General features: G+C 43.0%; 1 protein-coding gene across 1 annotated transcript; it reads right to left on the bottom strand.

Annotated features, from left to right (window-relative positions):
* Window positions 1–38,474: 38,474 nt before the first annotated feature.
* On the bottom strand, window positions 38,475–70,758 carry FHDC1 (FH2 domain containing 1). Its single transcript, XM_066548187.1, has 11 exons — window positions 70,186–70,758; window positions 63,354–63,415; window positions 62,747–62,849; window positions 54,616–54,701; window positions 54,434–54,534; window positions 51,694–51,764; window positions 51,469–51,576; window positions 50,502–50,572; window positions 48,067–48,184; window positions 45,657–45,821; window positions 38,475–42,522 (listed from the first exon to the last, which is right to left on the bottom strand). Exons 1-11 carry the CDS (start codon window positions 70,666–70,668, stop codon window positions 40,477–40,479), a joined length of 3,414 nt encoding a protein of 1,137 aa, XP_066404284.1. The 5' UTR covers window positions 70,669–70,758; the 3' UTR covers window positions 38,475–40,476.
* Between the last annotated feature and the right edge of the window lie 1,331 nt (window positions 70,759–72,089).

Here is a 72,089-nt window from a genome sequence, read left to right as displayed (position 1 = left end):
CATGATGGTTCATCAATTACCCTGCCTTGCCTTCTGTCACCAGCAAAGTTTCGGAAGACCTTCTTTCTCTCACTGGAGAGTGACTTTTTCTGGAATAAAAGTCTATGTCATCTCTTGTTCCTCATCTAGAAAGAGAATGAAAGAAATGTGGCTAGTTGTTGTTAATCTAATTAATTGCCTTACCAGAGACTTTTTTTCCTCCTTCTTTAATGCACTTTGCTGAATTTCACTAGCTCCCTGAAGTCTTTCACATTTGTCATTGCTCAGTGCTTTGAAGCTGTAGCACAATGCAAGACAGGGCAGAGATACTGATGCCACCTCAGTATGAACTGATTCCACAACCAGCCATCCCAGGATGGCTTTTTGAAGCAGTTGTGTATATGTTATGCCCTAGGGACAAACCTTACTTTTTTCCAAAGGGCAGCTTTGAGTCTGATTGTCACCTTAGGACTCTCCATGTAAATGAGAAATTATTTCTATTAGTACTGAAGAACAACTGGAGGCTAGGTTTAGTGAGATTCACACAAATCACTCATCACCCTTTCAGGCAAGACCTTCTTTATCCTTATTCTGTACAGCAGGTAAGCAGCTAGCTCACATCACCCTGACCTGCAGCAGCGGTTTCTAGGCATAAGAAAAGAGGTGGGGGAAGGAGAGAGAGAAACAGAACTATGCACAGAGAACCCTATCTGCTAGTCAGGAAGAAAAGACAAATCAAACTAAAAAGATCCATGACCCAGAGGAGGTTCTCACATTACCATTTACAAAATGTTACAGCTTTGATCTCTAATCCACATTCTCTTATTCCTCCTCCTCTTTTTACATATCTGAGCAATTATTATCCCTTATCTTACTTGGAGCTAGAACTGTGAGTCTGGGGAGACCAGATCTTTGTAAAGTGCTTTATCCCTTTGTGGCAACATTAAAAAGACAGATTTCCATAACTGCATTTTTCTCTGGGAGCAGGATTCCTTTCCTGATGCAGCAGGTAGTGCTAGCTCTCTATCATAATGGAGCACTTGGAGACACTGGACTGGAAACAAGTGCAGAGTATCAGTACATGCATTTTAAAACTCAAGAGAGCCTCTTCCCTCTTCCTTTATTTTAATGTAACTGATAGAGTTTCCCAGGATCTTCAAGGATAATTCAAAACCCCAATCAGTCCTTTCTGCTTCAAGTCTCCAAAACTAAAAAAAAAAAAACAACAACCAAAACCTTAACCAATCAACCAACTAAACACAACCCCTTCACACCTGCAACTGAAATGTCAACCAAAAATTAACCTCTTTTTCTTTAGGACTTACAGGGCCAAGTTCTGCTTAACAAGGCAACCCAGGCAAACCCGAAGAATCAGTGAGCTTGACCCCTGGCATTTTATTCTCTGCAACAAACCAGCTAAAGGTCACACTTACAAAGATGTGCCTATTTCATCTGTGCTATGGGTGCACAAGCAAGCATGGGAGAGAGAACAGGAAAATGTCAAGAGAAGAAAATTCTCTGAGAGTTGACAAAATTCAGGAAAAAAAATATAGTGAGGATAGATTTTGTCTGAAGAGGGGCTAAACAACCCTCATTTCAAATAAGAAGTTATAAGATATTTGATTTTCCTGCTGATTCCTTAATGTTGTGACTTTGAAAGCAAAAGGAAGGGTATACAATGGAAGGGGACAATGTTTCCTCTCCTGTTACACAAGGAAGGAGAGAAAGTGAGCTCAAATCGATGCTTCAGTGCGCACAGCGTTTGCTGACTGGCAGAGATACTGAGTGAAAAGGTTTAGGGGTATGACATCCACGGGCAAGGAGGAAGCTTATCATCTGCCTCCCTTGCAGCTGCTGATACTCAGCCAACACACTCCTGCTCTGATGTCAGTAGTCTAAATGAGGGCCATAGTCAGATAGTTTAATCTCAGGAAATCTCTGCTGAATTATTAGTGAGGCTCTGACTCCCACAGCAACTGCACACAGCTCCTCAAGCACAGAGGAGATTCACCAGCTTCTGATTCAGGCAGGGAAGAGTCTGCAGCTATTGAACACTGCTGCAAACTTACTTTCAAGACAGATCTGCTTACCATGAACCCTCACTGAACAGAAGAATATTTTCCAGTCCCTCAAGGAATTCAAGCTGGGCTATGTCAGTAATAATTACTAAGTGAACAAAAACCCACACTGAATAAAAATACTCAGAATAAATGAAAATACTGTAACAGCATTTTATCTTCCCCTTTATTGTCTGGAAAGCTGAAATCTCTTCAGCTTTCAGAGTCTCTTGTGGATATAATAATTTTATATATAACTGGAAGACTTGTTCATGACTCATTTGCCTGTATTACCAAGTGGATTTTTTAGTCCAAAAGCCAGACATCCATTATGCAGGCTCCTAAATGATTTACACTGATTGAGCACGCACGGTATGCAGCTCTTGCAAATTTTATATGCTGGCTGTATGGAGAATTAATGCTTGCTGATTATGCTCCAAATAGCAATGAACCCAATTACCTAAGCCACTAACTCCCAGCAAGGAAGCCAGAAATGCAGCTACTGCTTCAGTACCTTAAAGTGATATTTACTGTTTGGATCTTAACTTCTGTAATTTGAAGTAAATGGGAGATTCACATTAGTGAAGAACACATCCGTTAGTTCAAAAATCACCTCTTTTAATGACCATTGTTAATTCCTTATACTCTAGAGTTTGTATTCCAGCCTAAGGCTTTAACCCACACCTGGGAAAGTAGACAAGAATACAGCTACCCTGGGAATCTGTGTGACTTCCCAGACTTCTTGTGTTGCCACCAAGATAAGAAGCCTGAATAAAAGGGCAATTTTCAGAGAGAAATGTAAGGACACTTCTTAATCATCTTGTGGTGAAAAAATGACTTCTATCATCCAGAGAGCCAGAATGAACTTTGGTATGAGAAATGGGTACTAATGACTGCAGAAGAATCACCCAAAAAGATAAAATCATGGCTGAAAATTATATGTGGAGGTTACCTAGTCAAAATGTTTTTCACATAGAGTCAAGTCCATGGTGGACATTGAGATTCTGGGCCTTGTCCACTTGAGGGTCAATGGGGATTGAACGATCACATCTCTGGCTCTGTTTCCAGCTCTGCCACCCCCATGGGAATTATTTTTTTTCCCATGTCATAATGGAACTTTCCTTGTGGCAACATTTCAATGTTATCCATTATTCCCTCATTGTGCACAGCTGGGCACACCAGCTGTGTCACCCTGTGACAGAGCAGAGCCGCCACCACAGGCACCCCATGAAGAGTAGAGACAGCAGTGGGCCTGGGGTATGGGTGCAAGACCAAACGGACATCTCCACCAGAGGAAACAGCTGCAGTTCTACAGATCAGGAGCAGCTACAGATTTAGCCAGGAGCTTCACTTAATAGCTCATATTGCATTTCAGAGCTCTGACGCACACGCAATTGACTGATGTCACCACACAGCCCTGCATCCAGCATGCTGCTGAGCCTGTGCTTCAGGGAAGGACTTAAAACTAGGACTGGAATAACAGGAAAATCAGGGGAGGATGCAGAACAAGTTTATCCTTTTAAGTTCATAAAGCACCTGTCGTACAAAACACTTCTCTTTTTCATGAGCACAGAAGTCACACATTGTATCACAGAATTACATGAAAAAGCCAAAAATTACTAGTATGACTGAAATCACACCCCCCTCCTCTTGTTCAAAACCACATTATTAAGACCAATGGCTAAGTGACCTTCCATTTCAATCAATAATGAAATTGCTGTCTATAGTCAGCAAGGCTTTGGCTCCTGTTCCAAACTTCTAGGTATACCCACAAGTACAGTCACTACTGCAAACCACCCTGGTGCACACCTCAGGGACTAAGCACAGATGTAACCTCCTAAATTTAGCAATATAATTCCAAAATTTAAAAAAAATAAAATTTAAAGAAAGGATTTTTTATAATTTAGATCTAAAAAGAAATCCTAATTAAAAACCAAACAACCCCAAACCCCCTCTCTAATTAACTTTCCATTTTGCATGTGTGAATCTTTGACCTTCCAAAACTCTCCAATTATTTTTATAGATATTAATGGATAGGGCTAAGCCATACTGTGAAACCTAAGATGGCTGCCTGCACCCATCTGTAGGGCTTGGAAATGGCAAACTGCTCATCACTTAAACAGAAGTTTCCCAGTTAGCAAAAGGTACAGCTCCAAATGCAGAGAATCAGGCAAAGCAGAAGGAAATTAATTATGAACCTCCTCTTTACAAATGCGATTTGAGGATTCATTTCATATCCCTTTCTCCTGGAAAGAAAGATAAGATTCTTTGGAGGATCATTCTGGAGACCAGTTTATCTGCCCATTCTCTTTCCTGCCCTACATCTTTCAGACTATTTTGTGCAGTGGCTAAAAGGGAGGATATGAACAGATGGCTGTTAGCTCTGATAACTGTGTCTGTTCCTAGTCAGATTAATTGGTTGCAACCCAGTTAAAGATTAGAGTCTGGTAAAATTATACAGACAGTCCTTCAGTTACTCTTTACTGTCCATATGAAGAAGATAAAATGCACCCATAAGACTGAAAATGGAGTTTCATTACCTGCTAGGGATTATGCAAAACACATTGCCATAGAAAAAGCACAGTACTTACCCTTCCAGACTACAGTTTTAAAGAGTATAAAATTTACAGGAACATGAAGGTCAAATAGAGGTTTAAAGACACAAGATGTTCTTATGGATCAACAAATCAAAACAGTATCAGTGTCATGATTACTTTTCATTTATCCAGGCCTTTGGCATCAAGCTGCTCATGAGACTTAGGGGCTGCAGCAGTATCTAATTTCATACCTCTTCTGATTACATTGAGAAGAGATTCCCCTTCAAACAACTGGGAACATGCCAGGAGACAGAAGCATTGTACTGATACTCACTGAAGAGGAGATTGGGTTGACATCAGTAATTATAACCCTCAGTGCATGGCAGGATAATGGCAAAAACCCATGCAAGGCAATCAATAAAGAATGAAAGGATGAGAACATAAGTAGGGCTGGCTTGTCTGATTATACAGGAAATAGAGACCAGCTCACAAACTTGATTGCACACTCTGAGACTGTGGGATTGATTACCAATGGTTATCATGGAAGTGCAACCACTTCCATAGAGTGCTTGACACAGAGCTGCAGGGCACTGCACTGTAAAAGGCAGCACTCACCCTGCAACAATGAAAGCACAACACATGCACTCAAAAATGGTTAACTTGGCAGGCTCACAAAGATGCTGGGGAAACATTATCAGCTGAGCCAGTTTCTAGTGGGGGTTCTGCATGGTATCATTCTGGGTACACAGCCCATAAAACAATGTATTTTCCTCCCTGTTCTATGAAATAAAACCATACTTAGCATACACATGTATGTTTAACATCTTGAGACTGACAAAGAGTAAAATAACTTGATAATAAGTAGGTTCGGTTCAATAATACATAGCACACAAGCAAATGCAATACAATAAATGTTAAAATAGCATGCATAAGCCTTGCAGGACAACAGTGCATTCTAGAAAGCACAGAACTTGAAAAGAATTTTTAAGACATAATTAAGACACTACCGACATAGCTGAAGAAGCAAAATGAGTATGCAGCACAGTCCTGGTTTTACACTGTGCTGCAGGGGAAGGTAGCAGTAGAAGAAGAGCTTGTTTCTCAGATCTTTGATTAAGAACTTGGGAGAAGTTATAAAGCACCACAAAGAAAAGGTGAGAGCTCAAGAAAATACTTTGCAGGAGAGGCCTATTGGGCTCCAGCTGCTTGGGCTATCAAAAGGAAGACTAAAGAGATTAATCAGTTGCAGTATATAAATCCTTCAAAAGGAGAAAATGAAATTAGAGAGATCTTTAACACAGTAAAGAAAGACACACACACACACCAGAAAAACTCTGTAGTTCAAGCCAAGAAAACTAATTTGTGAAATCAGACAAAGGCATAATCTACAAGGTGATTAACCAAAGAAGCAATGTACCCAGGGAGTTTTTTCATCTTTGCTCGGTGTTGCCAAATCAAGACTGGATCTCTTCACGGAGAATAGAAGCTTGAGTCTGACTCTTCAGACTAAGGGGGGAAAAAAATTGAAATTCTGCCAAAAGCACCAGTTCTCAGCCTGTGGTGCTCACCTGTAGTTTACTTCAGAAGTTGCATGGCCTTGGTCTCGCTCACAGTGCTGAGATGCAGGTCTTGTATCAATCACCAAGAGGCCACCAAGATTCATCCTCTCCCAGCAGCAAGTCTCAGGTTTCTTTACTTTCCTCACTCCTCATACCTTTAAGCAGGTTGGTGAGCAGGCATGGCCATTTTTTAATGCACGTCACGAAAGCCAAAATTTTGTTTCCAAGCCGATACCCAAACCCCGAGGAAAACGGGGGTTTTCATCACCCACACGATGAACAGCCCTAACACAGACTTTAAACGGCTCTCAACGCCAGCCTCATCTCTCACTCTGCTATACTGCCTATGCCATGCCCTACGTGTGCCTCGCAGTCCCTTCCTGTCATGTAAAATTCGGGAATTTGCGGGAATTCACAGGGCACGGCCGCCGGCCAGCAGGGACCAGCCCTCGGCCGCGGTCCCGCCGCGAGGCCTCTGGCGCCACCCAGCGGCGGCCGGGGCGGCCCGGCCGTGAGGGGCGAGCTCGGGGCCGCCAGCCTGGTGCCCCCGTAAAACAACATTTCCCTAGCAGCGCCTCCCCAAAGATCCGGCCACATCCCTTTGGGGGCGTTTATAGCCCAGGAGCAAATCCCCAGAGCCGCCCAGGGCCAGCTGGAATGGAGCTCGACTGCCACACCCCCTTCGCTAATTAACTCTTGGCCAGGCTCTCCTTTCCCCTTAATGAGCAGGAGGGAAAAAACACCCAAGTGTTCCCTAAAGAGCTCCGTCACTGCCATCTGCTAGCGGGGCGGTTGCCTCTGCTGGCTTTTCGTCACCTTTCTCGTCGCCGAGGCTGCAGGTGTCCATCAGGGCTGGCCAGGGCAGCCGTGCCAGGCGCAAGCTGCAGAGTTTACGCGTTGCTAAGCGTAAAGCAGCAAAAACGAGATTTCTCAGCTTTCCCCTCTGTCAGAAATCCATTGGGGTCATTTCATTTGTTCATTCTGAACAAAAATTCATTGGGGAAAAATGTTTTTCTTTTAGTCAACCCAAATCTGACCAAAAAGTCTAAGGCAGCCCCTCCTCTGCCTCCAACTGTGAGAGCTAGGGCTGCAATTTTGATTTATAATTTTTAAAAATGAGATTTTTTTTTTCCTAAGAATAGCTGCCAAAGCTTAGTGGTAGGACCACACTGAAGAGAGTGCAACAAAAAGATGCAATGATATCTTCAGATGTCCTTGGCTGCATTGCCTCTTTAAAACACTTAAGTGATATAATGAATAAAATGAAAGCATGTGTGGGTTTTTTTGTATTACAGAGCTGCAGCTTACAGTAGGTGAACTACCTCAGTGATTAATGAACTACCTCTTGACTCTCAACATCTCAAAAAACTAAACTATAAATTCTAATAATGACTAACCTGCAGACTTCAAACTTGGTCTGAAGTGGCTCCTCTTCTCTGTCTTTTCCACCCAAATAGCACAGCCCTTGCTCAATCTCTTCCTGGAGTATCCTAAGTCCTGCCACTTCCCCACCTGCAGCACCTGCAAGCCAAACCCTTCCTTCCTCCCCTTATCTCTCTCTACCTCTATATACTTCCATCATCTTATGCTACAATATCACTTTGGCATAGTTTTGTTTATGTCTTGTTTTGATAGCAATGAACTGATCATTATTCTCAGGAAAGACAGCATCTCAGTGTTTCACAGTTGCTTTGTTTTGTACATCCTGTAATCTTTATTACAGGGGGTTTTTGGTTACTTGCAAAGTGATCTGATAATCTAATTGCATCGTTTTCCTCAGGCCTTCACAAAGCTTTTGGCTTTTTAGAATCCTCTCTCTAAATCCTGAAAATAACATATTTTCTTAGCATTTCTGTTTAACACTTGCCTTTTGAACTCTACAAGCATCTTCCTTCTGAAGAGGGAAACGCAATTACCTGCTCCGGAGCAGCCTGCCCTCATCCATCTGAAGGGACAACACCTGCTGTGGTATCTAAGGAACATTTTTTGAAAAGCTATTTTTCTATTGGCTCACGGTGTCAATGACCCAACAACAACTGGCAAAGGAGCTGTTTATCAGGTCTCTCCCTTGCAAACTTCTGTTAATGGGCACACATACCTTGTACCCACATGAAACCTTGCTTGGTGGGCTGTGTGGGTGGACCTGAACCTGCATTCCTGCAAATACTTGAGGGCACAACCTAGTCACATCCTTACAGTTAAATGTTGTCTTGAGATACATTTGAGAAAAGTGTACATTTCAGCTAATTTTTTGTCTCAGTTTTACACTCCTTAAAAAGTGTTGTGTTGCCCACCTTGTCATCTCTTGTTTATTCGGTTGCCACTTCAGTGTTGCAGTCTGATGGAAGATCTGCTGGATACTCTCTCAATACACATTAAGCAAGAGTAAGTCACAAATCGAGTCATGGAAACCTCATTTGTAGGATGTCTCTGGAGCTAGGACAAAATATCCTATGTCCTACATTCATAAGAGAAGGGCTCAAAAAGGTGGTTTTTAATTATGATTACTTTAGGGAAAACAAAAATGGGTTTGGGTTTATATGTGTCTGACTCTCAGAGTTGCTAAGCATGTAATAATACCCTCACCATGCAGAGGAAGCTGAGATACCCTACATATCTGCAAACCCATGTGCAAGAGTAGTAGCACTGCATTCCAGCACTGAACTTGTTATTCCTAGTGCTGGTTTAGAGATGGAGATTGGGACCTTGATTTCACTTAATACATGACTGACAGTGCCATTCTAACATCAAAATCCTCCATCCACATGCTTTTAAGGAATGAGGAGCCAGAGCCTGTCAGGTGGATTAGCCATGTGTCAACTCCCCAGTGCACTAACACAGAGCCATCGTTGATTTGAAAACTTGATCTCAAGCCAAAGAGAACAATTATATAACCTAGATATCTGAAAGGCAAATAGTACAAAAACAAACAAGAAAGAACAATTATCCTTACTTACACATGTGTACATTTTACTACAACTATTAGGCAATCAAGGCTGTCATATAATTGGCTTTTTTTAAATTACAGAAATGGTGGAAGGGTTGCAGTAATTAAAAAGTGCAGGCAATATGTTGAAAGGTGATAAATTACATAAAGGCAAAGTGAAGATGAAGCAAAATCTTTACAAGTATTTATTTATTTGCTGTTCCACAATTTAGATAATTTGTGTGTTTGCTGTTTGTCCGTTCCTGACTGCCATTATCAAGCCAGTGTGAAATTGGTCAGAAGGCCAGAGAGCTGCCACAAGAACTTGAGTTACCAGTGTGGAATATTACTTTATAAATTGATGTCAAGTCCCAAAAAAGCCACAGGAATGAAGCTCCTTACCAAGACAGATTGCATGGGCAAGTTCCATGGCACATGCCTGAATTGTCATGAACATCCAAAGCAAACTTTGGAAAACCAACAACAGAAGATAAAGGTCCACTAGCATTATTCCTCCCACATGGTTAAAGGAGACAAACATGCAATTAATTCAGCTTATTTATTAGGACAGTGCCTAGGGCCCCTCAAGGTGGGGCCTTATTATGTTAGGCACATAAAAGCAGAACAAGCCTCTGCCCCAGAAAGACTTATACAAGTATATCTCCTTGTGCAGGGCAGGAGAGAGGAGGATGAAATACAAGCTGAATGAAATAGCTGTCAAAGGGATGTGAAGATGATACTCTAAAGCACACTGGAAATTATTCTAGGAGGAAAGTGTCTACCTAGGTAGTTTGAAAGGCCAGCCTTTCCATACTGCCCTAAAGCCATCTTCCAGAGATCTGCTACAGAGCTTGTAGCCACTGTCAAATCCCACAGGAAGGTCTTCAGTCCGTAGTAAATTCTTAGGACCCACCTGATCCTCAAGGCTGATTTCCCACATAATTATTCTTGGGAAGCTAATGGTCCCTGTGTTTCGAGGGTCCTGGCATCAAGTCTGCAAACCTACATGCAGTTAAATACTCAACATCTGGACACACACTCTTGTACCTATTGACTCCTGAGGCATTATTTGCAACATATTGCATGCAACATTTATTTGTATTTGCAGCTTCCTTGGATTTTCTTTTCTTTTTTTTCCTTTTTTCTTTCCCCCAGAGATGCCCCAGGTTGCACAGCCTTCTAGCACTTCATGTGCACATTTCTGAATTTACTTTGGATTCATGGGACTGCTCCTCACTGGCATGGGCAAATTCTTTATGATAAGTACTGTTAGTAATGATATTTACTATTTTTCTCTTCTTTCATAGTTTCAAAGTATTGAACAAATTAATGATCTGAGCTGCTAGAAAAGCTCTTCTAGCAGCATTTCAGATTTCACAAACCTATACATTTGTTCTGTGACCAAACTGTCAAGACACAGCAGGGCAGGTACAATAGTAACGTCTAGCTGAGAAATGTCAGACTTGACATTGTCTCCACTTCAGCATGCATGTATGCGTACACAACCCTGTAAGTTAGACGTGTTAGTTATCCAGCTGAGGTCACAAACAGTGGACACTTTAACTGGGGCAGGAGGCAGTTATATGTGGTGTGTAAAGAGTGATTTCAGTAAGAATAAGGCTTGGTTTGGGTTAAGGGACAAGAAGGAAAGGACCCAAGCAAAAGACTAGTTGAGTGGGTGTTGTACACAATTTTGGCTGTAAAAGCCTGTTCAGATCTGGAGGTAAAATGGCTGTCAGGCCTTCTTGCCAACTTTGGAATTAACAGGAAGCACGGAAGCCAACGGATTGCGTGCTGGCCTCAAACTCATAAAGCTTGTGGCCTGCGAGCTGCTGGCTGAGCGACACAAGGAGTACTTCACTTCCCAGTGCTTCTCTCGCCTTTCCCATCCATTGCTACTCTTTTAGATCATGAGCTCATACACAGAGAAGCTGTTTTCTTATTCTGTCTATGAAGAGCAGAGCCCTGAGCTCAGTTGGGCCTCTAGGCACCAGGTTAATATATATAATAATAGTGTGGTACAAAAAAACAAAGGCATAACAGTTTCATGACAGAACGCATCTCAGATGAGTTAATGTGCGCAAAGCACTTTGAAGTTGAAAGGTTCTGCAGCATGTAAAAGCTGAGCATTGCTTTCATATGGATTTGTTGATCTTGAGGACTCAGGAAGCCACTCCAAATGCGCCTCTAGTCAGCAGAGTGTGAATCCCTGCTATTCACTCCGATCTCCAAATGGAGTAGTATGTCCAAGAAATTCCTATTTGAGGATGTCATTAAGAAAACCCATGTCATTATAAGCAGATACCTTAAGTTTTAGCACCTCTCTATATTAAAAACAAGCATCCCTGGGGAAAAATGCAAATAGGCTTTTCACAATCCTGCTGATTTTGGCATTACCCCTTCTCCACTGCATTGAGTCACTCTCACTTTCTGGTTCTCTTACATTAAGTTGCCATGGGAAATATGAAAAGAAAAAGTGTTACAACCTGCCAACAGATTGGCATGAATCTTGCTCATTCTGGCTCCTGAAGCTGGATTGACTTTCCAAGGTTCCCTGAAGCCTAGTTGATCCCTTGCCAGTAATAAATGGCATTTTGTGACTCCATTCAGTCTTGCTTGGCCAACCTCTTTCTGGGGCTGAAGCTGAGACCCAGCCCGAACATTCCCCAACAGATTTGAGACCCACACTGCTACTTTGGATCATGCTTGCTGTAGTTGCTGTCATACCTCACCACTCCTTTTAAAATATTATATACTGCATTTCAAGGGAGCAGTTTAGCTCAGGACTCAGGACCTGTCTCATGAAGTGACATGCAGGCACACCCAGTGGTGGTCCCAGAGCTCATCTTCTGACTGAGACAGGATGCAGTAACTGAGCAAAACATCCCCTAAAGAAAGCAGAAGAGCGACAGGAAAACAAGGGACTACACAGAGCAGCTTTGACCCTAATTTTGGTGGTTCTGCATCATTTCAACTCTTCCACCCTTTGGTTTCACAGTGATACGCACGCTTATGCATGCATCCACCTAAAGGGAGAAGACCTCTGATTAAACACACCTGACGGACACCCACCGTCCCCACGGCCGTGTCCCCTCCCACGGCCACCGCCGTCCTTCCGAAGCCGGTGCCACTAGATGGAGCTGAGAAACAAAATTCCTCCCAGGCCATGTGCGCGGCTGCATTGCCTAAGTCTCAAGTTGCAACTTGTTTCTTGCTTACTGGGCGCTAATGTTGTTTCCCTGGACAGTTGATACAGGGACAAGCTGCGGCGAATTGTCATTAAGAGATTGCAAAACCATACTCCCCAACCACGCTGATTCACCCCTAGCAGAGGATGATGTCAGTCTGGGTAGATTTGGCAGCCAAAAATGAGTTTGGGAAAAGAAAGGAGGGGCTTCTGCATGGCCCACAGTTTATGGGGTGGAAAAGCAGTCTCTGTCATAATTTATTCTGGTTAATTGGCAAGGGAGATTGGCAGCCTCTGCCCATTTAGTGAAAACCCTTCTGCTCATCAACAGTCTCCTGAGAGCCTGGGAGACTGGAGGAAAGCATCTCTGCTTTCCCTATGGTTGCCTTTCCAGACTTTCAGATGATCTGGTGGCAACAAACAGGACACAAAACTGCCTGTTGTCCTTGGAGGGATTCCCTAGGAAAAGCAATTGTAAAATAAAACCCTATCCTCATAGTCTGGATGGAGCAAAAATTTCAGGGGAACAATCAAAATGCAAGCAGACCAGATAGCAAAGCACCTGTCACACCCATCTTGCATGGGGAGTGGTGCTGAGAGGCTGAAAACTGGCTCAGTGGAAATACGCCGCCCTGGGACAGCCCACTTGAAAGATGTGGCACTGCTAGGTCTTGTTTACACAGGGCATTGGCTGCTGTACTCTGTCTCCATCTCTTTGGAGGCAGGCAGGCTTAAGTCTGCCCTGCTCTCCACAGTGGAAGGGTTATCCCACTGTAAAGATGTTAAAACCATCCCATTTATTTTGTAAACTACTTTACTCATCAATGTTACCATAACTAAACAATTGTGGTGGTGGGAAATCTGCTTTGTAATTTTTTTAAGATGTTATAAACAGAGGAGATAAATGAATGTGGAAACAAAAGGAGGAAAAGGTGAAATATATATATATTAGCAAATTGGGTAATTGCAACATCTAAAAAAATTTAGGATGCAGATTGCCAGGCTAAATTTTCATTTTATCTGTTGACAAATATAATGGACTGTAGTGAGCTAGGAGCAGAATGCAAACACAACCACAGCTTGTTACATTAAACTTCATTTAGGTTGTGCGTTAAAATGGGAATAGGGATAAGCTAAATCTGCATTATACGGGGCCCAATATAAACCAGAGAAACCAATATGAAAACAGAACCAAATCTTAGAACTTTGAAATACACTTATGAAAATTACATGGCCATGTGAGAAAAAAAAATTATAGTAAACCACGGGATGAATCTGCAAGTGTAGCGTTTCTGTCCAAGTCTAACTGTATTATCCAAAATAAGCCTATTTTTGCCTTTACCTAATCAAGTGCATCTAACTGCAAAGATAGAGTGTATCATCTCTTATTTTCATTATTCCACGTTTAAGATTACTCTAAAATGAATGCTCTCTGCATCCCAGCTCTTTAGGTGGCAAATGTCTGCAGGCAGACACCACTGAGATGTTTTAACCTTACATTATGCAGAGTGGGTCGTACAGCAGTAGGTTTCTCCAATGGTAGCCAAACAGCTAAGCGTTGGAAGACCACATGCTAAGGTGCTTTGCAGTCAAGGTGTGTTAAAACCTGCAGGAAAGGGTGTGGTACGCTCACAAAAGTGTGTCCCTGGCCAAGGTGTTCCCAGGAACGTGGGGTGAGTCACCAATATCACATTGCTTAGCTGCCTGTGACAGGTGACATTTGGTAGCTGCATTATTATTAAACAGAGGTATGAGTGAGCCTCGCTACATGCAGGCACTGAAGTGTGATGTGAGCACCTGATGCTTTACAGAAAAACTCAAAGAGCACACAGGACTAAAGCTGTTGCATCATAGCCTGATAGAAAAAAATGTGCCTGGTGAGCAGCCGTGATGGGATTAATAAATTTGAAGAGTCTAGCTATATATTACCCCACTGTAATGAACAGAAATAGCTTTTTAATAATTTCAAAGCTAATTTGATATTTAATTTCAGAAAGCAAATCAGGATCTGCTGTAGTTGAAATTTGATGTTGGGAAGCTGTAAAAATAAAACTTTTTTTCCCCTACCTTATTGGGCTTTAGGCAAACTTAGATGGCATCCTTAGTCAAGGGTAATTCATCCTTTGACTTCAGCTGTGCTTTGCTGACACAAAAATGGGAGCTGTGATGTTTCACTGTCACATTAAAACCTCTTTGGCTATTCAGAGGTGCTCCCTTTCCCAGGTCCCTGGGACATTGCACCATTCCCTGTGCCACCAAGGAGGCTTCCCTCCAGACCTGGCAAGGCTCGTCAGCCACCCAGCACGCTTGCACATCGGCTCATCAGAGCATCCCCAGCTCCTATCCCCTCCTATCCTGCACATCCTGGCTGCAGAGGTGACAACAAGCACTTTCAGCCACTGCTGGCCTGCTTGCTTTCCAGTACCATGGACCCCATGTTACTGACATAAATCCAAGCTGAACAGAGCCTCAGGCTTCAAGTCACATTAATCCTACTACAAGTTCATACAGTGTGGTGCAGCCAAGGAGCTCCATGCAAGAAATGGAAGAAGGGGGAAAGAGAAATAAAAAGGGAGTGGGGGAGGTTGGCATCTGTCCTAGGGACATGGCAGAGACCAGTTGGAGGGTCTCTAACTGCAAGTTTCAGATCACCTTTCGTTTCAAAGGCAATCCTCTCCATGAGGAGAGGATTAGCACCTTACCCTGAGATGTTGCATAAAAAATAATTAATTAGTTTTGCTGTTCAAGGATCTTGCATCCCTGATAGAGAATGAAAGAGGAGACACGGTGAGTTACAGCATGCAGGGAGAGGTGCAAGGGAACCTAGTGTGTCTGTTTCCACCCAGAACCCCTCACAGCACAGCACAGCTGAGTACAAACCTTACTGATAGAGTAAACTGAATGGAAGGTACTTTTTTCTCTGAAAGGCAGTGTTTTTTGCTAGGAGCAGAAGGAAGAGGGCCTCTTTCAGCTGGGGGAAGACTGTTAACACCACCAAATCCCTGTCATATGGCCATAGTTCACAGCACCTTCCAGTTAGTTATGGAATTGGGCAAATGAACAGGCTGAACTTGCCCACTAGCTGATGTGAGGAGAAAAAAAACTAACAAAATCCCTTGTCCTCTGACAGGTTTGCACTGGTCCAAACTGATGCCTGGGCTCAGGTAGCATCTCTTGAGTCCACCCACTGATGGGGATAACTGGGCCACAGTGACCCTATAACCACTGCCTATACACAGGCAGCTGGGACAGGGAGATGTAAAAGCAGTCTCTGCCCCATGGTAGTCACTGGCCAAAACTGTGAGCCCAGCCAGGCACAGGGGTAGCTTTATGCCAGTGTGCTGCCATGCCAGTCCTCTTGGACACCAGAGTTCAGCTGGGCAAAGCACTGCTCCCTGGCTGGGAGACAGGAAAATTTGGCTGAAAACTGCTGGCACATGAGAAGGCTCAGCAGGATGAAATGGCAAAGCTTTGCTTTGACTCTGCTGCTGAGCTTACAGGTGACACTGAGGAGAGTTGAACAATCTGGAGACAGAATGACTTTTTAGGGCTGTCAGAAACAACAGGTTTTGTCTCAGTTTTTCTCTTTGTCTGCCAAACTCCAAAATCAATTCTTTGGCCAGGAAACATCCAGCCAGGAAAGATGTGAGGTGAGGTGTTTTTTCTCTGCCTGTATATCACCAATGACACTGTTCACCACAGGTTTAGCACTAAACACGGTGGGTTTTTTCATCCCTGCCTCTTCTACTCTGCTTTATCATCCTCAAAACCAGTTCCTGCACTTACCAAGGAGTTGTGTGTCCTCCTAGGACAGACAAGAGATTGGTTTTAAGTACAGCATCTGTTAGTTATTGTTTACAGTAAAAGCTTCAGCTTTGACCTCAGACCAATGCAATGGCTCTGAGTGCTGGAGAACGATGAATTAACATAAATCTCAGTCATTTCCTTGTGTTCATCTGCTGTACATGCAGGCTCCAGGCCACAAGCTCCAGTAAAGCCTTCAGAGACAGACAGCAAAGGGAGACACGAATGACACACACACCCAGTTATGCCAAGCTGCTAAAATTAAAGCTGGTAAGAGCAGTGTGAGATGCGCTGCAGGTAGCAGGATGGTGTCTTTTTCCAAGGACTCTTTTGCTGGGTAACAATGAAAGGACAACAACTGTCAGGGAAGCTTCTTGCTGCCCTGCTTTTACATGTGAAAGCCTCATTTGCTTTGCCAAAACAAAGCTGGTGCCGCTCAACAGCAGAAATACTCATGTCTACAAGAGGCCTGCCTGTCTCAGCACAAGGTATCTGTTGTGGTCACATCCAAAGACCCCAAATCAAGATTGGAGTAGGGCTGTGGTATATGCTGCAAAGCAAAACACTGGTGCAGGAAGTCCCACGCCCTGCCACAATTTCCATGCTGGTGTGGAACAGGACAGGGATACCAACAACTGGCTGCATGTATGGTCACGACTAATGGCAACTCAGTTAGCCTGGAAAGCATGTTCTAGGAACAATTCAAAATCACTCATAAAGGAAACCAAACAAACCCTTGTACAAATAAAGCCAGTAAGCTTTAAAGCTATCCCAGTCAGCTCTCGCTGTCCCGCATAGGCTGACACAGACTGTCACAGCCCTTGTGGCCCCACTCTGTGTGGTCAGGGTGGCACAGACTGCTCTGAGCAGCCAGGAGGGCTGTGAGAGCAGGGTAGGTGACACTGCAGAGCTGCCCCATCCTCTGCCACTGAGCACATGCCTGCTGGTAGCTCACACAGGACTCCTTATGTCTTCAGTAACTCTGCCCCCGCCAAAAATCGGGTGGAGGGAGCCTAACCCCACACAGCTGCAAGGCACTTACAATGGGAATGCAAATTAAAGCCACCCATTTATGTAAACTACCTCAAAGTACTGAATACAAAAGCAGATGCATGGAAACAGAATTGCAATACCAGTTTCAGGCAGGATCCACTGGAGCACAAGATGAATTATATACATATAGGATTTCAAAGGAGAGCATTAGGACAGACTGAGTTCTGCCCACGTCTTAATGACCTGAATAGATTAGCCTCTCCCTCCTCACTACCTTATGCCATCCAGCTGAGGATTGACACTGCAGAGGTTTTCACCTTCGCTTCAGGCCTTAAAGCAGAGCTTTGGGGAGAGGGCAGGGGGCAATGATGTCTTGCTGCATCCCAACAAGCTCCCACCATCTTGATGTCTGGCTTGTTTGCAGAGACAAACCCTGGGGCCAGTCTCAAAGTAGGAAACAGGCAAAGTGAAAGGAGGGAGAGCCTAGCTGAGTGCACTTGGGGTGGGCAAGCAAGGACAAGGGTGAATAGTGTCTAAAATGAACCTTTCTGTGGTATTTCTCAGCATCAGTAGAGAAAAGTGAGAGAAAAGAGAATAAACAAAGGAAAGAAGCAACAAAGGAAGAAGTATGATGTTAAATGGATGGAGAGTTTAAACCAAAAAAACACCAAACCATCCAAGAGATTAATGAAGGGCATAGAAGCTGCCTCTGCACCTTGCAGTTTCTTCCTTACAAGCTTCTCTCAGTTCTGTGAAAGAAGTGCCTGCAGTCTGGTGGGGGAAAGGCTGAGCACAGCTCCTCACAGCCTGTGCAGGGTTTCCCTGCAGGGCACACTGCCCATCCCTGTGCCGAGCAGCTCTGCCCTTCCGGAGTGCAGGTAAATAATCCCACGCGCACACGCCTTGGGGCCAGTACATTTCTCCTGGGTGAATACAGTTTTTCCAAGTGATTAAGATAGGATAACCAGGAGTAAGGGACCAGATTGTACAGTAGAGCTCACAAATTTTCATGGAAGGCCAGGAATGCTGTGCCACAGGTAAGCACTGCTGTCACCTCTGTTGTTTTTCAAGACTGGTTTCCAAAGATAACTTTTGGTTTGCAATAAACAGCCTTGGAGTCACTCCAGATTTATTCTCTGTAGATCACATCCATTGACTGTCCCCTTGTCAGAGTGGTAGGTGTCCTTATGATGCCAAGCCTTAGCCCCTGAGGGAGTCCTCCTGCAGCTACAGCAAACACCCCATCAGGTCTCCTATGTCCTTCATGCAGCACAGAGGGTCTGGATGGCTGCATACAAGAGCCCACCCCAAACTTCCTTGCAAAGCAGCAGAGACTTTTGGGTAGGGCAGACCTAGGGCAATGTTAGCATCACTTAACCCAAGCAGGCAGGTTCAGATGAGGCAACCTGACACAATCTGTGTTTTACTTCTCTCTATGCCAAGAAAAAGTGCAGCTGTTTGGGTTCCCATGGCATTTATTTTATACCCTTTTATCCTAAGCTCTGTGTTCTTTCATGTAATAAACAAATCACAAGTCTTGTTTCACATATCTTCGCACATGAAATCTCTTTCCAATTCTTCTTATGCTTGTCTGAAAAGTGCCTGGCAAACAGCTGCATTAAACAAAAATTAAGTCAAGGTTGGGCCTCCTGTACCTAGAGCCCTGAGGTTTTATAGAGCTTTCTTTGTGCAGCTTCTATTTCTGTCTGATTAAGCTAATTCTCAGAGGTTAAGCTATCTAAACTGACTGGGTACTGAAGCATTTAAAGTGTAAATGCACTGATCTTTAATCACAGTCTGCAGACTACAACTCTTTCTCCATCTGTATATATGTGGAAGCTGTTTCCCTGCAATGTCTTCATGTTACATCTGCATCTAGTAGCATCTCACATGCCACAATTAACCAGAGTGTGCTGGAGTGAAGGACAATGTGTCCAGGTGTATGGAAGTGAAGCTAAATGTGCAGCTACAGCAGCTAAGTTGACCCCATCTTCTCTCTGTGTCCTGCTCCCCTCACAGCATCTTCTGTGTCAGTACCCACTCTGCTGGCTTGGTAAGGAAACACTGCTGCCAGCATGAAAATCAGGGAGGGGGACAAAGGCAAAGACACAGCTCCCACAGTAATGCATTTCAGATAATTGAGACCTGCCAAGCTCTCCTCCCTCCCTCCCTCCCTCCCTCCCTCCCTCCTTCCCAGTATCCCACTGTGATATTCAGAAGTCCTTTGATTTTTACATTTGAGAAAAATCCTTACAGAGGGAGTATTTCCAGTCTGGCATGGTGTTCCCTGGGAAAAGAAGACACACTAGAGCTGTTCTGCAGCTCTGGCCCATAGGGTTTATCAGGGAAGAGTGCAGTGAGCCTGATGCAACTCTCCAAATCCCAGCGCTAGGCAGCCCAGGGACTTCCCAGGCCACAGGCAGCATCTGCAGCAGCAGCAGCTCTAACAGGCCTCCATAGCCTGCTTTCCCATTAATTTGCCTAATTGCTTTTTGAACCAATATATAGTTTCAGCACCTGAAGCATCCTATGGCAACGAGTTCCACCGATTAATTATGGTTGAGTTAAAAAAGACTTCCTTCTCCATGCCTTAAAAAAATATCTGCTTGATGATTTCATTTAGCATCCCTTGGTTCTTGCCTTGCAAGCGACTGCAGCGATTCCTCCTGCTGTTCATCACATTGCAGACCTGCCACAGCCCTCAGTCCTCCCTTTTCTAGGCTAAATCTGACATTCAGTCTCTTTTCATACAGATAGCATTGTGCATCTCTGATCATTCCTGTCATACATCTCTCTGCCTTTTCCCATTCAAGTACAGCCTGATTTTCAAGAGTGCCGCACGCCCACAATCCCAAGGTTGCTCAGTAGGAACCAAAGGCGCTGTGTCCTGCATCCTTTAAAAAATCATATTTGCTGCTGTGGGTTGTGCTCCAAAACTGACTGCAGCCCTCTCGACAGATGTCCTGGAGGCATTCATCACTAACCCTGTGTTTGGTGGAAAGGTGGTAGCACCATGCCTGGCTTCCAGGGCTTCTGCAGAGATCAGCTCCAAAGTATCAGCCATGGCCAGCTCTGGCATTTACTTCTTGGTGCCTCTGTCACTAAGTCTGCAAACAAGAGGTGACTGCCACAACATTTGTATTTGCGATCACAGGGACAATAGAGGTAATACGTTCATTGAGTAATTGTGTCACCTCAATGAAATGTTTATAGGCGCTTGCAATAGAAATATTGCAGATAGGATGAAGAAATTACCTCAGACAGGATCAAATATGCAAAGCTAACTGTAGCTGTGGACTTCTCCCACAAGATAAACAAGTGGCTAAGGCCTCGAGGGAAATAGCAGGAAGGGGAATCCCAGCAAGCTATTCTTGTGCCAGGTATTTTTTTGCAGGGCTTTAGTAGGAACTGTGTCTGGGAGTCCCAGGATGGCCTTGCCCCTGCCTGCCTGCAGGAGCCCTTCCTGAGGACAATGCTGTTGGATCCCCAGTTCCCCAGATCCCCTCTCCCCAAGCCCTGCACACCACAGGCAGAGCAGGCTTGCACTTTGTGTCAGCAGTGGCTGGAAACTGGACAGGGCACAAATATAGGCACAGGTTTTGAAAGGAGAGGGGGAATGTTTACAAGAGCCCGACACTTAAGATGACTTCCTCTTGCTCCTGAGATGCAGAGGTGATTCCAGTGTTCCATCCCCTCCAAGACAGCCACAAGGAAGAAAGACAAAGTGTAGGGCAGAGAAAAAGCTATGATTCAAAGCACTCTGCACACTTCTTTGCATCTCTTGGGATAACAACCCACCAACCACTTCTCCAGGCACTACAACTCCCAGGGGGCTGCAGTGGGCCAGCTCAGAGATTCTTTGCCATATCTTGGCATTTTACTTGCTCAGTGTATAATCCATTTTTCTTTAAGTACTCTGTTTTTCTTAAACAGCGTTGCTATTCCTTTCAAAACATAACTCTGTTTATCCAAAACAAACAAGGGCTGGTATCACACCCTGCCAACGGCAACTGTGTTGCTGCTGGGTGGCACTTGACAGCACTGAGCTACAGGTGACAACTCCTTTTTCCACTCACTGAAACAGGCAAGGATATGCCCATAATAAACCACCACTTATCTGTTGAGGCAGAGATTTCTTCCCTCTGGTTGCCAACATGGAATACAGTCCGAATCTTCCTTTCCTTTATCAAAAAGCATTTACAGACATTTCCACCATTCCTTCTCTGAAGTTATTCTGCAAAAGATGAGAGAAACAATTAAATCGTTGGCTTAACAGGAGTGAGACAGCTCTTCTTTTAAACAGGGGATTTTGATTGCACCCTGTTACTTCATCTCTTTAGAATAGTTACTAGACAGAGTAATTTTCCTGTCTCTGAAGAGTGCTAAGCTGTCAGACTCCTTTTCTCTGAGCAAAAGGTAGTGCAGCATCTTCTCCCCACATGAGTGCTTTTTTTGGAGAATAGAAAAGAAAAAGAGAAAGAAAAACACCCCTACTTCCCCAGTGGTCACTTTGAGTCAAGAAGAAAACCGTCTCTGATCATGCAAAGCCCCAGCATCCAGGAATCCCTCCTAGTGGGATCACCAGCCCCACCTGTGAGAATAGTATCAGGAGGTTCATTTAGCAACTGAAATAACTCACCCTGCAAACTTTCTTCCATTTAGTTTTAGACAGCAGTGGGGGCTGAAATTCAGCCTCAAACAGGATGAGGGCATGTGGAGGGTGAGGGATTGGGGCAGGGCAAAAAGAGATTACCCAGAGCCCTCCCTTGCGACCAGCACAGACACTGCCCATGTTGTTTGGTAATTGGGGAAACAATGTCTTCTTTCAGGGGCTGCAGGTGGCTCGGGGCACTGCAGAAAAGGGACATTATAGCTTTCTGTGATAGCGTGGTTGAAAGGTTTGGAGCCTATGTACAAAAAAGCCTTTGCTGAGGGTATAGCTGCTGCATCAAGTATCAATGAAAGCTGCATCTCTGCTGTTATGAATCCAATCACCACAGCAAATGAATGGGAAGCATTACAAGTAGCAAAATAGTATTTCAAGCTGCAGTGAACAGCACCCAATTCATCAGTGAATAGCAGTCTTGGGTCAGTTAAAGAATAGCTCTGATTGAAAGAAATATGGAAGAGCCTTGAGCAGTCTGCAGGAGCAGATGAGTGAAAGAAGTACCAAAACTACAGGCACTTCTGAGGTCTCATGTATAGCCAGCTCTGAGCCAGGCTGGGTGCAGGGTCTGCAGCTCCCCACATGAACCAGTTTACAGGGCCTTTAACATCACCACTCCCTTGTCTTTGGAAATAAGCTTCTCTAGAGAAGAAAAACAACCTGTATGGGCAACAGCATTTTATCCCTGCAGTTTACCTCCAAATGTCATGGTCAATCTTTCAGAAGCCAAACTGGCATGAAAAACATGAAGACATTATGAACATTTTCACAGTTAGGCAAAGTAAGGGCATGTAGTAAAGCCAGAAGCAGAACTTGGATGTCTCAATTTCCCATCCCTAATCCTGACCATGCTGCTCCACCAGCCCCTCATCATTTGTAGGATGCTACAGAGATGAGGGCTGCAAAACCCAAAAGCAAGCCCTGCTTTTTTCCCACCACTGCAGCAAGACAGCCTGGCCTCAGGATGTTATTGGTGGGTGTCAGGGACCCCTTGTAGGACTGAACATCTGCTTGCCAGCAGCCTCAGCCCAGCTTTCCCCCCCTTGCCAGGGCTCAGTAGGCCCTGTGCAGTCTTTTCCTGGGTGAGTGGCATAAACCTGATGCTGGTGAGACCCTGCTGCTGGCATCCTGCCCACGTCAACTGCAAACTAAAGGGAGGCCTGAAAAGCCATGTTCTTGGCAGGGAGTTAATAGGGACTTGGGCTCCTGGCCCAATGGCTTCTAGTCCCTGACCTGCTGCGATGCCATGGGGCTGAACTAATGCCAGGATATGTCCCTCCAGTTTTGTACTGCTTTGGTGTGCACACTGGACTTTTACCCAGAGATTGCTCTGGCTGACCTCTCTGTGGCAGATGCTGTCTTCAAAGAGCAGTGACACAGGCAGAGCAAGACAGCTGATAAGGCTTGATGGCTCTTTATTTAGGGGAAATCCTCCTAATGATTGCCCAGGGCAAGTAAGGCTCAGAGGCTTGAATTCCCAGAGGAGGCATTGATGCACCAGATCAAAGCCTGCTTCCCAGCTGTCACCACAGAGGCATCACCTCCAGCCATAACAGGAGGTTATAAAAACAAGGTCTCTCCCTGACACATCCCAGGCTGCTCAAAGAAACCACCTCCAAAGAGAGGAAGGTGAGAGAGACCCATCTGCAAGTGCTCTGTGGACTTTGAGAGGAAGGGGCAGGCTCCCAGAAACACTGTGATGGGGGTTCCAGCCCCAGGGATGCACCAGGGCCATGCAGGAGCTGGGGCAGGGCAGTGTGTTGCTGGGCTCTGGCTGTTTCTTGCCTTACCTCCTGTAGGCAGGGATGCATCTGTTTGCTTTCATTGGTGCACTCTCACATAAGGGAACTTAAATCCAGAGCACTGGGAGGGTTTTTTCGAGTTTTTAGAAGTTCTGGGAGATAGTTTTTAAACCCATGGGGGCATGGATGATTTCTCTCAGGTGGAGGCTTTCCAAAAAGCCTTGTCACTGCTGATACCTCATAAGGAGCCTGACTCCAAGTGGGCACAGGCTACATCAGCCCACTTGGTGTAAGAGACTTCAGGACACTGTGTTTTCAGGATGGTGGCTTCCTCTTGGGGATGGGCTGCCGGTGCTGCTGGCACAAATCATGCCAGTCTGGTGTCAGGAACAGCTGGCAGCCCTGTGGAAACGTTGCCTAGTGCAGAAAGGGCCAAAGAGTCGTGTTAGTTGACATTGCTTTAACAATTTATATCACATTTTATAGCTGTTGAAGTTACAGCTCCTTCAAGGTACTTCAACATGAAAGACAGCAAGGTCCCTGCCTGGGAGACCTTACAGTCTAGTACAGACAGGTAAACATAACAAGTAGAAACATTAAACTTTAGGTAGGGAGTGGGGACAAGTTGAGGGAGTATGTACAGAAATTATCTTTGGCACATCAAAGAGCTGGAAGAAGTCCATCAGAGGAACCTTTAGGCTATTTATGTATTTCAGGTAGCAAGATAAAATCATGAATAATTAGTTCCTGCAACCTCTTTGCAGTACCAAGACTGAAGCAAGGCTTACAGAGACACTTCCCTGCAAATGTATGGCTTATGGAAGGGGAGCACTGAATCCTCCCCAGATTTGTTTTACATTGCTCTCTTTTAACCAGTAACAAGAAAAGAAGTAACAGGCAGCACAAGCACACCAGCATCCTTCCAGGTGTTAGTCTGTCTGTGGCTATATGATCACAATGGTTATTAGCCCAGCAACATTCTTAGCATCTTTCTTTTTTCCTTTCTTTTCACAGCAAGATGCATTTTCTGTACTTCCAAGCTACCTACCTCCCCAAAACACCCTATTTCAATGCCAAAGTTCCCACTCTTTAATCCTGCCCTCCCTCACCATACCCAACCCACGTTGTCTTCATGGAATCATTGCTGAAAGAAGGAAGTTACACATCAAAGAGTGGAACAACTAGAGCCAGCTTCAGCAGAGCTCACCGTCACCTCAGCTCCTGCAGCCTGACAGTCAACACAGGGGCTGTGCCACCAGTGCCTCCCTGCTCAGCTTCTCTGGAGAGGGCAAAGGACTCAGATCCTTCCCTTATAGGCTTTCAAAATTCAAAAATATTGCAGAAACCAGGTTTTTCTGTCTGGAACACAAAGGCAAATAACCCACTCATGCTACACTGTTGGGCCGTGGGAGACTCAGGCCTCCAAGCACCAGAGACAGCTTGGGCACAGATCAGGAGCTGTTGCTAGATTTATTCTCACTTGTGTGGGCTCCCTTGAGCAGATACAGGACATGAACTCTTTCCATTTCAATGCAAAAAAAATGTATCACCCAAAACCCTACAAACACATGTAGCAGCACTGTAGCTGTTCCACTGCCAAACAGATCTAGCCAAGACATTTGATCAAATCAGAGAGGAAACCTGTGGGTCCAGAGCTGGAGACCCTTGTCACCAGGCTGATGCAGGTCTGCCAGCCAAAGCCCCATAGCCGTGATGTGGAGTGCAACAACAGAAAAAAAGCAGCTCCTGCCTACCCTGCAGCTCCCAACTCCTGTGCTGTCTCTCTCTCCCTGCCAGCCCCAGCACTAGAGCAAAGAGCTGAGTGAAAAAAGTGTTCACCATTTTTTTAAAAGTGTTTTTTTAAAAAGTGTTTAAAAAAGTGTTAATGAACTGAAAAACAATCTGGTGAAAAGCACTGTTTCTCAGACAGATAAATCCAGTTCATCTCATAGCAACTCCTGTGAGCAACTTGTCGGGTTCCATTCTTAATCAGCCCCTGGGCAGCTAAGTTAGGACTCTTTTATTTGGTGAAAATAGAGTCCTAACTTTTGCAAATTTTCAATTTGCAAAAAATTGCAAGTGATTGCCACTGTTTGGGTTTTTTTCTCTCCTTGTTGGTTTTCTCTTTTCCACTTTATTGGTAGCCATCTCAGCTGTGGTCGCCATGAGTCAAGGAGCTTGGTGGCATTATTTTTGGGTGGAGAAGGCTCTTCCCAGATAACTCTGCTTCCCCACAGCCTGACCTCAGGGCACACAGTAGGCAGAGCCATGCAACCCAACAGAATCCAGCCACGACAAGGCTGGGGTGGTGAAGGGCCAGACAGGGCATTTGCCTTTGCATGGCTGGGGGCACACAGGGCTATTGGGAAGCTGCCTTTGCCTTAGCTGCCTGATAAACTCTGAGATAACTGTCAAATTTCTTTTCCCCTCCTTTCTCCACTTGTACCCCCTCCAGTCAGGACTGCCAGAGACCTGCTCTCCTGAACCAGCTAGGTAGCACCTCCCTGTCCCTGCAGCTGTCCTGACACCTCTCCCCACCATGGCACCACCCCCTGGTTACACAAGCCAGGATACCTCTCCCCCACCATTCCTTCCCCTCACCTACAGCAAACACCCCCCTGTTTCCCTTCTGTTTTGAAGACTTATGGAGCTGCTGTGGCAAAGCAGAGGCAGATCTCCAACACCTCCTCCTCAGGCTTGTGGATAACAGCGACAGCAGCAGGGATAGGCCACAGCCTCCTCAGCCCCTGCAAGCAGCTGCTGCTGTCTACAGAGGGCATACAGATTGCCAGACACAAAGTACTCTACAGTATATCTCACAAGGAGTTACAAAAGGCTTTTAAGTTACCAAATGTTCTCTTTCCCACTTATTTGGCAGTGGACACTATAAATCCATGGTATATTGTAGACTGCAGCTCTCTGAAGATGGGGTCATCTGCTTGCTCTGCTGGGCACAGAGCCCAGTGGTTTATGCACAGCCATCCCCATCCCTTCCAGGCTCCTCTAATAATTAAAAAAAGAATTAAAAAGCACTATATAAGTGAGAGGAATCACCAGCCTCTTAAAGGCAAAGTAAACAGAGGGAGAAAAAAGTTTGTAAGTGGGTTGGCCAAGAGAAAAGGATGTTTGTTGCACAAATAAGGTGAGTGGGAGCAAGCCTTTCCAGCCTGACTAGTGAAAAGATCTGTAAATCAAGACTGGAGCTCCTAGCCATGTGTATGAATCAATTAAAGCACTCAATGAATCATTTCTTTTTGACATAGGCAATCAGAAACAATGGTTTGATGTTCAATTGATTTCTCATTTGTCTTGCTCCCCTGAGTAATGATGAACGACTCACCACTTACATGGTGCATGCCTCAACCTGACTGCTCCTGGAGCAGCTTCTTCTTCAAGGAATTACACTGGGTACCTGCTCCTACCTGCTGACATTTCACACCTCTTGGTCACTACCTGTTGATGCCTTTGGCTTCACTTGTCTCTCTCACCTCATCCGCTATGCTCTTCCCACACATTCCTCCTTCTTTCTCTCTTTAAAAAAACATCAAATAGCAAAGCTTTGTTTCCAACAAGTGGCAGTAGAGCCAGATTCTTCACTAGGAAGCATCAGGATTCTACTTCTCAAAAACTGCCAGAAAAGCAGCATAGGTCTGTGATGTAAAACAGTCTAAAGAAAGGAGGGAGTCTTGAGTGTATTTTCTATTACATACCATATCCACACACATTTCCTTTATCCAAAGTGCCTTTAGATAAAGTAGTTTGTGTAGACATCTGCCTGGTATTCTGGACACCTCATGGTACATTTCACTAATTTGACCCAGGTGCATCCCAAAAGGAAACCCTCAGTTCCCAATCTGGGCTATGCTGCAATCTCAAGCAATTAAGACATCATCTGGCAGTGAGGAGTCCTGCAGTGACACAGTTAACTGCAGGGTGTGCCATTCACACAGCCCCAGCTGGCCATCCTGAAACAAGACAACTTGGCTGAGGCTGCTGTCTGTTCCTAGCGGATACAGGGCACCTCTGGGACCCAGCCAAGAGGAACACAAGCATAATCCTATTATGATTAATAAACTGATAAAAGACAGGGGAGAAAAGAAATATTTGAGGCACACTGAGCTTTCTCATCCATGAAAACAAGGTGCCTGCATCCAGCTTGCAGAGCAGAGCACAAGGATTGATTTGGGGGCACTGGGAATAAGTTTCCTGGAGGTCCAAGGCCCCCACTGTGCTCACCCATGTGCTCCTCTGTGGGGAGGATAGAAGGCAGAGGTGGGAGCTACACTGCCTCCTACACCTGGCAGGACTGTGGCCTTGGCTTGCTCACTGCTGAATATCAGGGCAGTGTGCTTCACCTCTGTCTGCCTACACTCAGCCTGGAGCGTCCTCTCCCCAAGGGATTTGCTTCCTGGCATGAGGCTCTGGGGCTCCTTTTCCCCTCCGGCAAACGAGGCAACCAACCAAGAGATATTGCTTCTTGGTCTTTCCCCAGCCCTGTGTAGCTCTTCAAAAATCATTTTTGGCCATATTTGTGCATAAAGCAGGCCTGAGAGAGCTGCGGGATCATAAACAATTTGTTTCCTCTGTGCTCAGAACATTTCCAAACACTTTGGCTTTTCAGCCACTTCAGTGGAGAACATCTCAAACTATCCCTCCTTCCATTTATAGCCACAGTTCAAAAATTTTAGCTCCTCTGCCCACCTTCTCACCTCTAAAGCTTTCAGAGAGCAGGGACCACCTTGGGGAAGCAGCTGCCAGTGTCGCCCTTCCAGTCCCCAAAGGAGTGAGATGCGGAAAGCAGCAACTACCCCACACCCCTTCTCATGCACACACACTCTGACATTTTAAAGAAAAATATCAGCATTTTCAAGATTAACATGCTGCAGGGAAAGCTGTTGAGACACCTCTTCCAAAGTGTGAGCCTCGTGTCATTTGCTGCACTTGGGCAGCACCACACACACTGCGGTTATGACTCAAAAGAGCGAGCGCAGCAGCTAAGGAAATTCCTTACAAAAGGCTCCACATGCACCTCCATGGAGCAGGCACGTTCAGAGTTCACCAAGCCTGAATTTGATGTTAGCTGCCTGATGTCATCACAATTGCAGCTCACTTCCTTAAAACCCTGCAAGCCAGAACAGAGAGCTGGTATTCTCAGAGGCTGTGCAAATCATGCCCTTGGTGCTCCAGCTCTGGCTTGGGCCATGCTCAGTTGCACCTTTCCCCAGCAAAATAGCTCTCCTGGGAAAGGTAAAGACCCTTTTACCTGACAGCTTTCATCTTGCCTACAAAATCATTAGAGAGCTTCCCAGGTCATGCAGTGCATCCCCCAGGCTTCTTTGTTCTTGTGTAGCAGCTCATCCCTTTTACCAGCTAAGCAATCAGGCTGCTGTGAGGTCAACAAGTGTTGAAACCAGAAGCTGATCAGAAGAGGAAAACACAGCAGGCCAATTTTCACAAGTATTACAGCTGTGGTGCTTGATACCATTGGACCCACCTGCTGCTGAGAACCACCAGATTTATCCTCAGTTGAGATTTTCACAAGGCTTTTCTGTGACACAAGACAACATCAGGCCTGGAGAAGGGAAAATTAATGGAAGTGAGCTGGGTGGTGCTGTTCGATGGTCGACACCGAGGGAGTCCCTTCTGGGATCATTTTCTTCAGCGCTATCAGTACTTACGCCAATGATTTCATTATCTAACCCATGCTGTTACATGTGGTTAGCCACCAACATACACCTAACAGAGTCAAGGAATGGAAAGCAGCTGCCAAAATATTACTTTGGGGATTGTCAGCACTATCCAATTAGCACCAACACGTGGGCATGCCTTGCCCAGGAAGAGGGATGAGGGCCAACACTCACAGTTCAAGGAGCAAATATGTGCAGGAGCTGAGCCCTGCTGACTGTTCCTTGCTGCAGCCCACTGGCTTCCCACGCATGCTTTGGAGCCAGCAGATGTGGCACCTTGAAACCCCAGGGGTCTCTGGGAATAAATTTCCTCTACTTTCTCCTGAAATCTGAACTCCAGCTGACAGCAATAGAGGCAAGAAGCAGCTTTGAGCTGCCTCATTGTCAAAGATGCAAATTCCATCTTCATCAAATCCAACCCCCAACCTTTCTTAACCAAAAAAAAGAGTTGATTTTAAATTTTTGTAAAATTATCAGCCTTTTACAATTTCAAGATGATTTTAAAAAGCTTACCAATTTTCTGCATTGGTTTTGATTTTAGAAGTCCATGCATTTAAAATAACTAGCACTTTTCATAGCATTTAAAGATTTGCAAATCCCCTCTCTTTGCAAGGAGGAGTAAAGGGTTATTATCTTTTATATTTGAAATCAGAAAAGACCACTTGATTCCTTCTCAGAAATCAGCAATTCCTAAGAAATAACAATAAATCCAACTGGAATGGAAAGTTGCCACAAATTAATTTTTTAGAAGAGGCAAAAGCAATTTATTTCAGCTAGAGAAAAGCTTGACTAAATCCTTCAGCTGGGTTTGGCAGGTGAGTTTGAACCAGTGTCACAGTAACTCAGCTCCATGGGCTGGACACAGTGTGCAAAGATTACATCATCAGACTTCACGTTGTGATCACTTGGAATAGGCAATACCACTTGGAGAATCAAAAAAGGAGACAAAACCAGTCAATGCAAAGAGAATTGCTTAAAGCCAAGTCCTTTGTAGACCCTGTGCCATATCATTCCTTCCTGCCTTACAAGTTTCGTTATGAAAGTCACCTCAAATGAATTCTTTGTATATTGCAGTACCTTCCTTCCTTCCTTCCTTCCCAGTGAGAAGGATCTTTGCCCTGTTTGGTCCTTAACACTGAATCACATGCCCGATTAGGTCATCTGAAAGCTCTTTGCTGGGATGCCATGTTCCTGGCTCCGGGAGCAGAGTTCCATGTGACTTTATCCTTATTCCACTCAGCAGGCAATGAGATCATGCTTCTGGTGGCCCAGGAATTGCTGCAAGTCCTCTCAGGCTGCAGTGATTCATCGTGAGGCTGCTGGAGGTGGCTTTGGTGGAGCATGGCACCTGTGAGTCACGGCAGTGCTGGATAAACACCCGCGCTGGCAGGGCGCCGGCCACAGCAGGGCTGGTCCCTAACAGCAGGCACCGAGTCCTTCGTCCCTCCGCCCCAACCAGCTCCAGAGGGTGCAACTCCTGTGGTTGCCATAGCACAGGACTCTGCAATAACATCAATAAAGGAGAGCGACCCGAGATGAGGCCACCTGTTTTATAGACACCTTGAGGCACTGCAGCAAACGTGTTGTGCTCAACTGAGAGACGTTTCATTTCCATAGCACGGGGAACAGGAGTGATCAGGAAGCAGCACAGCTCAGGTCTGCTCAAAAAAAAAGTAAAAAGACTGGGGAGAAAAGGAAAAGAAAGGGGAAAAAGAGTCCTCTCTTCTTAAATGCACCCTTAAAATAAAGAAAATAGTCAACAGTAAAAAACGGTCAGTTGAGAAGCAAGTGGCATAGCTGCCATTTAATCTGTAGGATAGCTCAGTGTTTCTCATCAGCTTTAGCGGAAGGGAAGGAGGGAAAGAAACCCAGGAGAAGAAGGGACAGAGTCAGAGTTCCCTTTTTAAAGGATGTCAGTAAATGAGTCATTAGATGTTATCACTGTGTCCTTAATTACAGAATGCTCAACACAGTCCCAAGGGGAAGGGAGAGAGGTTTACTGAAAAATACATATTCCTCACTTAGGGACAGGAGGATCAAGCCAAAGAGCTGCAGGCCAGCTGCAGAAGACAACAGAGGGGAAAAGCCATAGGGTTTGGCAGCATCCACATTGTCCCCATCAGGGAGAAAGGAACAGCAAGTACAACAAGGCCAGCCAAAGACAGCCCTGGTGATTTCCAGAAGTGTGAGGACTCTAACTGGCCACATAGTGAATGCCTGGTTAAATAACCTTTTAAACACAACTATCATGTATTTCTGAAACAAGTCCCTTTTGTTAGGCACATTTGTAGTGTAACAGAGACTGAGCTTGGGTTACCTAGAGTGGTTTTGGGAAACCACTTCAGGAAACACAGATCCAACCTCCCAGAGCTTCCACTTAACTTTGCTGTCAAACTGAACTCTGCTAAACAGGTTCCTAAATTGTTCCTGTGGGTCTCCCTGAGGCCAGCAGGCAGGCAGCACCCTGCCAGCCAGAGCCGCTATCCCATGGCAGCCTCTGACTCCATGGAGCTCAGGGGGACCAGCCCAAGGCCAAGAGCCAGCAACAATGCCCCCAGTGCCAAAAGCCACCACAGCCTGCTGAGAACAAGCTTCCCCCATCCCAACTTGGCAGCAGAAGCACTTTGGGGCTCCATCTCCCAAGTGTTTCCACACCCACACTGTTCCTGGAGCACGGGCTGGCCCCAGAGCCACTGTGGACCCTCAGTGGGGAAAATCACAACTCCTTTCCTGCAAAGGCTTAATCAAGCAGAAATATGATAATAAGAGCTTGCCAGTTTGGCACACAACATTGTAACAGATCCAGTTACCAGCAATTAGACACTCCACCCCGATTAATTTGTGCTAGAAATCCTGGGACAGTTTTAAACAGAGAGCGTGATTATGTGTTCAAACTATTTACCAAAGGTTGGGGTGATTTCTCTGTCATTTAAAATGTTGTATATTAAGGCTGGACATTTTATTCAGAGATCTTTACTGTACTTTCAATGAGACTTATTCAGAGAAGTACTTTCATTAAACAAGAGTTTAAACTCGATCATACAATGGACCTCTGTGATTAGTCATGGACCCCACTGCCAATTCATGCTGAATTTTTAAGTCACACATTCTTACAAATCTCTGCTTTATGTTTTTTTTTAATATTGTTGGTTGCCTCTATGATTAGAAAATGTCTCCTGCTGTATTTCCATATGCCCTTCTCCCATGGGTTGCTTATGCCACATTTCCCATTATTTGAGACACTGTCTTTGTGCAGGGTTGGGGACACCACAACCTCTGGGACCCCATGGCCACAGGGCTGTGCCCAGGGGCCTTGCTCCTCTGCTTGTTGCACAGATGAGGAACAGGCCAAGATTTCAGGGATATTCCTCACAACTTAAAGAGCTCCCCTTGCTAACACCCCACCCACAACCTCTCTGCCATCTGTGCCTCTGTGCCTCTTCAGTTGACAACTCATCTGTAAATTGTCCTGCAGGGTCTGATATTATTTAGTAGACCAAAGTAGTCAGTGAAAATTGGTTACATTCCTACTGCAAGGTACACACTGAGAGGGCAGGGGTTAAGATTTGGCTTGTGCAATTCATCTTCTCCCTACTGCCATCTCATTTGCTGCCTAACTCAATATGAGATCCTTCAGAGCGTGAATTCTGATCTGGGACCATCTCCACCTGGGTATGAACCAGTCTCATATTTTGCAGAGGCCACTAAAAGCAGGAGCTGCTAGATGATCCAGCCCATGCTCCATCCAGTTGAGTTTCAAGTCTCTGGCAACAGATTGCATCAAATCCCTCACAGTAACTCGGGCAGTACTTTGCAGCAATGCAAAAATACTTCCTAGATTTCTAGGCTTCCTGGTTAGCTGCTGTTTTGCACACTCCATATGAATATTTGTACTACTTGGGGTGACCACAGCATCTTTACAATAAATGTGAGGGTGCTGGTTTCCTTCATAAAGCCACAATGCAAGAAAAAACAAGCATCAGAAGCATCATGTTTGTCAGAAGACTTGCTGCTTAACAGTGCATGCATAAAGAGGCATCCCATCCTGCAGGACACAAGTTAGTCACTGGGAACACTTACTGTAACTTACTATTCTATTTGGTCCTTAATTCCTTTAAGAAGAGGGTAAGCAAACTTCTGCCAGGACAGCTTGAGCTGTTGAGCTCACAAGGGTCATTCCTCAGTTTCCCACAGATTGATTTTGGAGCTGCCAGCAACTGTCCACATTCATCTGTGCTCAGGTTAACACTGCTGGACCAATCCTCAGCCTGGCTAGTGAGCATCTCTCACCTCTCCTGCTCTTTCTTCATCCAAACTGCAAATGTCCACTGTTCCCACAAGCCTTTGCAATTTCCAGTGTTCCTTTTTTACCTCTGGTGTCCCTTAAGCCACAAACTTCTTTCTTTCTTGCATTCAGTAGATTGTCTGCTGCTTTTGAGTTTTCTCCCATATTTCTTGCCTAGCTCCTATCTTTTACTTGCTTTACTGACTTCATATCGCCATCAGCCACCTCAGACTGGTTAGCATTAAAAATTGCAACATATTCCCAGCTTTCAAGCCATAGCCTACAGAAGACCAGCATTTTCCTTAGGGTTTTCCCATCTTCAGAACCCTTATTTCAGTAGCAAAATTCTACTCCTCCCTCTAAGAACTACTTTGTGCAAAGAACAACACCCTGTCGCCCTCAGCAAAGTGACCTATGTGTGAAGTTAGCTCTTCTTGGAGCAGGAGGCTGGGCTGGGTGACCTCTGCAAATGCCTTCTCAGCTCAATTTTTAAATTGCTTAGGCTATAACCTCCTGGGAGGAAAGACTGTCTTAAACAGGATTCTGTTCTTTTTAGAAAGAACACATGTGAGCACCAAGTACTTGCAGCAATAAGCAGTGCTTATGGTATGAATATACTCTGTATGTGTTCCAAGTGCTCTCCCTTTCCTGGAGTGATTACTGACTTTCAGCAGAAATGAAATTGAGTATATGTTCTTCAAGAGCTATCTTTGGCCTTTCATGTGCTCTTATGAAAAGGTTGTTGTCCTTACCCTATCAGGGAACCCAAAATATCCTGGAGCCTCAGTCCATACCATGAAAAGCTATGTGCAAATTTAAGAAACAATAATACAATTATTTTGCTCTGGTGCACAGGGAAGCAGCACCAAACTGACAGCACAACTGTATTTGCTTCTGGTACCAAGACTATGGGTGGGGTTGGAAATCACTTCACCAAATGGCTTTTGAAGCTGTCGTCGACAGTCTTTCATTAGGGCTTTTCAGACACCGCAGAGCTAAATTAGTCACACCTTTATTTGAACAGACTTTCCTCACCCACCTCTGCAAAATCACCCCATGTGCTCAGATTCTCAGCTCCCTCATGAGCTGCTCAGTGTAGGGGGTGAGCGATGTTCGCACGGAACAGAGGCAAAGATGCTCTTCTCAGTAATGGCCTCCCCCAGCGACTCACTTGCAGCAACAAGGCAAAGCTGCAAAATACAGACATGCAAGCCTTAAAAGCCTGAGTTCATTTTGCTCCTCTATTCCCACACCTTACTGGAAGCTGGCAGCAAAAGGTCTCAGTTTGCAGATTTTGCAGACAGACGTTTGAGAAGGACTCACATTGGCAGAAAGAAGAAAGGGATGGAGCAAAACAGCCACTGGAATCAAGAAACAGAGAAAGCAGCATGAAGCAAATGGAAGAGTACAGAAAGCCTGCCACGTGAAAATAAAATTAAGAGAGAGATGAGTTATTAATGATGATGGAAAATTTAAGAGGAAGATGGAAGATTATAACAGGGGAAACAGAAGTGGGAGGAAGCAGTCATGGGACATATAGAGGTAAATACAGCTGTAAAAGGGTGGGGAAAAAATCAAAACCACATTTACACCCATTTTTCTTCCTAACAACAGGGATTAAAGATTTGCATAGGGAATACGTCTGAATCAGTTTAAAATGCTGCGTGAGAAACACCAGAAACCAAAACATGAAGTGAGCAACGTGTCCTATTTTCAGCCCCAGAACTCAAGTGACTCCAGCAGTTTCTCAGGCAATTGCTTTCTGCAGCAATTCAGTGGAATCAGGCACAGGGAAGTCCTGGTTTCTCTTGGAGACTGTGGCTTAAACCTAGAGTTGCCAGAAACAGCAGACAGAAAGGGATCTGTAAGGGTTCTGAACATTTGTCTCCACTTGTGCCTATTTATTGTTGTCACTTTCTTCCTTGTGCACTTTTCCCTACAAAGCACACCAGTTACTGGGCTTCAGTAATTCCTAACACCAACTGAGTACATATCCACCTCAGATATAGATTTAGTTCCTTCCCACAGCTTGTGCTAGCCCACCTGAAAGATGTAAAATCTTACTCTTTTGAAGAAACTACCAAAAGTGCACATAGAGAGTCAATTAATCTGTTTCCCCAAACCTACAGAAAAGGACCAGGAGGAGCAAGCACCAGAGAAGTGAAGGTGATAGTAGCTTTGTATCCCTCAGCCCTGCTTTACTGCTCTCTCTTGAAGGTCACCTTTTTACTTCTAATGACAAAGAAATTGAAAAATAAAGGGAAATAAAATGAATTGTAAACAATTATTTAGAAGTGGAATCAAGTATTTTCTAGCCAGCTCCTCTTGGGTACCCAAATGAAGATTGTCTGGATTCAGTTGCTAGGGTTTGTTTTCAGAGAAGAGGAAACAATCACTGGGATGTACTCTGGAGATAAACAGAGTTCTTGCTTTTATGCTCATTTTGCCACTGGATCACTGCAGCTACTGAAAGTATCTGCCCCTGTGCAGCAGAGAGTTATTTGAAGCCAACAGCTCTCTCTATGAGTCAAAGTCCTATTGTCTAAAAAAAGACAAAAACCAAAGTAGGTAGAGTTTGTATCTTTGCTCCAGTTGACCCAGGAGGAGGCATCAAAGTTTCTGGCTTTTTTTCCACTCCTCTTCGCAACAAGTAAGGATAGAATAGGACAAACAAGGAGCTATTGTTCAGACCTGATCAAAAGCAGCAGAGGCACATCTCTGTTCAAAGGGAGTCTGTCTGCTTCAGATGGTGTGAATGGTCTCAGAAACTCGTGTAACTCTCTCCCCTCCATGCACACAAGGCCACCCTCGCTGAGCATTTTCTCAGCCACTGCCAACCTCACCCTGAACAACAGCACTAAAGTCAACCAGCTCGTATCTCCAGTGCTTCCATGCTGAAAGTCAGGACATCCGCAGCTGCAGATTGAGGATTTTTGTTTTCTTTTTTTTAAATTAGAGCAAGTTGCCAGCTGAGGCAACCAATGCCTATCCTGCAACCTCAGCCTTCAGGCTGAAAAGACATGGAAACCAATTATATGGCAAGGAACAACCACTGGCTTGAAACTATTTTCTCTGAGTGGAAGTATTTGATGTTGATGGTGTCAATCAGACACCTTGCAGCAAGTCCCTTCACATGTCCTTTGCCTCAGTGTCACTTTCTTTTAGGCTTGCACAGACACTTCTTCAGCTGCCAGCTGTAACAGCATACAAGATTTCCAGAATGCATCTTTCAACCAGGGGAACACAACAGTTTTTAATATCAGCTTGCAAGTAATAAAAAAGTAACGTATTTTTGGCTATTTAGATAGTGACGTGGCTAGAACAAACTCCTTTGTTTCCAGCAGCTGTTAACAATACCTGTAGGGAGCTGTTCCCAAGGCAGTTATCTCTGGCACTGCAGCAGGAGGATGTAAACAGCATGTATCAAGTTAATGGAAAACATTGTGCAGGCAAATCTGAAAGGAGCAGTGTTTAGCTGGGCCTCTCTCACAGGGATTACGTTCTCACAGGCAGCAGCAGGCAGGCCTTGCCGGGGGTGGGCAGCCGGGGCTCTGGGCAGGGCTGGCCGAGCCGGAGGCACCGAGCTGGGAGGATGTGCAGTGACAGCCCCGGGCTGGGAGCTCGGGGTCAGCACCCAGGGAACACCTCCAGCACGGAGCTGGCTCGGGAAGGGTTAGGCAGGAGCCAGCGTGTGGCTGTCTGCATCCATCCACACAGACGGACACTAAGATTAGAAAGATACTGCAGGGTTATTTTGAATGACATAGTCCAGGCTTGTACACTGTGGGAGGTGTGATGGGAACCCTTTCTGTCTTTCTTGATAATTTAATGAGCTGTTGTAATGAGGGATCCACCGAGCCCCTCATTTGTATGCAGTTCCCACATGAGATGTGAATATTAAATTCCTCCAAGTATGAATCAGCACCTCTTACTCCCACAGCTTCCCTCTATCTCTCAATCTTCACCAGCTCCACAGCTCCAGATTACCCTCATGGTCCCCTGGGCTCCCCCCCACTTCACTGCCACCTCAGTAGTGACCAGAGGAGATTGATGGACCCAGATCACAGCCAGAAGCATCAGCCACTCAGCAGAACCAAGCAGGAGACAAGGTCTGAGTTCTTTTGTGAAAGCCAGCTGCAACCAGGCGAGTGCCGTGCCCTGCTAGCCTTTGGGAAGATTGTATGGCATGGGAAATTTAACCTACAGGGCATTGCTGCCTCTGACACCTGGTAGTTTAAATAATGAATTGGTAATTATAAACCCTTTTGACATAAAAATGAAGTTTAAAAAAACAAACTTTTGAGACACACCTTTTGATGGTGAAGGGCTTTCCCACGTAGATTCCACCAGCAGCCGTCACTCAGCACTGGCAGACAGCAGGTGCTTGCCACTCCAAATGGGGAGAGACACTCACCAAACTAGAAAAGTCAGGGGCTAAACAAGTTTGCAAAAAGCAGCAATTCCAGTCCAGAAATGATTTCCATAGCAGAGAAGAGGAAGTGTTCCCTGAGGATAAGGAGGCTGGCTGGATTTCACTTTTTTTCTGCTGAATAGATGTTCTTTAGTATGCAATAAAGAAGGAAAAATAATGGGAGAATGGGACAAAACTGAAAAATTCACAATTGCAGTGCAAAAGTCACCACATGCTCCTGCAAAACAGGCTGTTCTGTATTTCCACAGTCCTGGGAGTTGTAGACCAGAATTTCTCAATAAAGTGTGCTAAGCTCAAAGGCATGAAGATGGCGACAGATCCAGACTTGTCAGTGCCATGAACACTTGTCTTGGCCACAACATACAGCGTGTACACAAAGTGCTGCATCCACCTCTAATGCCTTCCATGTTATACCCAAACCTGTGCAGAAAGTCCCAGCCCAGTAATGTTCAGAAACTGCAGTTCAACTGCATGTCTCAATATAAAAACAAACCCAGGATTTTAAACACCACAACTTCTGCTGTAGAGTCCTTCCCACAGTCACCCACCCAGACTCAGCTGCTTGAGATCTCCAGGACCAAAGCCAAGAGTGTAATAGGAAGGAGAAAGTACAAACACCATACCCAGTAAATGGGAACTTTATTAAACTACCGAGTTACTCAGAAATGTATAAATGTTCCATTAAATACAGTTGGTTTTCTTTTACACAGATTTATAGAAATTTATTTACATGTTCCAAACACATTTAAATTATTTTTCAAGCTTGCTACCAATAAAATTTGTTGCTTTCTTTAAAAAAAAGGAAAAATGTCAATCATCTGCTCTTGCAGATGTGCATACATCCATACAGATACAAATATAAAGGGAGATGCTTTTGTATCTAACCCACAATGCAGGCAGTGTCCAAAAAGCTTATCCAAAAAGCAAAACATTTGCCCTTGCAGAAAAGTGGGCTCTATAAATTCTCCCTGTGGGACAGACTCAAACAAGAGGCCCTGTGCAATACTTTATGGTGTTTGGGTATGATGTCTGCATCAAGACTGGCTAGTATGTGGGAGGAGCCAAAGGCCCCTTGCCAGATTCAAACCTCAAAGCTAGCTGTCCCTGATACCAGCCCGTGAGAAGCATGTGAGCTCATTCTCACTGAATTACACTCTCCCAGCACAGAGGGATAGAGCAGACAAACAGATCTAGCACTAGCATGTCAGTGCCACTTGTCCAAAGAGATTTCCCTTTTGTTTTTTATTTTATTCTTAAATGAGGCTTCATTTGTAAGTGAATAAAAGGCAATTCTTTAAATAATGCTTAGGAGAACAGCACTTTCTCCACCTAAATACATTTCTATTGGGAAGATGCACAGCATGCTGAATGAGTTTTCCCTCATTCTCTGTATCTTAGTCTGAGAGAAGTTAAATTTGTATCTGCAAGTAAAAAGGGGTGTTTTTTACTTTGCAAAAAGCTTATCAAATGCTAGTTTAATTCCTTTAGAGTCTTTAAACATAAAAAACCCACATTTGAAGCAACCAAAGAACTCTACAAAAACATTGTCATGCGTAAGCTCTGTGTTTCATGCTAAATATTCTTGTTGACAAGGAGAAGGAGTAGAGGAGGAGGAGGAGGAGGAGGCAGGGAAACGAATGGCTCAATCAGAGCCATTGCAACATTCAAGTAGTTTGGTAGTATACAAACCAGTGGAAACATGGAATGGTAAGAAAGTGCTCGGCACTACATTGCAGCCTTCAAGAGCTGAACTGCAAACATCCTGATATGTATCATAAATATATGGCACTTCACTATGACCAAAAGCTGGCAAGTTTGCTTGTGATCAAAACAAGTCAGGAGTAGTCGTCATGCCAATGGCCCTTCCAACAGGCACAGCCTCCAGCTGTGCTATCCAATGCAGCACCAGCCATATCCACTTGTGCATGCAAGACAATGCTGCCACATTCTTGGAGAACAAGCCTCCTGCCCAGCAGAAAGCCTTCCCCAGACACACATACACATTCATAAAACATGCTATAAATTCTTCAGGGAGGTTAAAGACAGCCATAAACAGCAAAGGTCGTGTTTTACAATTTTTTGGCCAGCAGTTCCCAGTCTGTCCAATTGCCAGCAATGGACTTTGCAACAGGCAAAAAGAGCTCCCGAATCCAAGGAATTGAAAACAATGGAAAGTACAATCACCTAAGTTCATTTCAGTACTGTTCCACAGGATTCATTTTGACATCAAATAAGAAAACAACAAGCACAAAGGCTTGAGTCCTAGGAAGAATCTTATATACACAAAAAAAACTGGCCTTAATCCATGTTTTCTATCACAAAGTGTTTCATCTCATAGTTAAAACTTCTTAAAACTTTTTGGCTTTTGGTAACTTTTTTTATCACAAATGCAAAGATTTGCTGTTCTGCTCACATTCCATCACAGTAGCTTTAAATACATTCAAATTCATAAAAAAGGATTTAGACCAGAACACAGCTACTTGCCCTTTTCCAACAGTGTGCCGTACTTCAATAAGCACATGATGCCATGTATTGGCAAGGTTAGTGTTTTAAGGAATTTCACTACACAGACATCCAGTGCTTGGACAAGTGTTCACATTCCAAGATTAAAAAGCCTCTCCCTTATTTCAATAATGGCTTCAGGATTTTACCAATTGTGGTTCGGTTTGCATCCTTCAGTTTAAGAGATGCCTTTTCCACTGTTCCCTGTTCCTTTGGTGCAGGCTCTGCTTTGGTGCTGACAGCTTCACCCTGCAGGATGCTTCTTCCAACCACTCTAGCACTATTTGCTCTCTTTAAAGTACTCATGCTGTTCTCCTTTGGATTTGGATCATCAGAGGTCGCTGCTGGCTTCCCTTTAGGCAGCCTCTGGGACACAGACCTTGTGATGGGTGGAGGTCTGGATGAGGTGGACAGATCCACTTTTGCACGCTTTGAAGAAGAGGCCACTGTATTCCTTGCAAAGTTTGGGACAGCAGGTGGTGCTTTGGGAATACTGACTGTGGCAACCTTGGTGTCATCTGCAGGGGTCTGGGGTTTTACACTGGAGCGACACATCTTTGTTTCATCTGTCTTTGATTTGACATTACTCCTAATGGGTTTAGAGATTGGCTTCTTGAGAGCGACTCTGTCCCTCTCGAAATGAGCACTGCTTGAGGTGACAGTACCCCTTCGTAACTTTGGCTCTTCTACTGACATGCTGTGCCTGAAGGGACTTCTTGGCAGCGTGTCTGTTGTGCCTCGGACAGAGCTGCGGTGAGACAGCCGACTCTCCACGGTGCTGCTTTCACGAAGGGCTGGCTTGGCTTCTGGCTTTTTCACGGTGCTGGGTGCCCTGTTCGACCGAGAAATAGGCACTACTTTCCTCATACTTTCATTCTCAGAGGCATTTAAAGTTCTGACAGGTCTGGAAGGAGCTGTGTGGTTAGGGCGAGTGCTACTGGGTTTTGTGGAGCTTGGAGATCGATCTTTTAGAGAGTTTGTCTTTGGTCCTACTGGATCTTTATTTTTTATGGGTTTTTCTTTAGGAAGGGTGTGCTTGCTATCAGCATCATCCTTATCATTGGCAGAAGTGTGAAGAGACAGGTCCTTGTCAGAGGTGGAATTCAGGTTTGAGAAGAAAGATCTAGCCTTGTGTTGAGCATCATTGCCAGAAGAGCATGCTTTGCCAGCCTCACTTCTTATTTCATTGTCTGCCAATTTAAAATCGTTTCCCTCTTCAGAGTCCAATGTCAAAGAACAATCAGTCGTGGTATCTGACATGTAGCACACCGGCCCATCTTCCCTACTTCCTGAAACACTTGTATCCATAGACATAGGGCTGCTGCTGCTGGGCTCTAAAGCTTCAGTCTTGCAACCCACTGTCTTGGCTTGATGGTCACGGGCCTCTCTGGAACTCCTGCCAGCTGGAGGCAGCTCATCATCAGCAGTGCTCAGGGAACGGAAGCTCAGATCATCCAGAGTCTCCAGGTCTGTCCCACCAGCATCCTCTAAATATATTAAAGGTGCATCTTCTGCAGGCTTTGCTCCTTGGATATCAAACTTTCGTAACCCTTTAACAAGTTCACGCTCCTCAATTGCAAGGGCCAGAGCATTTATGTCTGTGGACTCCTCGCAGGACACGTTGGAAGTGTGCAAGTTGTAGTCGGTGCTCCTCTGTGAGAAATGGGCACCAGGACTGGCTGAGCCGCTGAGGTGGCTGGGCTGAGCTGGAGGCACCTGCACGGGGCCACCACTTTTCACTTCCATTTCAGACTGCTGGTGTAAGTGCAAGGTATTTAAGTTGAGATCTCTTGTTTCCTTGGATTCCGTCCAGGCTACGTTAGGTTTTGCTTGCCGGGTGTTTGCACGGGGAAGGCTGTTAAACTTGTTTGGATCCTCATCTTTGGAGATTTCCAGGAAACTCTGCAACTCCCTGTCTGCAGTCATCCCCAAAGAAAGTCGAGAGCGTCTGGAATTTGTGTTTCTGTACAAAGGGCTTTGAGGCCTCTGCTGCAAGAAGGGAAGAAATTCTCCAAGTCCGTTTTTAGCCAACATCTCTACATCATTTTCACTGCTGCTCCGCCCAAAGCTCCCAAGCTCTCCAGCTGCCCAGGATTGACGCTTCTCCTCCAGCTCCTTTCGCCTTTGCAGACTATGGAGCTCCTGGATCTCTCGTTCCCTATTCTCCTGAAGGAGGAAAATCACAAATATGTATCTCAGAGGACAGTGTCCTATGCATAAGAACAAGGCACACTCCTTCCTCTCTCCCTTTATTTCTTCCCATGGAAGTTAGCTCCTACTGCTGTCACCCACTCCCAACCTCCAATACATACACACACATGAAATCACCTTGGCAACCACAGCCTGCAACCATTAACCCTATGGAGAGCAGCTCCCTGCATAACTAATGGGATGACACATCCATCTGGTCAGCATACGCGAAAAAAAGCACCAGACCTTGCAAAGACCAACAAATTGACCCATCAAACCCAAGCAGATGTCACATTTTAGAATTACAGAACATGCTGAGTTGGAAGGGACACACAGGGATCACTGAATTCAACCCCTGGCCCTGGACAGGACCATCCCCCAGAGTCACCATGTGCCTGAGAGCATCGTCCAAACACTTGAATTCTGTCAGGCTCGGCGCCGTGACCTCTTCCCTGGGCAGCCTGTTCCAGTGCCCAAGCACTCTTTGCTCGAGCCAAAGAGTTCCAGATAAGATGGAGAGCACCAAGTCCTCACTAAGTTTAAAGGTGGCAGTCTTACCAGGTGAGTAAACCTCTATCTAATCTTAACATTTGTATTTTAAGACAAACTTGTCTGACCAGCACACAGCCAATGCAGTTTTTCCAACCTACCTTACTACAACTGCAACTGTTCCTCAGCAAGTCCAATTTCTGCACAGTGATACTTTCCTCTACCATTACAGACTGAAAATTTTGTGAAAAGGCATTGCTTAATTGCATATGAAAGCAAATAGAAAAGTTAACACAATGCCTCACAATAGTTAGACATCAACTGACACCACTCAAGGACCATCAATCAATGTCTCACTTCAATTTTGGATCTCATAATCACTGTCGGTTTCAAAAACTGCCAACTGTAGTACAGAGATTGCCCACGGTAGGAAGGAGATTTTGGCAGCTAAACTGAGGGATTTTGGTTCAGGAAGCCATAGAAGAGGTAGTTTGAATTTGAAAGACAACACAGTAAACACTTTTTTACTAAAATAATTAGCAGTGATTTACTGTGAATATCAGCATTTTAACTGTTACCTCTAGGCTTCAGATTTATTTTAACTGCACCTTTGGTTGAACTTTCTGGGTTACTTTCTGAAATGAAGAACTTGGCTTGCTGCAGCCAGTACAGCTGTAGCAAAAGAAAGGAAGAAGAGGCTAGTCTTGACAGAGGATTCAAAAATTACATGATTTTCCAGCATGTTGTTAAATCTGGTCTAATCAATGACACACTGTTTAAAAAATCACACCTTTATTTGTCTAACGCTTTGTGTACTTCAATCTTCCCATTGTTGTGACAACAGAAGAGCTGCACCACTAGGAAAAGTCACCTGAAAGCTTTCAGTAAACAAAAGCCTAATGCTTTGGGATGAATGGATTAATCTACACCTCTTAAAGTGGATTTGAGACTACACTGGGCTCTGAAAGATAGGATGCATTAGAGACCTAAGAAACCTGAACATCTAAGAAAGGAAAAAGAAAAAACTCACATTTCAGGAAAAATGTTTGGCAGGAAGCTTTCCTTCACAGGTATGGAATTACAGAATGAATTCTTGCCAAATGCTAAAGGTCAACTTTAAATATGCCATTGTCAAGAGAAATTGTTAAAAATAGTGGCAGATACTAATACCATATTAGAAAAAGAATATTTTAACCTCACCCAGAATATCTTTAGGAGATTTTACTCAGATGAAGAACCTATTTTAAGCACATAGTTAGACATGCCAAAAAATTACAAAAATGTTTAAATATTTGAAATATGTGCACATGGCCATGGTGGTACAGGCCAACTTTTTAGATTGTTGGACGTGCTGTCAACACATCACATTCTTTTGTCAGAACTGCCATTTTTATTCTAAATTGTTCTGGTAATGTTGTAGGAACAATGGTCAATCCACAGTTAGCAAGCAAATCTTCTCAAATTTGCAAGCAAGAGTCTAATTTGTCATTATTTAGAGTGTATGTGCTTATTACAAAGAGGGGACCTCAAAAGTGATAGCTATCCATCCACCAATGTAATATGTGACTCTGAATGAAATCTTCAATCCCCAATATTTGAACAAATCTGGATGAAGTCCTCTCTTGCTAAACTGACTGCAACAGCTATCACCATTTGGTTTTAGACATTTGTGCAATGTGCACCCTCCTGTAACTATGTGCTGTCTTGGGTGGTAAAGGTTAGGCAAACTAATGGTACAACAGGCACATTAGCTGAACATCCTGTCAGCTCGCTCCAAATCAATACTGTTCTTTTCTTTCTGAAACAAAGCTTTTATCCAAAGTGCTGCCAAAGGCAGATTGCAAAAGGGCACTGATCCAACTCATTAATTCTATTTATATAGGCCTAAAAAATGTCTGTAACAATAGACAGACTTTGCTGTACGAAAACTAACCAACACCAATACTGCTCCTCCATCTTAGTACATTTCCTGAATTATTTAGGACCAATTCAGGGTACTCAGCGAATGAATGTCACACTGGGGATAAGGTATCTTGCTGCCATAGGCCTGTTTCAAGTTTTCACCCACAAAAATCCTTTGAAAGGACAAAGTAGAATACACAGCCCTCACTTTATTTGGTGAAGTGCCTCTAGCCACGTAGAGGAAGGCAGTGGAGAGCCTGAGCTAGTGTGGATTCAGGCAGGTACATCCAAGGAATGGCAGGGCACACCTCAAAGCCTTTCCAACTATCCAACACTACCAGGCCAACACCTGAACAGTGACCCATGGTCAGGAAATCTGTGCAATCTGTTTCACAGCTCAGCTTAGTAGCCACCAGCCTCCTCACCAAAACAGAAGGGAGGTGGCACTTACAAGCAGGTCAATGAACAACCCTAACAATCATCCCAGTGGTCTCGCCCACCTGAAACAGAAGATGCCGAGCAGCAGGGCTGCTCACAATGGCCATTCCCACCTGGCTTCTGGCAAGGAATGCTTCCAGGAGTGCAGTTTTCTGTAGTCATTTGAGCAAATAGATCAAATACTACAAGATGCAAAATGCCCCTTAAGCAGAAAAACCAACTTAATTCATGTGAGCCAATATCCATTTCAGAAGTGTGAGAATCCCATTCAGCACTCTTACCTTAACAGATGTGTTGAATCTTATACAGAAGTCCCTAAATATCTGGAAACACTCATCCAACTTCATAGTTTCTTTGTCTTCACAGAAAAAGTCAATGAGAGCATTTCCCTCCTTTTGCAGTTCTCGTTTCTGGTGTTCAAGCTCCTTCAGATGCCTTACAGCAAACTGCAGCAAAAACCATACACACATGAACCAGACAGAAAAATTAAAGTCACAACAGGTCATGCATATATTAGGAACTTATGAAATTCATGTTCCAAGCTAGAAGCTGTTACAGAGCCCAGGAAATTAAAATTTTGATGGAGATCTTGTACTAACAAAAGGACACATGCCATTTCAGCAAACTGAGTAAAGAAAGTCAGGAAAAATGGATCAATCAAAATGTACATTCTCGTGACTAGGATGGAAACCAGGAAAAAGCTCAAAATCCCTTGAACAAACTTACTGCTTTAAGTTTTAGATGAGTAAAATCAAAGACTGTACTAAAACATTGACAGACGTCCTGGGAGCTCCTTAAAAGCTCCTCATTCCTTATTTTCCCATTTCCCCTTCAACCTTCAACTAAGCATGAAGGATTAATTCCTCCACCCCACTTTTCCAAAAACACACATGAACTGATTCATGGATATACACCACAAAATCAATTTCTTCCTAAGGTGACCACAGACTACAAGAAAAAAGGTTTTCATACTTGAAAGGCAAGGAACCACTGAAAATACATGTATTTTAACACATCCCGAAAACGTTCCCCTGAAGTAGCACTTTGAATCATAAGTACAGAGCAATACAGACAGGATGAGACTAGTTTAGTGGAAGAAGATTCAGGAGGAAGAGAATAAGGCTGTGATTAGACTTTGAGCAGCAGAACTCCTTGAAACACTTTGATTAGGTGCCCTGTCTCCTCTGTCTGCATCACCAGCTATCCACTTCTATTCTTGCACAATCCCCCATCTGACACCACCTGTAGCTCAAAGTAACCTGAGAAGAAAAGTTAATTTTTCAGACAAATCTCTTCTCTAACTCATAGTCACCTAAATATTTTTTATTTTTCATAATGTAGCACTGGGGTGGGAAAATGCAGCTGGAGGCACTGGTGACCACTTAATCCAAACCTCCTTTCAGGAATTACTTGGAAAATTTTACCACTAGGATAGGAATAAATATGACTTGCTAGTCTTAAGAAAAAAAAAGAAAAAAGAGGGGACAAATAAGTCCACAATAAAACCTGAAGATAAACTGGACAACTGATAAAAGCATACATCAAAAAATAGTTCCTCCCACATATTTCAGGAGTTTATTCACAAGGGTGAAATAATCAAAGCTGACTTTTAGATCAGCTTGGTTATCACCTGTAATTTAGAAACAAAATCCGGAAGTGTTTATGCAAGGTATGCATTTATAAATTATTTTTTCCCCAACATTTCTTTTGGAATGTGGCCTAAACAAGGTTGTAGTGTTACATAAAACCACCTATTAAATTTTTTAAAATCCCAAACATGTTAAAACATAACATTAAAGAGTCTGGGTGCAATGGATAAAAGCCAACAATTCAGAGTGAATGAGGACAGGTATTTCAATCTTAACCTGCCCCTTTCTTCATCAGCTTTTCATCTCCTGAAAAACTACAGGGACTATTAACTACATTTGCAAGTTGAAAATCAGGGTGGGTTAAGTTCCAGATCAACACCTGCCTTCTTACTTTTAATAATTACCTGTAGTGTGAAACAGAAAAAAATCATTTAATTGAAGTATAATATGTATTTCTCAGGGCATCACCACATACTCAGAAAATACCAAGAACTCTGCTTCCAAGGTAAGTGCTATATACATCCAGGCCTGTAAAGTCAATGCAGTACTCAATAAAATAAAAAAAAGGAGAACCCACACAGCATAATGGTATGGCTCTGAGTAAGAGAGACTCTGTGTTAAGGGTAAATTAGTAGAGAAAAGAGTCCCTTAACCTTCCAGCTTCCAGCAATATCTCTTCAGTCACCCAGCCATCAAGATTCGTCCCTCAGCACACCCTCAGCTAAAACTGATGTGCTCCAGAATAACCTAACATGCAGACATTATATTTTGGGCAGCTGCAAAGTACAAAACCAGAGACCACTCCAAATTGTCTTATATTTTAACTACTGATCTTCATCAGTGACTTCGCACGCACTAAACATGCTTGCCTAACAAGCCTTGGGCAATGTACACTCAATATCCCTCCCTGTAAAAACACAGCCCTTCCAACAATCTTGCTTGACAAACAGCAGGAGGCTGGAACACCTTTGTACAAACTGACAGGCTAGGCATATTAGAACAGTGCTTCTGTTTATTGACAGGTCCACACAAATTACATTCAGCTGAGGAATGCTGCTGTATTCAGGCAACAGTAACACATTAACACAGATATCCTACAAACCTGGAGAAAGTTTTCCATCTGGTGAAAGAGTTTTGGGTCTCGTCGGATGCTGTCTTTAACAGATCTTGTCTTGACAGAGAGTGAGTGCAGCTCTGCTTCTACACTATCAATGGATAACCTAAAAATAGCATGTACAGAGAACGTTTATCAAGAGAGAAGGAGTGGCCCACAGGTTAGCCACAACTGCAAAAGTGGATGCTTTACATGAGGTGCAAACAGGCTATCAAACAAGACCTGCCTGTTCAGGAAATCTTTCCAGAGTAGACACTGAAAATTAGGAGAGAGATAAGCACATTTCTTCTTATTTGCAACCTGAAAAGATTCCCATGGGGTGTGGTTTCATGATTAACTCCAGCCAGTCCTACCCACCTAACCTTAAAAAGGTTACTGCTGCCCTGCTTCTGTCCAGGTGTTCCTTTTCTCTCCTGGTGCCTAGCACTCATTTTCAAGATGGCCAGCCATCTCTGTGAACTGAAAATTAACCTAGGAAAAGGAAAAAGCCAATTTGTTCCAGATGGATCCTTTGCTTGGTCCAACTGACTACATGACTGTTTGAGTCCAGGAGCTACCACAAAAAGGGGGCCACAAGAGACCATCAGCCAGGACTACTGATTTTGGCAGTAGCATCTGGCATCATGAAATTGCACATCACACTCTTCTAAGCAGCCACAGCAATGCAACCCACACAGTCTCAACCCTGCAGTTACAATATTTCATCCTTCTACTAAACACCAGCAGTGAAGCTGCTGCTGTGAAAAGGGAACTCAGAAACTGAAGCTCACAGGAATCTGATCTGGTGTAATCTAAGTGTTGTCCTGGGAGACCCACTTTCCATATAACAGGAGCTCCCACCTAAACCTCCCAGTCACTTTGAGGGTAAATGCTTCTAAACCTATGGCGTTTCCTTCACAAAATAACTAAACTTTGCTTAGGAATTGAAGCAGTATAGGTAGCCAAGTGATATGAACTAACAACTGTACACATGCTCCTCCTAAGGTTGTCTCACCAGCAGCATGAATTTCAAACACTAAAGCTGAAGAACCTGTGGCAGCCTGACTGAAATGCACATGGCAGCAGATGGTGACACATCTGTAAGTTTGTCAGTACACACACAAATTAATATCATATTAGAGCTATATATGCAATAATTATATATATAATAGTAATATATATAATAGTTCCCTGTTTGGGGAAAACATGGTGGTTTTGCAACTAAGAAAAGCAGTAGAAAATACAGGCTACATTTTTCTGCCTGTGAAGGAGGAAGAGGATGGCCTACAAGTAAAGAAGGAAAGACAACAAAAAATAAACAACGTAATGGTAGTTGTTTTAACATGCTCTAACTGGATGGATTTATGAGCAACTTGTACATGACAATTCTCTCTAAAGACCTTCCTCATGCCCAGTGGTGAGGTACATATTTAATTTTGTTTCATTTTCATGTACAAAGTGCACTCCCTGAATAGACTTCAGCATGAGTTACAACAGAAGATTTTCAGTGTTAACAAAGGTGATCAAAGAACAAAGTGGTTAGAAAATAAATATCACCAAATTTGGGACTCTGCCTGCTTCTCTCCTGTTTGCCAGGGGGCTTGGATGCTGAGGAAAGCTACATTCCCCAGCAGGCCACATGGCAAACTGCCAAAAAGGTGTGTGGGTTGGATGGCAGAGAGCCACACAGGTGGTCCCTCAAAAATTTTCTGATTAACTCCATGGCCACTCCTTTCCTCAGAAGATTTCAGTCTTTTGCAGACATTACTTAACCCTCCATCAGATCTAAGAAACTGGATTTTGCAGCTGGGAAAAGAATGTAAATAGATTGCCCTAAGCTCAAGAGTAAGGAAGTAGCAAAACTGGGAACAGAACTTCAGCATTGCTAGCTTCCAGGTTTCAGATTTAGATCACACTGTCTCACTCAAGTAAGCACAGTTACTGAGGTACGAATCAGCTTCAGTTTAAAATTACGCAGCTTCAGACTTTAAGCTGAAAAAATGCAGAGCCACAAACCCTTCAGATTTTCCAATCAATGAAACCTCAAAAAGCATCTAAGTGAAGCCAGGGCCAGCACCTGCCCCTGATACCAGATTTGGAAAAGTATTGCAGCCTGCTCAGAAATTGATGGAAATTGGATTAAGGAAAAATAGTATCATGCTTTTAGCTCAATCCCTTGAAAGTAATGAAAAGGCACATATATTTGACAGAGACAGAATTACCAAAAACCTATGGAGATCATGTAATAAAAAAACCTCATACCTGAAGGCACATTGCAGGCATACTTCTGCTAGTAAATGGAAATGAAGACCTCAAAGCTACAGTAAACATTTGTAAAGATCTGTTTTTGTGCCAAGACTTTCCTGAATAAGCCTCATTGCTTCACAAATGAGAAAATTCCAATTTCACTCCAACCGTAAGTTTTCAGTTTTCTTTTAACTCACCTGGCGGCATCATGAACACTCCTAATTTTTTCTGAAAAGTTGAGAAGAGCAGCATCTTTCTTTTGGGCTTCCTGAAACAAATAGAACAAAACCAAAACACACACAATCCATTAACATTCCAGCACCATGCCAAAATCCCTAAGTCTGGCAGTTCTAAAGCTTCTGGGAGGGCACTTAAAGGTTTCTCTCCTGCATTGTTTTTCTTCCCATTCAATCCTAACACAACTGAGTGGACGGCATCCCTTAAAGAAAGGCAGGGATCAGAACTGGAGATTTTAAACAACAGCTTCCATTTTGCATATTTTCCATTGTAAAATAATAGCTGCTTCTGCCAGTGAACACAAGCCAGATGTATTAATAAGGAATGTCAGGGAAAGAACAATCTACTGATGCCATTGTTTGAGGAGATACAATGCTTCCTGCACAAACATCAATTTATACCCAATTAAATCTCTTAAGCCAGTTTGTACACAGATAACCAAAGTCAAATAGATGCATTTAAATTCTCTCCCTTTTAAAATCAAAAAGTTTGAAAGGAAGGAAAAATAGCTTGAAAATGTCTGCAGCAGCTTTAAAAAACACACATCAGTCATTAAGGGAGGAAGAAAAATCTGTCAAGAAGGCTGTTCAAAAGACTCAATGGGAAGATTGAGAGAATTTTTATCAAAATAAATCACTTCCACAGTGTAAGAATTTGGGACAATAAGAGAAAATCTACAGTGAAGAAGTTTGATGAAAGCAAGTTTCTACATGATATAAAAACTTAACCTTTCCATGGGGTTCCCGATAGGATGACCAAGTAGAGGTAATTTTTGGTGAATTTCATGGCAGGAGAAGAAAGATGAAGATTAAATCAAAGCTGTGAGACAGTTGCTTTTTGGAGGCACATGGCCCCTTATATTGTGTATCAATTAATGAACCTATATTTGCAGAAGTTGCTTATACCAGCAAAATACATTTTCTATACCAGAGCAACAAAATGCAGCAGACTCATCCCAGGTTTGTTTGCTTTCGTGTCTGCCAGCTTGAGCAGCGACGACAGTTTGAATCCAACAGCATTGCCAGCATAACCTCCCTAAAAAGAAACAATTTGCAGAAGAGCAAATGAGAGGCTGAGGCATGACATCAGAGCACTGCAGCACTAACAAGGAAGTACAGCCCACCAGCCATCTCCCTTTGGGATGTCACTTACCGCATTCATAATATTCCCAGCCTGAAGGACCAAGTGCAATATGGAATGCAGCTCCTCACAAGTCATTAACTCTGTAAGGAACAAGGAAATTGCTGTCTAACAATTGTTTGTTTAGAAATATAGTCAGTTAGCAAGCTCCTTTTCATCTCCAGCTTTTTTTTAAAATTTGACAAGAAACTCCAATAAACTGAAGAGGTCATGGGAAAGATAATGGCACTATTTAATTCCAATTCACAAGCACAACTGACAAACCTCAAGTGTATTTTCAGACTTTAACTTAGCAAGTGTAGTATTTCCAAGGCAACCTCCAGCAGCTAAGGAAACATTTGGGGCCTAATTCTGCAATGTGCAAAATGTCTCATGCAAGTGGTTAAGTATCCTCACCACCTACTAATTATTCCGGTGTGAGGCAAGTGTTCTGCACCCTGCAGGATCCATTTGCCATCTGCCAGGATTGGGCTTTTGAACAACTACTCTTTTTTTAGGAGACTTGGCCGTAAGGCCTGAAAAGATAGCAGACAATGTTTAAATTTTCCTTGCTTATCCCGCTCCCATTATGAATCATCATTTTATTTCTGTATGATCACCAACTTAGAACAGCATTTGTTTTACTTGTCATATCAAAGATGATTTAGCACAAAGTTGTATTCAGTGTGACATGGAGTCACATGGAATAAAACAGCCTTTTAAAGTTTTCCCATCACACAAGCCTGGTTTATATGTATGTATGTTTATTTCTTTGCAAAATGCACAGTAGTGTTCTGTGTAAAGTCATACACCCTTTCACCCAGCCATATACCAGCAAAAAACAGTGTATGTGCAAAAAACAATATATGTGCACCAGAGGGATTGCCTTAGAAATAAGATGTGGAAATTCAAAACTGTAAAGAGTTAATAAATGCAGCACAGCAAACCAAGCAACTCCAAATTTGCAATTATCCATATGGCAAGAAAATCACTATGAGCTGGTTGTAATGTGAGGTACTATATGTTATATCAATGAAGAAAATAAAAGGTGGAATCCTTTTGATTGTAGTGTAAATACTTTGAAAAACTAGTTTGGTTCCAAGTCCACATTCTGTAATTTATCCTGCATTCAGCTGCACAACACAATACAGTAATGAATTCTTTTGGAAGCCCATAGCCCTTACACATTTGTATTTCAATACTGGCAACCTAAAAACATAGAAATAGTTAAATAACATTTGATCTAACAAGATAGATCCAAGGTGAGGACACAAGGATGAAGAGAGAGGAGAGAATAAATAAGAAAACAGCAAATTTCACAAGGCCAAGAGGAGAAGGCAACTCCTAAAGACTTCACACAGTAGGAGCCCGCCCTGCGTCACTGTGACATCCATCCATCTGCAGGCTAGGTGAGAATCCACCAGGCTGTTTAGACCATCCTAACCCTTAGTGATTATCAGCATTAAAATTGAAGTAAATATTCTCTCCATTTAATTACAGGAAAGAAACCTAGGAGACAGCAATAGAAAAGGAGACATAGTTCCTAAACAACTTGAGGCTATCAACAAACCTTGGAGTGAAAAGACCAAAAGGAGAAGAGCACATGACAAAGTGGACTGAACACAGGGAAGGCCCAGTCAGTGATTTGTGTGACTGGCCTGATGCAGGAGCTGGAGACCAAAGTGGCTCCTCTCTGGAGGGCATTAATTCACCACTTTACATATGTCTTGGGTGAAGGACACGAAGGACGTTAAGGTGTGGCTACTTTTATACATAACATATTCCCTCACATATGTCTGTTGCTCAAAACACAAAGAACAATGATTTAAAAGAGATGCTAATAAAAGGCCAAACTCAGACCTAATCCTAAGTACTGCACACTTTCCTGAGTCAATGAGAAGTTCAATCCCCACTGGTGGGAAAATGCTTTTTTTCCCTTTGCTTTCACTTGAAAGGACTATTCTAATCACCAGGGCTCATAATTGAATATTTTAATTAGTGCACTATTTTATACCCACTACAAGCAGTCTAAGCAGTGATCTAGTAGCCTGTCAAAAAATTTCCAACATGAAATACGAATTTCATATTGAGGAACAGGACAAAGAAGAACTCAAGATAATGTAAAGGGTCAGCATTAATGTTTAACTGGAACCAGGAAATCAACTATTTTCCTGCAGAGTAGAAGACCCTACATTACCCAACAAACAGGCACCTGCAGCAGTTCAAAACTTGAGAAATGTAAAGAGTAGAACAGGTATGCAGAGAAACAGAGAATACAAACAGAAAATCAAGGAATAGCAAAGGTATTCTTTACAATAAAGATTTTAACCTATCAATATTGCCACCTCAAAAGGAAGTAGCCTATAGAGAAATTTAGAAAATAGTCATTTTTTTCTATGGATCTCTGAAAGAATAAGCAGAGAGGTGTAACAACCACATTCCATCAGAGGGAGAGCAGTGCAGGAACGAGCAAACTGCACTCAAAAGATGACATCCTAATTTGGTCATAGACACTTTTGCTTCTGTCAGTTTAAGATACATTACTTTTAGGCTTTGAACATGAATTTGTTGCTAGTGTACCCAAAGTCTCCAGATTTTTGATTTTGGAAGCAAAGATCCACCAGGCACACCCTGATGGCATTTGTCAGAGGGGAGTTAGCCTCCTTTTAATAGCTAAGGTACCTGAAATTCAAGCTCTGGTCTTCGTAATGCAGGCTAATTAACATGCTAACAAAAACAAGAGTATTAGGCATGTCCCAACATATTTAATTACCTTTTGTTGCCCGTCTTATAATTTTCATGTCATCCTGTAGAGAAGCACAGGAGGGTGAGAACTCCCTCTCCAACACCATGGCTTCAATCCTAAGAGCATAGCTGGAGTACACGAACAGGTTTAGAACTGACAGCCAAAAAAGAACACTTATCACAAACAGAACAAACCAACCATCTCCTTACTTTGGCACCTGGATTAGTAAGTACATGAAGGAATCAGCTTGAGACAGTTTTGATACATCTCCATCAAAGGCTTTTAATTTCTTTACCTAGAAAAGGAAAAAAAAACACTAGCAAAGAATTTAATGAAAGATCAAGATTAACCTGACTTTGGAGGGCAACACCTTGAAAAGCAGTAAATTTAAATGAAGGCATTGGAAAATCCACCCAGTGACTGAATGGCTTCACTGTCCCAAGATCCTGTAATTTGCACACACCCCAACCAAAAAAAAATTTTAAAAAATAGCCTCACTCTTCTCCCAGAACACTAGCTACACAGTCCAGCAGCAGAAACCATGCTGATGGCCCTGATTGCTGATTTTGATTTCTGATCAATGATTGCTTTCATCACTACGTTTAGGATACTGATGATGATCTGAAAAATGACCCTCAACTTTAACAACTGTGATGTACACTTGGGCATAGCATAACTGTGTTCAGAATATTCAGCACAGGACTGCCAAGATCTTATTGGCACAACACAACTAAACTTTCAGTTACAGGGATTTTCAAGATACTTGCTTCAACCATTTCCCCTAAAATGCTCTTAAGGGGTAAACTTCATGATCTTGAGTTTGCATTTTTTTCATTAATATGAACTATTTTAAAGATAAATGCAATCTTGCATTTTAAGTAATTTGTTGTCAGTACTCTGAGGACACCATTTACATGCAAAGGAAACACCACTGCATTAATTTTGACAATCTTCCTTCCCAGCTCCACCAAAATCCATATATTTGCATGATCTGATGCCACTGATCCACCCACATACTCACTATTTGTTTATATAGAAGAACTGAAAAATACATGCACATATGTTTAAGCGTAACTGGAATTTCTTCCACATCTTCCAACAGAGCAACTGTGTTCAAAAGCAGAGCTCACTCTCAGTTACACTATTTCTTTATTCAACAAACAAGTTCTCACCCAGCAGCAGCAGCTGCATGTTTCCAGTGATTTATACACCAGCCCATCATCCTTCCTTTGTGTAACACCACACTTAAAGCCCATTCACAACCACACTTACACAGATGGTCTTTAGTTTTAGAAAGCATATTAAGCTATTGGAGAGAAGAACACTACATCAGGGCATCAACAGTTACCCCACTGCTGTGATTTAGCAAGATATCCACAGGTTTTGTTAAAGAATCAGCCTACAAATTATTCACTTCAGTTACTTTTCTGCTTTGACAGTTAGGAAGTAGCTGATCTGTAGTGGAAGACAAATATACTATGCTAAATCAGGGTTCTGAACTAACTGAAGGAAATGATTCTTTGAGCAGTTGTTTTCTGCTTTATTCCCATTTTTTTCACACCAGAAAAAATAGAAATGTTGAGAACACATTAAGAAAGATAAAAATACAAGTTAAACACAGAATGGAAAATAATTTCTTTTCAAATTGAAAACCACATCAACAAACAAATGAACAAGGAAAAAACCTAATAAAAACTTATGACCAAGGATAAGACCTCTAATCAGAGAGCAATTTTTATTCAGGATATCTAGCTTCTTTTCCTAACACCACCCCCCCCCCCCCATTTAACTCAAGACACTCAGACAACAGCTCCCCTTCTAAAGATAAACAGCATACCCAATTTTTTTAGGCCTGAGAAAACTCCTAATTTACTGAGTAATTCAAGAAGTCTGTCAACAAAAAAACAGGAAAGACCAGACTTGACATTCCTGATAATTCTAAGGTGTTAAATGATCAAGAAACAAACCCAAAATAAACACTTTTTCTCCATCATTAAGTGGGGAGTGAGAGATAGTATACTATCTCTGTCTTTAAAGGCGTTCTTTAACCTAGCTTCCCAAAATTAGTGGACTGCAACCTTAAAAATCTGCAAATTCTCCAACCTCATTTTAGTATCTTGCAAATATCAGTGTTTGCCTGAAAAGGATACAGGCAATCAGATATGGGAGAGAGGGAGGAAAGACAGAAAAGCAGCCCACCAAAAAAACCCACGCCACCTCACCAAAATCAGATCATATAAGCCACAGGTTAATTCTAGGAAGATGCAATTTGAAGACTTAAATGCACAAAAAGTGTACAACAAGCGATCCTGAGACAGGAATATTAACTTATTCATGCTACCAGTACTATATTTAAATATACTTTAAACAGTAAGTAAAAATCAATGTTTTCTATGTGGAATTTTAGTTTTACATGCACCAGATGAAATCCTCTTCTATCCTACCAGGAAAAACGCCTGGAGTCATATGAGTGAGTACTAAATCCCAGAATTAATTCAGAGGAGGAACATTCCTAAACATGCACAACAGAAGACATTGACAAGGCTGCCTTCTGAAGGGTAGCATGGGGCGTGAATGTCACCATGCAAAAAGCTTTGGGCAATGCTTAGCCCAGAAGAAAGTCTGTGAAATCAGACTTGAAACAAAGGTGTGCTCATCACCCCACTTCTCCCAGCCTGCACCAACCACCTTAACCCCCACTGTCTTCTCCTTAGATATCCCAAGCTACCTTTGTAAGAAGCATCAAGGCAGCTCACCCAAGAAGCCCAAAACCCAAGGATGATGGAGAACAGTGACCTATTCCACAAGCAGACAAAACAGGAACACAACAGAGTTGTAAGGTCCTTTTCACGCTGGAATTCAGCAAACACAGCCTGGTTCTCCATACACGTCTGAAGTTTTTCACATAGAAGACTAAATCATCTGTTAACTTGGCCTTAAAATAGTAAATAGTCTGGGAAATAGCTAAGGTAAAGATAGGACAGCAATTATTCTGTGTTCCCTTTTTTATTAATATTTTCATAATTTAAAAATAATTCTCACCATGAAGGAAAATAAAAAGTTATTTGACTTTATCAACACTACCAATAAACTAAAAAAAACAACTTCTGAACACCAAAACTAAAAAATTACTGGAACACATTTTGGATGTCTGTCATTACGCATTCCATGGGTGACTATTCAAAATCTCATGAAACTGCCTCTACTCTCTGCTGCCAGGTTGTCCAAGTATTCTGGAAGAAAACTGAGATTCTCTGATGGCTCCCAGAAGTGGGGGTCAAATTCAAATACCAACTGCAGCCAGGAGCTGCAAAGAAACCATGGGGATTGACAACCATGTCCACTATTAATCATGTTAGCAGATATAGTAGATGGCTTCAGAACACAAGAGAGCTAAAAATGTAGCTTACTATAAAATTATAATCAATAACCCTATCAATTCTGGCCTTGACCTCCTTTCTTGAAGCACAACAAAACTTTTCCACAAGAGTAGGCAGCCATGTACTGAGATATGTCAGTGTAATGTGTATATGCAAGAGAGCATAATTACATTGTATGCTCAGTTCTGTATTACTCAAATTGGGTGCCGAGCTACTAATTTAGTTTTTCATTATATTTGTATATGGAATATGCATTTGCACTGTCCATGCATGCCCATGCACACTCAATCTGATTTTAGATACACAAGGTTCTCACATATATAATTTGCTTAATTTTAAGAACAGTTATGAAACATAGAAAGCCTGATCTTTGATTTGATTTGTGAACAATTGCAGCAGAGATGCCCATTGCAAGTATGCCATTGCACCTGGCAGACACAAAAGCTACTGTATTCAAGTTCTTGGTAATTTTTAAGCTGCCAGCAGCACTTCTAGTGGGATTTTATTTTATGGCATAAAACCTTGCAGGATCTTGTAGTTATGCAGGACCTTTGAAGAAGAGGAATAAACATTTTCTTGTGCAATGAGGCACGATGTGGCACAAGCCAGGGCAGTGGGAAACCACTACCAGCAAATGATAAAAAGAAAGGGAGGATAACCTGCAGGTAACCATAAAGGTCAAAAAAGGAAAAGGAGATGTATGCTCTGAAGGATGGCCAACCCTGTGAAGGACTGGCTGTGGAAAGGAGGGGGCATTTAACTACAGGCATGGTTTGAAAAGGGCAGAGCTGACAGAAGCAGGTCCAATAAAGCAGGTGACAGATGGCTGGGATTTGAAACCAGAGTACACAGGCAAAGGACAGGCTTGAGACATTATGGAGGAAGTTGAGCCACTGTGTTGATAACCTGGGAGTGCATGTGTGTGGGTGAGCTGATTACCTGTGTGATATGCTCTCTTCTGTATGTATTTAAAGTACAAATTCTGGCTATTCTAGCTCGTTAAACACTGGACTCTCTCAATGTTTGCCAGTCTGGGCCTGTTGAAGACTGCAATAACATGCACATAAAAGCAGCTAAAAGCTTCTTCTCTGCTCTAGTCAGGATGCCAGTAAATAAAACCTGTCAGCCATTTCAACAGGGTATCATTCAGAAACAACTAGGAAACTTCTCAGAAGAGATACAGCAGAGAGGACCACCGCTTCAGTCAAGGCTGCCTGGAAAAACACGAAACTGAAAAAAGGGATGAAGCAAAGGAGATTCCAAATAGGTGTTTCTTTCTCCTTACAAAACTGCTTAGCACAGTATGGTACAAACAGCAGGACTTCTAAGAAGGCTTAAACAAAATCAGTGATCTTATCCTAGTTGTTAATGTATTGAGAATTTTTATAAATTTGCTTGGCCTTTTCTCTAACCACTGTATAGTGGCCAGGGCACACACCCCGACAGCCCTGGACAAAACATTGAGTGGAGCCTTGCAGCAAGCTCCATCATGGCCAGCTTCAAGTATTTGTCAAGTTTTTCAAATTAAACATTTGAAAATACCCAAACATTTTAAGTTGTAGGAAATACTTCACAGCAGTGCCAATATTTCAATAATAGTCTTATTAGTTAATAGTCTTGATAGTTTGAGAAAAATATTCAGTAAGGAGCCTGTATTTGCCATTTACATGTGAAAATCTCCACAACTTTGATAGCTGTTGGAATTTTTCATAGAAAACAGCTAGAAAGTTAGTAGTACTGACACCTATTTCTGCATGCAAATAGAGCTGCCACTTACAACAGTGCAAATAGAATAATTTTAAAGACAACTGATGTTAAATGTATTTGCTAGCCCAAGGACCAAGCCTCCATTGTCAAAGAGCTGGAATACCATCAGGTGCTTGAGATACAATGAACTGAAACGATCTGAAATATGTCACAAAAGTCAAACAAGAGACATGGAGCACATTCAGGTAATGTGACTGGATATCACAACACTTCTAGATAAGATACAATTGGAGTACAAAGCTGGTGCTTATTCACACCAGGTAAACTGTAAACTTTAACTTCTTGGTAAAAAAAGAAGAAACAAGATAGTCCAGAGTTTCCCTTTCTACAGCTATGAGGAGGAAAGGCACTCCCCTCCCTCCTTTCACTTTTACAGACTACGGATTTATGGTAAAATAGAAAAGAAAAAGCGGAAGGCATCTCAAAGCACAGTTACTGGTGCAGAGCCTACAGAAGGCACTTGGTCCTCACTGCAGCTTGCAAGAAACCTGTGCATAGAGGGAAATGTGTCAGCAAATACCTGAGCTGCTGGAAGAGCACACAAAGAGGAAGTGCAGAAGCCCACCCATGGTTGCAGCAAGACAGTCTGCCCTGGTAACTGAATAGCTGCTAACCTTTCAGGACCCGAGTGCTCAAGGACCTGCTCAGAGCAATTCTCAACTCTTACAACAACAAAGCAGGTCCTTAGGAGAACAGGAAGTATGGAAAGGGCAATCCCAGGGAATCCTTGCTCAGGATGGGTGCAACATTGTGCAAGGACAGGCCTATGTGATGACAGCTTGCTAAAGCTATCTCATGTGATATGACAAAGAAGGAATTAGGGGGTATTAAACAGAAGAGGGAACACAGAACAAATAACACCACTTCACCTGGTATCTCTAGTGGTTCTGGATTATTTGTGTGTGGGGCTGTAAGCTCCTGATGCCTTTCCCTTAGCAAATGGTGAATCACTATTCTAGGAGACAGGTATTCAGTCTAGGATGCAGACAATAAACTAAGAAAAAGTAAGAGGATATAGCAGGAGAACAATGAAAATACATTTAGAGAAAAAATTGTGAAAAAAACCCAAAAAGCTCTGCGGCTCCTGAAAAGAACAAAATTTTTAACTGTCTACACTAAAATTTTAGAAACTACTGTAGTAAATGAGTTACTGGACCCATTTATTCTTAGACCACACCATGCATGATGACATGAAAGCATGGAAAGATTTTTCCATACCAGCAGAAGCATCAGGCCCTTACATCCCTGTCTTACCTGCCACCACCCATCCAGCTCTCAAAGGGAAAAATCCAAAACAGTTCAACAATTATGAGAAGAGTAACAAAGAGAGTCTTTCCCGTTTCTGATGCATGCAATTAATTAAATACATACAAACACCTGCACACTGGAAAGCAGCCTCTTCCCAGCCTTCCCTTGGGTATAGCAACAAATCTCATGTCTAATGCCCCTTTATTTCTAATACCCTCCTGTATCATAGAATATCTTCTATTAATTTCTCAAGTGATTCCTTAAAAGCACTTCTTAAATCCTCTGGCCCCACTAACCTGAGTGACAGGCCTGTTGTCAAATCTGTTGTCAAATAAATAAACACATTTTTTCACTCTTAGCAGTACCTATTGGATAGCTAATGCATCTAGTTGACCATTGCAGACAAAACTGATAAACAACTTATAAACTGATACAAAACTGACAAACAACTTAAACAATTCTAGCTGAATGACAACATTTACATCACATACACTACACTAGCTGAAAGATTTTCTACTTGTCATAAAATAACAACCAATATCTAAGCCAGAAAGAGGAAAAGAAGAAAAAGTACTTTTCCTTCAGCCTAATTTTCTGACTATACACAAAGTTAAAAAGAAGTCACTCTCTTTCAAGTTAGTACTCCACTGTTCTCCTCTGTCTGACTTTCAGAGGAAGGAGATAAATTCTGTTTATATAATGGAATATGTACTACAATGCAAACAAAGAGGGAAGAGGGAATGGTTTTGAGGTCCCAGAACTACTGTCACCTATTTTTTTTTGATTGATTACATTTCAACTTGTTGATATCCTCCCAAATCTAAGAGATATATTAATCAAGTATACTAACATAACACAATTTTTACAAGATTGTCTGCAAAAGCAGCTCAATTTAGGGTCATAAATTTGAGAGCAAAAGACTGTAACACGTTCTACTCATGACTGGATCTGAGATTTGCTGCTGCACAGAGGAAACAAAGTGCATTGGCAGTATGACCTTGAAGTGGTAAAGCATGTGAGCTGAGGTTGAGCTATACATGGACCTTAACTTAGCAATTTCCCAAGTTTCAGCCACTCACTTTGATGTGAAGCACCCAAGCAATTCTAATGCTAATTTTGTCAGGTTTGTGGTTTACATTTCTCTCAAGTACACACAAATGGGTCAGTGCCAAGAGTGAGCAGGCAAGGAACTGTACATCATTAAGCAGGGCTCCCAGGTCAGTTGATGAAGCTTCACCTCTTTAATCATGTGAATAGACCTGAAGTTTGGGATAGGAGGGGAGAAGGCTGTGCTTGGATGTTGGTCATATGGTGATCACAGGAACATTGAGAAGGTACTGCTGGCAATTCTGTGCCTTCTAACACATCTCCTTTGAGCACTAAGCCATGGTAGCAAATCCCATGGGTGCTGAAGGTTAGAGCTGCCTTTCTGCCCTATTGAAACGCAGTAGCCAGGCCAGGAAACAGACCCAGATGAACCAAGCAGGCAGTGAACCAGAAGGTAAAAAGGCACTAAGTAGCACAGGGCTACCAATATTCAACTCACAGGCACTGCAATGGGAAGGCATGAGGCAGGTGCCAAAGGAGTGAAATTTGTTTGCTTAGAATACACTTCAATTCTGAATTTTCTAACTCCCTAGAGCAGTTATCTGCACACGGGAAGGCTCCAGGTCTTGCTGTTTATGGGACAAAAGGGACATCATAAAAACAAAATATGTCTTATCAACTCCTTAAAAGCAGGTGAAATTACTTGAAGGGAATGACTATACTGTGACCTCAATACCACAAGTCAAATGAAGATTAAACATTTGCACTCAGTGGTTCCCTGTTCCCTCTTCCCTAGCCTCAGGAAGGTGTTGAGATTCCTCTTTTACAGAACTTCATGTTGGAATCCCAGTCAGCAGAACTCTACAAAAAATAAGTTCCACATAAAACCATGATTTACCTCCTCTGCTTCTGGTAATAATTTAAGAAATTCATGTAGCAGTTCAGAACCATAGGGCTGACTTCTTCCATGATAAATATCTTCAATGATGGATTCGGCAGACCTTGAAAAAACAATTGAGCACACATATTTCTAACACTTGCAGGGTGAACAGTTAGACAGATTGAAAAAACCACACCTGGGCTACTCAACAGATTTATAAAGAGGCTGTGGATGCATCAGTGTCCACAGCAGCACTGCTCTGACACCATTTTCAGTGATGCCTTTACTGAAGGGCAACGTTATCAGTGAATACAGACACCAATGGAACAGCTTGACAACATTGCTGCAATTGCCCCTTTCTAATTGTTTACAAAGAGAGGAAGCCAGCAAAAGGCAGCTCACAGGCACTGCTACATGAGGTAAAAGGGCTTCCCTTAACCATACCTGAAAACTCACCTCAACTGCTTAATATCAGCAAACTCTGATGCTAAGTCATAAACTCGCAACTGAACATATTAGAAAACAAATTATGCCAAATTACTTTTGAGAAAACTGCATAAAACTGCAAACTCCACAAGCACAGAGCACAATGTATATATTTTATGAGAACTACAAAGAATCTTACTTTTTGAATTGTTTGAGAAATATCCCAATGTTCATACTTCGTTTTGCATCCAAAATGGAAACCTGAGAGAGAAAGCAAGAGATTAATCTAACAATACCTAAGAAAATAGCATATAATGCAGATATAATTTCGTAAATTGCTACAGGTAACTGTTTGCACCAAATCCCAGACCAAATAAATATAGAGTCACTTCTTAACAACAAAGCTCATATACTACAAAACTAGTTTTTATCAGGAAAATATATAGCACACTCACATCACCTTTCTCCAAGTGAAGCAAAAAATTCCATAGCAACATATAATGAAGGAAAGAATCAATATTTCTATTTCATTACAAAGTAAAAACATTCTTCTTGCTTATTTCATAACCCTGCATCTGCAAAATGTTGCTTATCAGGTAATACACTATATTGCATTTGAAGGCCCCAAGGGTAGTGAACACCACACTTCAAAACCCATGTAAATTCAGAGGTTTTGTGACAAATGTGAGGATGGGATTTCTAAGCAGAAAACCAGAAATGTGATTTCTAAGCAGAGATCAGGTGCATTACTGACTTAATTCATGCCAACTAACAGCCACATTGACTCAGGGGAAAATAAGTAAGTCGATCTTGAATCAAGCCCTGAAACACGAAATGCTCAAATCTGTTTGCTTACCTACAAGCAAACAGAAATCCATAATAAAATAAGCTCTCCCAGCTTTGTACTTCAAAGTTGGTTTGCTGTATCATCTTGCATACATAATTCTGAAGATTAGGCAGACAGGAAAAAACCCAAACCCACCCCACAATATTTCCCCTTAATTTTGTAAAAAATTTTAAAATCAAAGTGCCTCTTTTATTTTTCTTCCTGTAACAGCACACAAGTTTAAACCTGAGAGGTTTGGCCTGTTTTAGCAAATTGTGTCCTTAAGGTTAAAATTTTACCACAGCTATTTTGGTGATAGCAGCTATAGAAGTCATGAGATTTACAAGGACTAGAGGATTGTTTCACCTGAACAGTTCCACCTGACGGCTACAATAAAAGAGCTCAGTACACATAGATGTTCAAGACTACTGTGGGACTCGCATGTGTTTGTGGTTTTGACAACTGGAAAGGCATTTTGACCTTTGTGACAGTGCTCAGATTAGAAGTAGATATATAAATGCAACATTGGCATTATCACGAAATTGAATTAGCCTGCAGTCAGCTGGTGACAGTGAAAATATAGGGATGATTAATGGGCTATCCTCAACATACACCCAGGAGACAGCCTCTCCGTCTGCTGAAAATAGTGACTCATATTGAAAAGTTTTCTGAAATTCTGGAATTTCCTCTCTCCTGAAAACAGTGAAGACTAGAAAACACAGGAAATATCAGCATATTAGTTTTAATTAGATGATTGGTAGCCTGAAGCCCTTCAGTTTCAGCATATGCAGAGATAAGGGGGCAGATTGTGGTTTATTCTCCTGTTATCTTAAGAGTTGAGAGGCCCCCAACAGATCATTAAGGAAAAGCCCCTTAACACAGGACAGGTTCAAATATCTCTCCCCCTGCAGTATCTAATCTTTTTCAAATGTTTTACTGCAGAGACCTCTCACTGACCTCTCTAACTGCAGCTCCAGTCTCCAATTGCTCCGGTCACCCCCAGTTCTCTGGTTTCTCTGTACTTACTAGTTTAAGCCTATAAGCTTTACCATTATTTGGCTTTTGGTTTGTTTGGGGTTTTTAAGCATGTTCAGAGTTAACCTTGTGTACATTTTTTAAATCACAGTCAGTAACTGTTACAAGGAGACTGATCATCAGATGAGTAAACCTTTGTTTTCCATGGCACAACTCAGATTTACAGTACAACCTCAAACAAATTACATAATTTTTTTTAATATCTTCCCTCGAAGAAAAATAACAAAGGGGAACATATACAGCTGCATTTGTCTTATCAGCACAACAAAAAAATGTCACAGCTGTTGTTAAGTACCAGGATTTTACATACATTTCTTGCTCTGTATATGGCTGTACTCTATTTTTTCTCTGATTCCTTGTTTAACCACACAATCAGAACAAGTCTCACTTTGTGGTCACTCTTTGCTTGGTGTCTACTCCAAGCTTATCAGAAGTGTTTGAAACTGCTGTCATTACATAACTACCTTCAAGGAGTTTCCAGATGAGAGCACAAGGAGGAGAAAAGGGAACCTGGCAGATACTCCATAAATACAAGTTCCTACTCCTTGCACACAAATACACTACCTTCCATCCCACATTCAGTTGCATATTAGAGTCATAACCTCAGCCTGAACATCTGTTCACAATTTCTACTCTTCTCCACTGAGATTTCATTTAAATTTGTTCATGCAGAGCACTGTCTGCTGTTGCTTTTTACCCTTTGAACATTACCACAGCTTTTTCTAAATTCTGCTCAGTCTGCTCCTGTCTTCTGCTCACACACGCCATCAACGCTGCTGCCAGCACAGCATGTTTCAGGTCTCTGTTTGCCACCCAAAGAGGTTTTGAAGCGCTGTCCACCAGTAATACCCCTGGACTCCTTGACTCAAAAAGTTACACTGGACTATAATTGAGAACTGGGAACAGGCACTCCTAGTCCCACTGGGATTCTCCATAGCAAAAAAAACCCACCTCTCATATGGTTTCTTATGATTTACTTTAGATAAATTCAGGAGAGCTTTCTCCATTCTCATCCTCTACTCTCTGAAACTGGAAATACTACAACTCTCTCAGATACTTTCCACCATCTCCATACCTGTACTTTGCAAGCCCATGTAAAACATCACAAGTCACTTGCCATCACTTCTCACATCTACTTTATAAACAGTGCAATCTCTAAACCAAGGACAGCAATTCACTCATTATTCCACTTCTCATCATCAGAGTATTCAACACAGCATTATTTCCAAAATCTGCAGCAGGCACAGATCACACAGATCTCAATTTGACAAATGTTAATTCACCACAGTTATCAAGGTGCTATGAGAAGGGGAAAATTAGCCTGAGTACCATGGTGAAGTTATGTGGATGGTAAGAGTAATCCCAACACGAATTCGCAATCAATACGAAAGATTCAGAGGAGTGTTCTGGGAGACACAAAAAGACTCACATCAAAACTGACTTTGTAGTGACTGGAGAGATGCAACAGGAGTTTCTTGCCATGAAATCATCAATGAGGAAGAGAAACACAACAAAGTGGATTTATAACAGATCAGTAAAACAAAACATTGTAGGTTTTCTTTGCCCAAGAATAATGGGATTTCACATGGTGGGACAGAGTTTACAAATTACAGCAAGCATGGAACAGCCTGGTGGCTCAGGCTGGGTGCTGAAGGTTAGGAAGCATATAAATAACATCCTGCTTCAGCCTCCACTTCACATTACAACATAGCAACCATCACTCCATGCCTGCAGTCACAGTGCAGCAGAGTGAACCTAGCAGCTTACTAAAGGGCTGCCCCACTCTGTGTCATCCTTGCATGTCACGTTCCTAGCCTGCTTTTTCCCTTAGGCAGGCACTGGTACTCATCTCATTTGGTTGTTGCTGATAGCTCTTCTCTGGATTAACAGGTTGAATCAGCTCTCAAGAAGGTGGAACAAGCATCAGAGCCAGCACAGGGAAAACAGATAAGGCGCGTCTAGGAGAGCGGGCAAGAGACATCCTGTTCACTCCTTCCATCTTCCTTCTCTCTCCTCCTCCCACTGTCCCTTTGCACAGGTTCTAGAATTCACTGCATCCTTCCTCAAAGTCATTAAACCTCACACAAAGAGCAGAAACTGCTCCAGTAGAAAACAAACTAAGAGCCCCACAGCACTCTGCTGAGCTGTTCACTTAAATATGTTTACAGAGGGTGTAATATGTGTATTACATGTCAATATCTGTCCAGAGGCAGCGGACAGGTGGGGTGAGGTGAGACACAGGAGCAGAGGCACGGTTGGAAGGAGAAAGCAAGAGCAGTTCCTCTGGCTGACAAGAAGCTGTTCTGCCCACTCTGCTGCCAGGCTAACTACAGCCTGGCTGAGTGCCTGCTGTGCCACACTGGGACACCACTGAAGGATGGGGAAAGTAAATTGGCGTGTAAACTTAACCTTGCACCCCCTATTTTTCAGAGCCTCAAATTACATGGAACCATAGGGCAAATTAAGCCTTTAGTCAAGGAAACATTTTAATTAATCTCCTAAGGGTTTGGTGAGAGCTTGTTTACAAAAAGGAAAGCATTTGCTGTAGGAGTTTGACTCAAGCCTCAGAAGGGACTTCTGTTATAATGATGACGTTACATATGAATTCTCTGTGGAGTGAGGAATTCAAAGGACATGCAGTGTTGTAAGCTCCTACATGCGTAGAACTCTTAGCAAAATTGCTCATAATTTCATAATCAACAGCGATCTCTGGCAAAGGTATGAAACCCCAAATCTCCTCCACAGTCTGTAGGGCAGTGCCCTCAACACTGGCTGAAGAGTAACTCTTCACCCCTTCCAATGAAGCTACACCTTGCACCAAGAGGGAGGCCATAGGGACAACAGAGCACTCTCTGGCCCTGCCCTTCTGTACAGCACTTCGGACACATGCTGCTTTTTTCAGATTTGGATCTAAGTAAAAGTTGAGTTTATGCACTTGAAGTTGTCTTGAAAATTCATTGCTGATATATGATGCCAACTAGGCTAATTCCACTATGTAAACTTCTAAGAACATTTTTCTTTGCTAGACCATAAAGCACTAAAATCAACTGTGTCATACACAAAAGGAACAGAGGTACTGAAACTCAAAATGTCTGGTCCACCTGGCCCTGCCAGTTTATGAAACAGCCAAAAGCAGAACTAGAGCTCCTTCAGCCCCACACCAGCACACTCTCCACCAGGTCACACAGATTCCTCACATCCCAGCTCCTGTCAGCCTCTGTTGGTTTTACCAGAGTGAGCTGAGGATAGCCATCCACGCTGAAAGAATCAAAGGTGGCTGACAATCCATGGAGTCACAAACCAGGCCTGTGCTCCCATCCCCAGCCCCTGCTGAACCAGGCCTGCAGCAGATGAGGCATGTGAGCTGCTGCCCATCTGTATTTCCAGTAACACACGGCTCCTCAGGATTATCTCCTTCCCTCCTTGCTAAGCAGATAGGACTGCAAAGTCCATTAGCACATGAGAAATTGCTCACCACTGACACACTGCTGCAGCATGCCTGACAAAGCTTAGCGAGCCAGTGGAACATTTTGTCACTTAAGTGGCATCACTCAGAGCCAGTCCTGCTGCCTCACCACCTGCCACGTGCAGAGTCACCATGGGAGCCCTGAGCCAGGGTGCACAGGCATCAAGCAGTGCAAATGCACCGCACCACCATATCAGCTCCAGACAGATGCAGGAAAACCATAACTTTCAGCAAGGCAGGGTTTTGTTTCCAAGGCATTGTATCTTGGAGAATCCCTTGTTTTGCAGGCCTCTGATTTTAATCTCTACCACTGCATGACTTCTAGAGCACACTGGGGTTTTCTCTGACCTACCTACTGCACACTATGGGCCACATTCAGTTTATGAAACTTATTGTAATATTTACTAGAACTAGATCTTTATCACACAGCAGTCCTGAAAGGGGAGCCTCTGAGGAAATGCAGGAGGCCAGAACTCTGTACGTCTGTTCTCAGCACAGGAAGTGCACTCACTACACTCCTGATTCAAAGATGAACATAGCCTGAACAGGTTAATGACTACCTCTGATGATGGCCCCAATTACTACCTCCCAACATCAGGTTTCAGAGCCTACAATACACATGCCATCTTAAACCTTAAATTTCACTATGTACAACATGCATACCATCAGTGCATTGGTTTCTCATCTTGTCCCTTCTGATCTTATTTTGACACCTCCTGAATCCTGCAAGATATTGGCAACTTCATGTCCCTATTTTCTCACTAAAAAATGATGCATTGTTACATCTCTTAACCCCATGCCTTCTGTATTTTGTTTACAAGCCAACATGTATGTAGACACACGCTAGTGATTAAATCTGCATTTCAGCCCTCCAATTACTTTAGAGAAAGATCACTTGAGACAATTCAATTCAGGCTTCACAAAGAGGCTGTCTATAAATGAGGATTTAAGAACTAGAAAAGCTACTTATCACTTCCCTGGAGAGTGTCTGAACCTGAGAGTACTCGGTAGAGAGTACTCCTTGCCACCTGAACAGAAATCAGCAGCAATCTTGGGACTTTCCTGGAAGGTTATCTTCATGTCCAGAAAAAGCAGGGAGGATGAAGTAAAGTTTTTCTTAGCAGGAAAGTCATGTTTAAGAAAGTGGAAACTTTAAATTTATCAAATAACAAATACCCTTAATCACTGTATTATGTTCTATATCCTTGCTGCCATACTGGCACTTCCCTTCCTGATGTCTCCAGGATACTGTGGGCAAATACAGCATTAACCCTTGCAAACAGGACCCTCTCCTCCCCTGCCTGGTACATATTTGCATGTGCAACATCTTGCCTGCATCACAGACACAGAGCAGGAGTTGAAGAGACAATACAATTGTGTTCCACACTGGAAACTCAAGGGCTATCCAACATGAGTAAATACAGATGCTTTCAGCTCCCTCCGCTTATTCATATTTATTTTAACAGGTGATCAAATCACAGCACTTAGCAAGTAAAAATAATAAAACACAGTTAGCTCTTTGAAAAACAAATATGTGCCACTAAGAACAAAGAGTTTATGTTTCCCATCATTCCCCTCTCCTTTGAATCAAGACAAATTTGCCATAAGGATGAAACATGACAGAGAAAGAGAAAAAGGCGAGGCAGAATTCACATCCACTCCTACAGCATTATGTAAAAAAAGAGGTTTTACTTTAATTCTTACCTCCTCTTTAGTCTCTTTAAACGAAGATTTTAAAGATCGGCTTCGGGAGTCCTGGGGTTTGGCTTCCTCCTGCTGCCCAAAAAGTTCCTCAATTGTCTTTGTATCAATTTGATACTGTGGTCGTGCAGCAATTGTCCAGATATTGTTTTTACCACGGACTTGTTCCTCAGGGATAGTTTTCCAGAAAAAACTCCGCATTCGTTTTTTTTTGCCATGGCTGTCGTGCCCATTGACCAGCTGTGGAGGCAGAGGTATGCTGGGGCCAGGCAGTGGAGGAGGGGGTGGTGGAGGGGGTGGCATTCCCGGGGGGAGCGGAGGGGCCGGGGGAGCCCCTGTGAGGGGACATGGCGCGGGGGGCGACGATGCTGCAGGCTGAGAAAGTTGAGGCGCCGTCGTCGTATCCTCACTCATTAATCCCGTCGCAACTGGAATTGCCCCATTTTCTTTATCATTGACCAAGGAGAGACAATTCATAACATGCATTTTACAGCCTCCCCGAAGGGGAGAGTGTTACTTCCTTGGATGGGTTTGGAGCATGGAACAGTTGGCGCAGCAGCCGCTGGGATCACGCCCTCTCAAACCCTATCTGCCAGCAGCGGCAGCACAAGAGGGGACTGCACCATCTCCGCAACCTGCGACAAAGGACAACAGGGACACTCAGATCACAGACACTGGACGCTGTCCCTCGCACTGAAAAGACACCAAAGGCACAACAGCTATCAAGTTTTCAATCCAGAAGGGAAATTTAGTGAATCAAAAGCCTTTCATGGGACAGTAGTTTAATGTTTATCCACACCAAGATTTCAAACAGCTTCAGGTGCCTAGATTTCAAGAACATATATAAACACAAGAATACCTCTAAATCACCCACAGTGGGTATCAAAACTACCTATTAATCTCCATTCAGTGCAATTTTGTAAAAGAATATAGTTATGTCGAATTATTAAAAAAATATTATTCCACTGTTAATTTCAGGTATGCTTTTAAAGCTGACTGCACACAGTACTAACTATGGTACTGACTAACTGCATCAAACAGACCCTGTTTGAATCTTCTAAACCATGGTTCAAACCCAAACTGCATAAAAATAGCTAAAAATTTACGGATAATTTAAACAGTCTAGCCTAGTGTACTACTTTTTTTTGCCTTTTTATTTTTCACATAAATGTAAATAAGGGCAAAAATAGTGTACAGTCCCTTAAGTCTCTGTGTTCGTTGAGCATGAACTTAAAAGTATTATTGGTTTGGCTGCACTATCTCCCAAAATCCACTCAGAGAAGAAAGACCACAGTTTGATCAAGCTGTCCTTGATAATTTACTTCAGCATCCAGGTTAACAGTGCCAGTTCAATAACAGAGAGAGAGAAAGGACAGAGAAGCTGGTAGGTGGAACAGGACGCTACACATCCTAAGCATTGCACATATGCAAAGCTTTAAATACTTTGGGAAGTTTTAACCTCTGGATTATCTCATAAAACAACAGGAATCACAGTGGGTTTTAGCACTTTTTTTATACTGTTACCTTCTAAATAAAAATGCTGTTATTAGCAGCAAACCTTCAGGTAAAAGCACAAGTTCCACAAACCCCACACTTTTAACAAATTAAATCTATTGAAACAGATTTAATTCATAAGTCTCAGAGAAAAATTAAAGTGTTTCAAATACATACCAATAAGGAATCTCATGATTTTATGGAAATTTGGAAGCTATCTCAAAAAAAAAAAATTGGGAATTTACAAGAAAAAAACCCTGAAAATTCAAAGATTGCACACAATGCAAACTTAGATAGGAGACAAACAGGCCCCTGAGGAAAACTCAGCCTCAGGAAACCTCACCAGAAAAAGCTCAAGTAATGCCCTGGCACAAGAACAACATCAAATCAGAAATTTGGCACTGACTTAGTGG

Source organism: Molothrus aeneus, chromosome 4 (genome assembly GCF_037042795.1).
Source record: "Molothrus aeneus isolate 106 chromosome 4, BPBGC_Maene_1.0, whole genome shotgun sequence".
In the NCBI taxonomy this organism is placed as follows: domain Eukaryota; kingdom Metazoa; phylum Chordata; class Aves; order Passeriformes; family Icteridae; genus Molothrus; species Molothrus aeneus.
Note: the sequence above shows the minus strand (reverse complement) of the source record. Positions and strands in the feature narration are given on the sequence as shown.

Excerpts from the sequence above, each read along its gene's own strand:
- FHDC1 (XM_066548187.1), bottom strand. The coding sequence starts at position 70,668 with ATGCATGTTATGAATTGTCTCTCCTTGGTCAATGATAAAGAAAATGGG. Across the intron at positions 54,702-62,746 it reads TATTACCAGAAGCAGAGGAG|GTAAAGAAATTAAAAGCCTT; the intron begins GTAAATCATGGT and ends TTCCTTTTCTAG. Across the intron at positions 51,577-51,693 it reads CTGGGAATATTATGAATGCG|GGAGGTTATGCTGGCAATGC; the intron begins GTAAGTGACATC and ends GTTTCTTTTTAG.